This window comes from Nannospalax galili, unplaced genomic scaffold (genome assembly GCF_000622305.1).
Source record: "Nannospalax galili isolate Female #2095 unplaced genomic scaffold, S.galili_v1.0 scaffold186, whole genome shotgun sequence".
Taxonomy (NCBI): Eukaryota; Metazoa; Chordata; class Mammalia; order Rodentia; family Spalacidae; genus Nannospalax; species Nannospalax galili.
The window spans coordinates 8576910-8648998 of NW_008358774.1; the positions used below are offsets into that span (position 1 = coordinate 8576910).

Below are 72089 nucleotides of genomic sequence, written 5' to 3' on the forward strand. Positions count from 1 at the left end.
ACCCGTAGATCAATGGAACAAAACTGAAGACCCAAATGTGAGTATATGCAATTTCAGCCACCTGACATTTGACAAAGGGGCCAAGAACATTCACTGGAGGAAAGACCAGCATCTTCAGCAAATGGTGCTAGCAAAACTGGATCTCCACCTGTAGAAGAATGAAACTAGACCCCTATCATTCACCTTGTGTGAAAGTCAACTCCAAATGGATCAAAGACCTCAATGTGAAGACTGAAACTAAAACATTGGCAATAGCCTACAAGATATAGGTGTAGGAAAGAACTTTCTAAACTGGATATCAATTGCTCAGGAAATAAGGTCAAGAATCAACAAATGGGAACTCATTAAACTAAAAAGCTTCTGTACATCAAAGGAGGCAACCAAGGAAGTGGGAGAAAATCTTCACCAGTGACACATCTGACAGAGGTTTAACATCCAGAATATATAGAGAGCTTAAAATACAACAAGAAAGCAAAAACAAAAGAATTGAGAAACCAAATGACCCAATTAAAAGATTGGACACAGAGCTTAACAGCGAGTTCTCAAAGGAAGAAATAAAAATGGCTAAGAAGCATCTTAAAAGGTGTTCAACATTGTTAGTAATTAGGGAATGCAAATTAAAACCATGTTAAGATTTCATCTTACCCCAGACAGACTGGCTAAGATCAAGAGAATAAATGATACCAAATGTTGGAGAGGATATGGGGAAAGAGGAATGCCCATCCACTGCTGGTGGGATTGCAAACTTCTGCAACCCCTATGGAATGAAGTGTGGAGAACCCTTAATAACTAAAAATGAACCAACCATTTGATCCAGTTATATACTCCTTGGCATATACCCAAAGGACTCATCCTATTGCAGAGACACCTGTATGTCCATGTTTGCTCCTGCTCTTTTCACAATAGCTAAGAGATAGAACCAACCCAAGTGCCCCTCAGCTGATAAGTGGATAATGAAAATGTGGTACATTTGCACATCAGAGTTCTACTCAGTGGTAAAGAAAGATGAAATTATGAAATTTTCAGGTAAATGTATGGAACTAGAAACTGTTATACTAAGTGAAGAAACATAGAATAGACTCAGAAGAACAAATGACATGTTCTCCCTCATATGTGGATCCTAGCACCAAATCCTTATCCATGAGTATGTATCCAAACATAACTACAGGAACCAGGAAAATGAAAAGTAACCAGGGAGGTAAAGGAAAAGAAAGAACCTGAGAGAGAACAGTAGGACACAGGTGTTACTAAGGGAGAAATGGAGAAAAATTGGGTTATTTAAATGGGAGGGGGGAGGGAGGGTTATACAAGGAACCTAGGGGATAAAGGGAAAGAAGGAGCTCAAGATAAGTGAGACCATAGGAGACTGGCATTATCAAGGGAGAAGTGGGGAAAATGGGGACACTTTAAATGGGGAAATCATGGCAGAAGGGTTAGGCAGTGAGAAAGAGGAGAGATAAATAATGCCTAGCTAGTTTTAAAACATCAGATGGAACCAAATTAGTCCAACAACCTACTGACAAATTTTACATACATTATCTCTATATGAATCCATGTGTATAGCTAAAGGCTATATATAAGAAACAGTGCCAGACAGGAGATATCTTCCTTTGAGTTGTTGGTCAGGGTGGTCCAAGAGTCTCCCAAAATTACTCAGGCTATTGCCACAGTCCTTAATGGCCTCCCAGAACTTGAAGGTAAGGCCCTACTGCTGAAGACAGAATATACTTCGGACACAGGATTTGGAGCAATAGAACTGCAACCACTTCCCCTAAAGGCGGCTCTCATAGCTTTGGAGAGAGCTCTGAAGGTGCCAAGGGAAAACATTAATGGATGATCCAACACCAGCTTCAAGACCAAATAACCTCGTCAATGGCCAGCACAGCATATGTCATTGGTGCAGTAGTGGCACTCTTATCTTGGGGGTAATCAACAGCTACCTAATTTGACTAAACACATACTCAAAGGGAGGAAACTCAAGTGTGGTAATGTAAACATAACCTAATAACCTAACATAACCTAACATAATCTATGGCTGGAATGGTCATAGATCTTAGAGAAAAACCCCAAGACTGCAACATCAATAGACTAATGTGATTGATTTATTACTATGTGCAAAATATGTATCCTTATATTTACAGAAAAATATTCCAGTCACCACTCATCAAAGAAGTTCATTTTGCACCAGTCAGAGATTATTACCAAGTACCACAACTGGTCACACACAGACATTGTCTATGAATTGCCCAGAACTAAGTGATACATCTACAATGCAACCCTACACCTAAGGCTTATGGAACATAAAACAGGGATAATCAAGAGGACACTAATGAATTTCTCAGTTCTCAATAATCAAGCTTCTTCATGCAGCAGAGGACCAAAACCACAAATGGTCACAAATAGCCAAAGTGTAGAGATCAAGAGTCTGCTGAATGCTGGTCCTTGGACAGGATCCCTTTATTAAACTTCTCCTACCCAAGTCTCAGGGATCATCTCAGAAGAGGGGGTGGAATGGTTGTAAGAGCCAGGGAGGAGGTGAATGACCATTTGGAAACAGAGTCCTACAAGCTCCTGGGAACCTGCTCATATGATTCTATGGCAATAGTGTCAGCATACACGAGTCCCATGCAAACTCAAGCAGACAGTAACCCAGCATAGAACTGGGAAAATGAACAGCAGACCTCAATCTTATCTGAAGGAATGTTGGCAACTGATTGTTGCTAGATGAAGAAGAGCTGATCTTCCTAAAACAAGGGCTCTAGATAGGCTGACTTGTACTGGGGAATGGTTGGGGACACTGACAACCCAGTTGGCCTTAACAGGGACGACCAAGTATATGGGCTCCAGTGGTGGGGGGGGGTGGTCACAGGAGAGTGCCAGCGGGGACGGGGGCATAAAGATGATTAAGATAGTTTGAGCTGTTCTGTTTAATACACAAAAAATTCAATAATAAAAAAAGCAATTGGCATGAGCATGGTTATGTTCAAGTTTAATTTCCATTGAGAAGTAATAAGAGAATGCTAAACTTAATTGAACTATGGTGTTCAGAGGGGAGGCTTTGGCAAATGATTAGGGTTAGCTAAAGTCATCAGGATGCAGACTCATGATTGAATACTACAGTTTTGAGAGAGAGAGAGAGAGAGAGAGAGAGAGAGAGAGAGAGAGAGATTAATTAGGACTACCAGGCAAAGTCTCCCACCACGTGATGCCCTATACCACTTTGGGACTCTGCTAATTGAAAGACTATCACTGGATGCAGACCCTTCTCCTTGAACTAGAACCATGAGCAAAGTAAATATCTTTTCTTTATAATTTATTCAGGATTGTTTAATTAGCAAATGAAAACAGACTACCATAGTGTATGTTCTTACTTGGTATAGCATAAATTCATTTATGGGGGCTATATTCATCCTCCATATATGTATTTAGAATATGTAAATACATTTATGTAATGTGGAATATACATTTAAGTAAGCAGAGACCTTCTTTTGCAGGAACTGCTCTGTTTCATGCAAATAATGCTTCTATCATGTGATGGTTAATTTTATTTGTTAACTTGATTAGACATGGGTGCCTAGATATCTGGCCAAATGTTATTTCTGAGTGTGCCAGGAGGATATTTCTGGAAAAGAATAGCATTAAAATTAGTGGGCTGACCCTGGGTAAAGGAAGACTCAAAGCGGCAGATGTGAACAAGTCAGCCAAGCACTGATAGGCCAAGAAATGTAGGCTGCAGGAAGCTTGCTCAGGGTGGAAAGTGTATAAGAAGACAGCCTCACTTTTGGTGGTTGGGAATAGATTTCATCAATTGAAAATAACCCTGGAGTTTTTTATTTCAGAGCCTGAAGCCAGCACATGCATTCAATTCTAGAGAAAACTAACTGTTATCTACTGCTTTAGATCTGAAACTCCAGGGTGTACCTGATGCCTACATATACTATATACCTGAAGCTGGATAATTTTTACTCAGGAGGCCTTGCCCGTATGAAGGCAGATCCTCACCTGAACCAGTGGCAATGGCCTGGTTGCTTCCCTCACTCCTAGAATACTTGGGAGGTACCATAGAGCTAAAAGAGTTATCTGAAAGAATACTATCCTGAGAGACTCAGGAGGTTGAGATATTCTATCCAGTCAAAGAATCAAAACTAAGTGTGGCCACCAGAGGTCCCTGATGTGCAAAGAAATTAAACTGCTGATATGAAAAGAACTCTAGCAGACATTAGATGTTTGTTAAATACAGACTCAGTAACAGCCTAAATCAAAGGAAAAACTGGAGTCCACAGGTTCAGCTGATCCTTCCCCACCTCCATGCATAGAATTGGCAGTCTCCAATTTCCACTCGATCTCAGCCAAAAGGCTAAGACATGATACTCTCCAACTTTTAAGGACCCAGAAAGAAGCTACTCTAACACCCATCTTTTTTTCTTTTCCATGTGATTCCTATCTATTTTCTATATGTGTAACAGGATCCTTACTATACTGTACTTTTATAATTTTACATTTTTAGTGTCTATTTTTTGAATTCTTCTACATTTCATACAAAACATCTTAATCATCTTTATACTTCTTCCCCCATCCAGACCTCACCATAGCCTGCCCCACTTGATTTCATGCATTCTGTTATATACATTAAGGCCTATCAAGTCAATTAGTGTACTTCAGTTCAAGTTCATCCACTGGGATCTTGTCAGCTTATCTAGAGTCACTCCCTTAAAGAATGTCAACTCTCAGGGCTGGAGAGATGGCTCAGCGGTTAAGAGCACCGACTGCTCTTGCTGAGGACCTGGGTTTGATTCCCAGCACCCACATGAACCATCCTTAACTCCAGTTCACTAGAGCATGGCTCCTGACACTAGAGTGAATAAACAACTTTAAAACGGGGAAAAATGTTTGCATTAGACAGGGGATTAATATCAAGGATATATAAAGAACTGCACAAACTAAATGCCTCCAAACCTCAAATCATCTGATCAATAAATGAGCTAATGAACTGAAGAGAAAGTCCTCAAAACAAAAAGAGAGAGAGAAAAGAAAGAAACACAAACAGCTAATACATTACATACTTGAAAAGGTGTGGAACATCATTAGCCATACAGTGATGCAAATGAAATCACTTGAGATTCTGCTCAGTGGTCAGAATGGCTATCATCAAGAAAACAAATGATATGGGGGACCTTACACACTGCTGGTGGGTGGGAATGCAAACTTGTGCAGCCATCATGGAAATCAGCATGGAGTTTCCCTCAAAACTGAAAACAGAGGGGCCTTGTGGGATTGCTCCATCAGTTAAGCACTCACTGCACAAGCATGAGGAGTTGAGTTTGGATCTATAGCATGCAAATAAAAAATTGGACACAACAGTGTGAGCCTATAATCCCAATATGGGGAGGCAGAGATGGGGGGGGAATGCCTGGGGCTCACTAGCCAGTCAGACTTGCCAGTTGGTGAGTCCCAGGTTCAATGGCAGACCCTATCTTAAAAAATAAGTTGGAGAAGGATTGAGCAAGAAGCTGATGTCGACCTCTGGTTTCTGCACACATGTGTACACACATACACATGCACCTGTACACAAAAGGGCATATACCCAAACATGTACATATACACATACAAACTAGAAACAACCTCCACCATGAAACAGAGCTACCATATGACCCAGCTATACTACCCTTCGATATATGCCTGAAGGACTCTAAGTCAACGCACCACAGAGATCCATGTACTATGATCTAACTGTACTATTTACAACATCTGCGACAACGAATCAGCCTAGATGTCCACTAAATGACTAAAGAATGATGAATGACTAAAGAGAAAAATGTGGTCCATATACGCAAGGGAATTCTATGCAGATATAAAGAAAAATGAAATCATGACATTTACAGGAAAATGGATGGAACTGAAAATCACTATGTGAACAAAACTGGCCAGTTCCAGAAGGACAAACACCACATTTTCTTTCATATCCTAAATTTAGAATCCTAAATTTAAAATTGTGTGTGTGTGTGTGTGTGTGTGTGTGTGTGTGTGTGTGTGTCACAAAGCTAAAAATGAGATCAGGAAAGGTAGAGAGAGCTCTTAAGGGAGGTGGAAAATGATTACATGCAAGAGGAGAGCGGATGGGGGAACTTAATGAGGAAAGAAAAGGGACCAGCTTGAAGGGGAAGAGAGGTGAGAGAGGGAGGATTGAGACATGCAATGACACACATGTATGAAGGCGCCATGAAGAAATTCACTATTTTGTATGTTAATCTAAAGAAATTAATGAAGAACAAAAATAAAAACAAAAAAACTCCAATAGAATCAGTGGGTTGAAACTGGGTATAATACTAAACTCTAGCATTTAGGAGGTAGAAGCAAGAGGTTCAAGAGTTCAAGGTCATTCTTGGCCACATAGCAAATTTGAGGCTGGCCTAAGCTACCGGAGATTCTCAAGTACAACAACAAAGAATTGGTGGGCTAGTGAAGCAAAAGGTCCGTCCACTGTAAGTGGATGCTGTGGTTCAGATGTAAAATGCCCCCCAACAGATTTATGTGCTTAAACACAGTTCTCAGCTGGTGGTACTGTTTTGGAGATTGTTGTACCTTTAGGAGACAGAACACAGCTGGAGGAGGTGGGTCACAGGCATGAAGGTGGGTAGGTGAGCCTTGAAGGTTATAGCCCCATCACACTTCTGGCCTAAGCTCTCTCTGCTGACTGATTTGATGAAAATGCTAGCAAGTGGCCTCAAGGTCCTGCCTCCTCAGATAGGAGCTGGTCTTCCACTGTTGCTTTCCAGCTGTGATGGACTTTGACCTCTAAACTGTGATCCAAAATAAACCTCTCACCACTTTAGTCACTTCTGTCAGGTATCTGGGCACAGCAACAATAAAATTACCTTGTCAGTAGGTATCACTCAGCCTCCTGAGTGTCTGAATAGAACAGAAAGGCAGAAGTGTTGAAAAACACGTTTTTCAGCCAGCATGGCGGAGTGGGCCTTTAGTCCCAACACTCATGAGGCAGAGTCAGGTGAAGCTCTGTGAGTCTGAGGCCAGTCTGAGCTACTTAGCTCAGTTCTAGCCCTAGCAAGTTCCAGGCCAGCTAGGGCTACATGGTGATACCCTGTCTCAGACATACGAAGAAAATAAAAAACAAAGTTTGTCTGCCTGTGTGAGCTGGACTGAGATCTTTGCTTCCTGGTGCTCAGGCATCCAGATCTTGTCAAAACCAACATCATGAATGTTCTAGAAGTCAGCCTTCAACTACACTGTTGACTTTTTTTTGGGGGGGGGGTGCATACTCAAACTTTATTTATAGTAGAGATATTCAAAAGTTGAACACTTACAAGTTTGAAACACTTAACATCAGTACTGTCTTAAACGATTCATGCCACTTCCTCCATTGACTTCTTAGGTTCTTTTATTTTTTCCTTAGTAAAAATGATATTTGAACATATATTATGGAATAAGCTCTACACTGAATTATTTACATGTATTAATTCATTATACAATCACTCTGAAAGATAATAGCAAGCTAGATCTAGGACTTGTAGTCTTATCTACAAAGAAAACTTGCTCTTAAAATAATCGTTCACATACCTTGAGAATAGTTCTGATAAACTCCTCTGTCTCTTTTTTTTATGTACTATTTTTTTCTTCTTTTATTTAATTTTTTAATGGAACTTTTGGTTACTCTGACATTCCCCCCTCTAAAGAGGTAACCCTAAAATCTTTTAAGGATTAGATAAAAGCTCCCAAATACTTTTGATATTTTTGGCTTTTGGAACGGAGTATGTTGCTAACAGGCCCATGAACACTGTGAGTTTTACCCGAGAAATTGGATACTTTTCTTTGGGGTCTTTTGACCCTAACTGCATGGCCAATTCCTACCTCCTATTCTGATCACCCTCTGAAGAGGTTACCCAACTTGAGCATAGGGAATCAGGACACAGACTGCTCTGGCTTCTTCCATGCTGAACAGGGATACAGGGTGAGGCAATTGAAGTACCCCTTCAATGGGTCTATCTAAAAGACTCCCAGATTGTATAACTCTTACCCCTAAGGGGAAAAGAAAGTCCTTGACTGGTGACTAGGAGATGTGAAGGAGAAGTAAAGGCAAGAGTAATTAGCATTACAAGTTCTAGAGGGAACTAGAAAAAAGTCAGAACTGGACAATTTTCAAATATTCATACGAGAGTCCATTGGAATTTCTTGACAAGGGCTTCCAAAAACATACCTCTATTGGGTTCCTCCTCATTTTTCTTACGTCTGCCAGGACTTGAGAGTGATGGATTCAGGATTTGCTTTCAGGTTATACTGTTAACTTTCTTGTCTCCAGCTTTCAGATGACAGATAATGGGCCTACTCAGTCTCCATGATTGTGTGAGCCACTATTTTATCATTTTAATATTTTGTTCTTTTTGAGACAGGGTCTCCTCGTAGCACCAGCTAGCCTGGAACTCTCTATGTAGACCAAGCTGGCCTTGAACACACAGAAATCTGCCTGCCTCTGCCTCCAGAGTGCTGGGATTAAAGGTGTGCACCACAATGCCTGGCTGTGAGCCACTATTTTATAATGTTCCTTCCTTCCTTCCTTCCTTCCTTCCTTCCTTCCTTCCTTCCTTCCTTCCTTCCTTCCTTCCTTCTTCCCTCCCTCCCTCTATCTCTGTCTCTCTTTCTCTTTCTTTCTTTCTTTCTTTCTTTCTTTCTTTCTTCTTTCTTTCCTTCTTTCTCTTCTTTTTGATTTATCACTGTATTAGTCACTTTTCTGTTGCTGTGATAGAAACACTGACCCGAGCAACTTATAGGAGGAAGAGTTTATTTGAGCTTACAGTACCAGGGGAATTACAGTCCGTCATGGCAGGGATGTATGGTGGTTGGAGGTGGCTGGACCGGAGCAGAAATGAAGCTCTCGCATCATCACACAGCAAATACTTGGAGCCTATTGGGGACATTTTCAAACCATCACAATCATCTATCATCTATCTATCTATCTATCTATCTATCTATCTATCTCTATCTATCTATCATCTATCTATCTATCTATCTATCTATCATCTATCATCTATCTATCTATCATCTATCTATCTATCTATCTATCTATCATCTATCATCTATCTATCTATCATCTATCTATCTATCTATCTATCTATCATCTATCATCTATCTATCTATCATCTATCTATCTATCTATCTATCTATCATCTATCATCTATCTATCTATCATCTATCTATCTATCTATCTATCTATCATCTATCATCTATCTATCTATCATCTATCTATCTATCTATCTATCTATCATCTATCATCTATCTATCTATCATCTATCTATCTATCTATCTATCTATCATCTATCATCTATCTATCTATCATCTATCTATCTATCTATCTATCTATCTATCATCTATCTATCATCCTATCTATCATCTGTCATCTTTTTATCCGTCCATTCGTCTTTTGCTCTCACGAATCATATTGCAATGCACATTATTTGTAAATATACAGGGTCAGCTTTGTATGTGCAGAGAGCCATTGACATTAGAGAACTCGGGCATGAACAGATCTGTGGTTATATAAATGTTCTATTATCTTGTTCACATGGTCTCTAAATTAGATACTTGGAATGAAAATAAAATAGAAAGTCTCCCCCCTTAGGCCCCATTTCCTTCCTTCTGAATCTATGCTAGTCCACTGGTGAACCCTTCTTTCAGTGCTTAGGAATTTGTTGCAGCCTGAACTGTGCCAGAGCATGCTTAGGACTACCCATCCCCTTTCCCCTAGCAACCTTTAGCCCATTTTCTCTAGTCCTAGGAGTTCTTTTCCAGGTTGGTCATTAACTCTGGGAAGAGTTATGCTTCTTTTTTCAACTGAGAACAGATGAGTCCTCTGGGGCGTGTGATGGCAATTAAGGTTCACTGAGTTCAGAGATACCTCTTATCCCCACAGAAACTATGACATTACATTATTAGATTTTCCTCAGTGTTATTTCTGTCTGGCAGAACTTACTTCAGTACCGGGAAGTCAGAGACAACCTGGGCAACAGAAAATGCTTTGGTCTCCCCAGTCCCATCTTTCCTAGGTTCTTTCTGCAGGAACTACTATCATCTTCAGCTCTTAAGGTGATGCCAGATGGGGGCTTGGATTTCTTTGTGGGACACAAGCATTTTCCCTTTATTTTGGACTCCGTCTAGACTTCTTCCTTTACTAGACAGCCTGTTACGCATGGTGACCTCAGCTCATCATTCTGTACCTTGTTGCAATATTATGTAAACATAATATGTAAGCAGACTTCTGCCTGCTTCTCATTAAATGGGACTTCAAAATGGATTTAAAGATCATTTCTCATCTTCTTTTGGGGGAGGGGGGCATAGTCTCACTATGCAGCCCTGACTGGCCTGGAACTTAGACCAGGGTGACCATAGACTCATGGAGATCTGCCTGCCTCTGTCTCTGGAGTTCTGGGATTAAAGCCATGTGCCACCATACCATGCCTCATTTCTCAGCTCCTGCTTATTATGATTAAACAACTGAAATCACTTCCTTAAAATTACCTTTCCGTTTCTCTCTGAATATTCTTGCTTTTTACTTTTCTTTGACCTCTGTGCCCCCTCCCCAATGATAAGTTAGGCTTTTCATTTTATTCGCTGTGACTCATAAACGACAAGCCTTGCTAGGCTCTGCTCCCACCGCTTTGTCTTCCTCATCTACACTCTTCGGAGGACTTTTATTTATTCCTGGTTTCATCTAGGAGTTCTCATACTCCCAAGCACAACTTCACGGCTTAGAATCTTCTTTTTTTCTGAGAGTCAAGTCAAGCTGTTAAATAAAATCATATGTAGTACATTATTGTTTTGGACTGCACCTGGACTCCATCAAAATGGGACTAAAAATCAAAGTGGAGTCTTTCTCACTGAAGATTCAAGTCACCAAGCTGAAACTACACTGTTTATCAGATCCTCTGTGAGCTCTGAATTAGAGGTGACATCCCAAAGACTCAAAGGCCAGTTTCTGGCAGCATGGCCATAACAAGCCCTCTGCTTTAATCCAAAGAATAAGCAGATGCTAACCAAGCTGCTGCTTCTGTTTTCCTGCCTCCATTTTACAAGGGAAGCACTTTGAAAATACATTAGCCTTTTGTCCTTATGTTTTGGTTTTCTTCAGGCCTTCTCTGTCTAAACAGTGTTTCGGCTAAGACCTCGAAGTCCAGACAGAAGCTTTCAGGTCTGTGCCTTACTTTCTTCTGAGCATTTTACTCTCTTAACCCTCAAGCTTAAATCTGTATTAAAATATTTTTATTAGTCCCCCAGCTCTCCCCAAAAGACAGTTTTGTTTTGCTCAGTCATGAGAATCTAACTTTGTTTCATAGGATGAAATGTTGTCTGATTCCAGAATTGACAATAAAATCAATGAAGATCTTTTAACCAAATTGTTGTCATTTTGTCCTAGGACAAGTGCCTGTAGTGTTAGGTGGCTACATTAAAAAAGACAAAAATAAGCTGGGCGTGGTGGTGCAAGCCTTTAAACCCAGCACTAGGGAGGCAGAGGCAGAGGCAGGCAGATCTCTTTGAGTCTAAGGCCAGTCTGGTCTACTTAGTGACTTCAAGGCCAGCTGGGGCTATAGGGAGACCCTGTCTCAAAAAGACCAAAGTGAGGGGGGGGGAGACAAAAATAACTGGGGATGTAGGTCAGTAGTCGAGTACTTGCATAGCATGTATGAGACAGGGTTTAGTCTCTGACACCATAAAAAAGGGCAAATACATATATTCACATACTGTAAAGAACTTTATGTACCACATTAAAGTTAGAGAATTGCTTTGAAGTTGTGGCTACATTCATCTGTATTTAGTAGTGACGGGCTGATTGCTAATCTTTCATCACAAACATGTACACACATGTACACATTGCTCTGTGAGGTTCAAAGTGCAAGTGTTGTGCTAACCCCAACTTAGCTCTTGCCCTCAGCTTCTTTTCCTAGTTTACGGTTCTGTCTGCTTACATGGGACAGGAGTAAGTCTTTGAGTTACTCCTGAGGCCTGCTCTCTGGGTTGGTGTCACCACTGTTCTGTCAGCAGGTCTCTGTCAACTCTTAAAAAAAAATTATTTATTTATTTTTATTTTATATATATATGAGTGTTATGTTTGCTTGCATGTATGTAAGTACACCTGTGTAGTGCAGTGGCCTCAGAAGTCAGAAGAGGGTGTTAGAGCCCCTGGAACTGGATTTATGGATGATTGTTAGCTGCCATGTGGGTGCTGGGAATAGAACCTGAGTCTTCTGCAAGAGCAGCCAGTGCTCTTAACCTCTGAGCCATCTCTCCCGCCCCTAAATTGGGGTTTACTATGTAGCCTAGGCTGTTCTCAAACTTGTGAGCCTCCTGCCTGGATGACAGGTATGTGCTACCAGCTCCCAGTTTAGCATGGGCTTGTACCTGATCCAGGCAATGGTATGTTATTTTCCCCTCAGCAGGCAATGTTCTCCATCTACACAGCTTGACGGCGGGCGGGGGGGGGGACTTTCTCCTCCAAGGCTCTTCTCTGCATTCAGTCTTTTTGTTGGAGATACTTCTCCAGTCTTGGTCTTTGTGAGCAAAAGGGCTGTGTCTGGGGAGCCTGGCAGGTTGGAAACAGGCCATGCTGCAGGCTTTAGGGATTAGACCCAGATGAGAAGTTGAGTGGAGACTGCTGGTGCCTTTCACAATCAGGTCCAGCTAATGACACCCAAGAACTGCAACACTCACTCTGAAGTCTTCTTCTTAGCTGGTTATGCTAAGTTGGCCAGGAACATAGGATCTATACAAAGGGAACTTCGGAAAATGCAGGGTTTTCCTTAGTCCTGTGATGAGACCTTAACCTTCTCACTAGGCCTGTCAGAGGTCTGTGACTTTACGAGAGCCTCACCACATTTTCTTCTGCTGTTAATTGAGACGAAAACTAGGCAGAGGAGGCTGGAGTTAGAATTTTAGCTTTCCCCTTCAAGGTTAGAACCAGAGATGCGTCCTCCATTTCCCCAGGTGGATTAGGGCCTGGTGAACTACTTTTCTTTGAGGGGAGATTTTTGTCAATCAGAACAGAAATGGGATGTTCTGGGCCTATAGGCGTGGACGTGCTGGGCTCTCAGGGTCCCAGCGCGCACTCCTGGGCAGTGAAAGCTCCTCTTCTACTGAGGTCTACTCAGTCGATCCCGTCCCTATTTCACCCATATACCTTCCTCAGGATGTGAGGTCCACTGGCCACTTGGACCACACGGGAAGCGTACGAGGAACGGCGAAAGCCAGGGTGTCCGTGAGTCGTGACGGAGGAATAGCGCCCCCCGGGGAGACTGGATCACAGGATTTAGTGTTACAGCTCAAGACAAGTGACTCAGCTCAGATCTCAGTGATTCAGCTCCAGCTCCAACTTTATTGGGGTAAAACTAGGACTACTTATAGTGTGGAGACAGTAGAAGAAGCCTTAGCTAATAGGTACTTTTAGGATGCCTCATTTACATAGGGCGGTGGGCTTCTATCAGGCTATCAGACAACGCCTGATTAAAACCTGGTAGCTCCTGTGCTGGAGGGGCCTCATTTACATAGGGTGGTGGGCTTCTATCAGGCTATCAGACAATGCCTGATTAAAACCTGGTAGCTCCTGTGCCAGAGGGCATGTATTTGTGGTGAGCACTTTAAAAGAAGAGTCAGGGAGGATGCCAGGAAGGCACTCTGCTATGAAGGAGTCTGCAGCACATGGTTTTCCGAGCTCGTAAGCTATCCGGACGTGAAGAGACTTCTACTTGCATAACAGAGGACCCCAACACTGGGCCTATTTGAAGATGAGCTTATCCTACCTTCCCCTTTCCAGCTCCCCCCAAGCAGGAAGCACTAAGGGATTGTAAATCCATTTGTTCAGAGAATCTGGTAGAGCTCCTGGAGGTAAAATTCACACAAAAGCATGAGCAATTCCTTTACCTCCTACAGAACTTTCATGCTCAAGAGTGTCCACACCACACAGCCATTCATCAACCAAAACATGCATTGCTATCAGACTAAAGGCTCCAGCATCAGCCAATGTCTTCCTTTCCAATTCTAAGGCCTGCTGTGTGCTCTGTGATGTCATTCTCAAGGCACTTAGGAAGTTTCTGACATACAGTTGTGTATGTCACCCCCACCCCCCAACCCTGCTAAGTGTGATCACTGCTAAAAATCTTACAAGTTGAGCAGAAAATTCCAAGGGTGATTCTTATGTTGTTAATCCAGGTGTGGTGGCACACACCTTTAATCCCAGTACTCTGGAGGCAAAAGGATGCAGATCTCTGTGAGACTGAGGTCAGCCTAGTCTACATAGTGAGTTCCAGGACAGCTGGGACTACAGGAAGACTCTGTCTCAGAAAAAAAAAAGAAAACAAAAGAAAAAGAGATAACCCATGGAAATTATACATATATATTTAATTTTATTTATTATTATTTTTATTAGATATGTATGACTGTACCTGCATGTAGGTAAGTGCACCCGTATCGTGGAATGCCCTTGGAGGACAGAAGAGGCTGCCGGATCCCCTGGAACTGGAGTTATGAGTTAGCACATGGAACATGGAGTTAGCACCATGTGGGTGCTGGGATACGAACCCGGGTCTTCTGCAAGAACAACCAGTGTTCTTAACCGCTGAACCATCTCTCCAGCCCCATACAGAGCATCTTAATCAACTTTATGCCCCATTCCCCTATTGGCATCCACTCTCCTCCTGCCTCCACTGGAATTCGTACATTCTTGAGACAGGGTCTTACTGTGAATCTAGGTTAGCCTGGAACTGTGGCAATCCTTCCTCAGTCTCCTGAGTACAGAGATTATAGGCATGAGCCACCACTCATAGCTCTGGTGAGCCTTAAAGTAGAATAATCTCAAAGTCAAATATGATGCGTTATCACTGTGACAGCCTAAGTTGAAAGTGGATTGGTTAGGCAGGCTAGTAAGAGCAGGAAAAATGCTTCTTTAAATAGGCATTTTACTGTCTCATTACACAGGTAACTACTACTCGAATCTTAATACTGGGGTTTGTCTTAATTACAGGTGGATTTTATCCAAAGCCAAGAAAGATGACACCGATATCTATCTATCATCTATCTATCTATCATATCTATTTTTTTATTTCTTGGTAATTTATTCTAGCTTCAACCTTTACCTCAGAGATTCCATTCATAAGCTATTATGTAGCAACTGCATATAATGCTTATATGATTTTCCATCTTCTGTGTCTTGAAAGTCAGCTCTTTGGACACTTGCCATATATGAACATGTGGTGATCCTGCTAGTGTCACCCCGTTGCCAGGGTCTCACAAAGAGGCACTAGTATTAATGATTCAGAATCTGAATCTCTCAGAAAGAGCAATTACAACAACAGAGCAGGTGCTAGGTTCCCTGTCTCTCCTTACAAAGTGTCTAGTTCCCTACCTTCTTGGCCATGGAAGCTCAGCAGGTGGTTAACAGTAATCAGATTGAGCTGAGATTCACGGCTTGACTTACAAGGACTGAGCTTCAAGTAGTCACATAGAGATAGTAATAATTTCAGAATTGTAAAGCCAGTTATTCTTCAAAATACTTAGACGGCTATGTGCTGAAATTCTAAAACATAACAGCTTCCAAAAAGTCCTGTGTTGAAATCCAGTGCCTCAGAATGAGACTTTATTTGGAAATGGGATTGGTCAAGATATCGTTAGGTAAGATGAGGTCATACTGGAGCACTATATCTACTGCCTGGTGCCCTTATACAATGAAGTTTGGACACAAACATGTACACCACCTGGAGACACAGGGAGAAGACAGTCATGTACAAGCGAAGGAGAGAGGTGTGGAGCCTACCCTTTCCTCACAGCCCGGAGTAGAGACCAATCTTGCTGCCAGGAGATAATACATACACCTGTGTTGTTCATTCTACCTGGTGTGTTGTAAGTTGCCAGGTGGTAGTCCTATGTACATGTAAATTCTTTGACTTGCTCCTCCCAAATTGTCTCAAAGACAAGGTCTTTTGTTCTCCATTAGAGTTACAAAGAAAAATACCAGGGCAGATAAGCTGTAAATCTCATAAATAGCCCAGAGGATGGAGGCAGAGAACAGGACAAAGCCCTACCGTTTGAGTTGCACAATGAACAAGTAGCTACAAGGCAGAAAGGGAGGAGGGAAGCAGAAGAGAAAGAGGAAGGAAATCCACAGTACCAGGAAAAGCATACTCTCAGCATCTGAAAGACAGAAGAGAAGAAAAGGGGAAAGTTACACCTTTCAGATTCCAAAAGGCAGGCAGATACAGCAGAAACTCAAGACGACTCTGGAGCATGCTGCTCTGGGGGCAGGAATTCTGGGAAGGAAAAGTACACTGTATCATTAAAGGGATTTTCTATCCCTTTAACATGAGTTATGGTGAGCGTCCTTTCCAGAGGGATGGCCCCTTGGCCAGGTCTAGACCAGTCCAACTGGATTAACTCTTTTGTTTTGGGAAGCATGAAATGTTAGTTCTCCATCCAGATCAGAGGATAGTTTTCCCTAATCGGCCTCCACAGAGCCCTCATCGAGGCTACTGTAACTTTCTTCTGAAGTGGTAACCCTAAAATCATTTAGGAAGTGGCCTCAAACTGGGGAGTGGGTATCACCCATGTTTACCACGAAAATCCAAAGATCCAGTTCCAAAACTGTTCATCAAGTGGGGATTAATATCTGGACTGGAATTTCAGTCCCATCCTCACGTGTTGCCTCGAGGCAATGGGTGCGCCTTCAGAAAGAGATAAAAAACCAGAGCTCCCTTCTGACATTCCCAGCCAGATATTTAAGGACATTTCTGGAACTGCTGCTTTCAGGAAGAAAGTTTTCTTAGAATTTGCCTTTTAAACTTATTTTTAAGATACCAAGTTCTGGGAACCACGTGACCTGTACTTTCTTTGTATAAATAGCAAGTGGGTTTTCAGCAGTCTTTGGACTTCAGCATGAGTACTTCCCAGTGGCTGGCTTGTGCCGCGTTTTCTGTCTTCTGTGTCTCACAAGCCAGCTCTCTGGATACTTTCGTTGCAGCTGTTTATGAACATGCAGTGATCCAGCCTAATGTCTCCCAGTCCCCGGTGTCTCACAAAGAGGCACTGGCATTAATGAATCAGAATCTGGATGTTTTGGAAGGAGCGATCACAGCAGCAGCAAAACAGGTATCCTCTCTCCCTTATCTCCAGAGTGCTAGATCCTGAGAAGGATGGGTCTCAGGGAACAGGGCTCTTGTCAGGATCAGTTACATGGCTGACATGTGTATTAAGATAACCAGGGCACTTTGTGTTACAATTAGAGTCTTTGTTTCACCTCGAAATTATTAAAGAAATTAATACACATCTCTTACAAAGTGAGAGAACAAAGGTTTAAAAAGAAAGTTTTGCTCATTATTTTAAGAAGCAAGACTTTTTGAAGAGCTGGCTGTGTAGTTTAACATCTTTGCTTCTCTCTACTGCTCATGATAGAGGATAGAGTATAAACAATACAAAGACCAGTTACTATTCTTAGACTATTACTTGCTTTAGTGTACCTTTGTGCTCTTGTTTGCAGGTTGTCAGGTAAGTTTACGGTCTGACAAGATCAGGAGCATTCAGGGTGGTGTGGCCATAGATTAAGCTTACATCCAGAAACAATTACACTGAAGTTATAAATTCCTTACCAGTAAACATTATATTCATCGCATTTCATTTCAATTTTAGTATAGAAAAAGGCTCCTAGCCTAAACTATAAATGTGTAGTTTAGACAGACAAGGTTTAAATAAACTATTCACAGAGCATAGAGCAGTTGTAGAGCAGTCATATATGTACCTGCTCTATGCTCTGTGACTATGTATATAAATTAATACAAACAATTACAGATCTCTACCAATATATATATATATAAAAATATAAAAGATTATCCCATATTCTGATATTCTATTTCTTTTTTCTAGTCCTCTCTTTTTTAATTTTCATTTAATTTTGTTATTTTTAAATTTTTAAATTATTTTTATTTTATATGTATGAGTGTATTGCCTGCATGTATGTAAGTGCACCCATGTTATACAATGCCTGTGGTCAGAAGAGGACATCGGATCTCCTGGAATTGGAGTTAGGGATGATTGTTAGCTGCCATGTGGCTGCTGGGAACTGAACTCAGGTCTTCTGCAAGAGCAGCCATCTCTGCTTTTAACTGATGAGCCATCTCTCCAGCCCCAGTCCAGCTGCTTCTTTAAAGGTCACAGCAACTCTCAAGGTTGTTTCCAATTCAAAGGTACCCAGGTTAGCTGGGAGAGTACTTTTAGATTAGGTATAACCTAGGTAACCTGAGTGTGAGAGCCTTTCTCCTTAGAAGCAGGAATCAAACATGTTTGAAGAGTACTGTGTAGGAGAATCCTAAGGCAGAAGAGGAAGTAAACAGGATTTGAGATATAAATCAGTCCTGACACAGGCACAACTACTGACCAAAGTTCAGAGAGGGGTTGACTTGGGGGAAGAAACTGGTTTATAATTAATGGCTTTAGTGGTTGCAGAGCTGGGAGTGACCTATCAAGCTGTTAGAGTCTGTGAAAAAGTCACAGAAATGATGAAGGCCAGATTAGGGTATTAAAGTGCTTTTGAAAGCCAAGTATGTTGCTGTACATTTGTAGTTTCGCTACTTAGAGGATGGAGACAGGAAGATCAGAGTTCAAGGTCATAGTGAGTTTGAGAACAGGTCGGTTTACATGATACCCTGTTTCCCCCAAAAAAATGCTTGGAAAAAGAAAATAAATATAAAAAAACAATAATAAGATCAAAAGCCCAAATGGTTATTTCTCCTTTATTTCTCAAGTCTCCTTGCAATCCCATCCTTTGACTGTTTGTCTGCTTGAGAACGGTTTTAATTCTCTATATTTCTAACAGGGTGCACACATTATTGTGACTCCAGAAGACGCTATCTATGGTATGCGTTTCAGTAGAGATGCTATCTACCCATACTTGGAAGATATCCCAGACCCTCAAGTAAATTGGATCCCCTGTAATGATCCAGACAGGTAAGGAAGCAGTATATGGAGGGGGTCTGTAGGGGGAGAAGGTATGACCATTTCATATTTCAGTGTCTACATGTATGAAATTCTCAATTATTAAAAAATCATGAAAATTCAGTTATGAAGCTCTATTTATTTTAACTAGAAATGTTGTCAGTGGTTGTTGAATACATTCTTTATTAGTCAGATTTCTGTCATTATGACAAAATAGCAGGGCTAACAAACTTAAAAGGAGATGCAGAGTTTCAGACAATTTAGTCCATGATCATTTGGCCCTGTTTCTTTAGGCCTGTGATAACATCGTACATCATGGTGACAGTACATGGCAGAAGTCTTGGTGGCCAGAAAGCAAAAGATGAGAGAGAGAGAGAGAGAGAGAGAGAGAGAGAGAGAGAGAGAGGAGAGAGAGCAAGAGAGAGGAGAGAGAGGAGGAGAGAGAGAGAGGAGAGAGAGAAATCTTTGCTTGGAATGCCTTTTCTCCACACTGGCTACTTTTCTCATTGCTACAACAAAATACCTGACAAGCAATTTAAAGAAGGAAAGGTTCATTCTGGATTACAATTTGAAGGGATTCATTGTATCAGGGAGTCAGGGAGGGAAAGATATGGTGGCAGGAGTGCAGAGTCAGCTGGTCACATTGCACCTGCAGTCAGAAGCAGATGTGATGAATGCCCCTACTCAGCTAGCTTTCCTTTTTTTTTTTTTTTTTTTGGCCTTTTTGAGACAGGGTCTCCCTGTAGTCCCAGCTGTCCTGGATTCTCTATGGAGACCAGGCTGACCTTGAACTCACAGAGATCTGCCTGCCTCTGCCTCCGGAGTGCTGGGATTAAAGGCGTGCGCCACCACGCCCGGTGCTTTCATCTTTTTATACAACCCAGGACACCAACCCATGGAATGGGGCCACCCACATTTAGGATAGGTCTTCCCACCTCAATTAACCTAATCTAGATATCCCCTCATATGTCCAAAGATTTGTCTCTAAGGTGATTCTAGAGCCTGTTAAGTTGACAATCAATATAACCACCACATTCTCCTTTTATCCTAAGGTTGTGTTCATCTTTCACAATAAGGTGTGTTTCTTGGAGTATCAAGTAGATGATGGGGGTCCTGATTTTCAATTCAAATTTCTAGTCTGTGTCTTTTGATTGGAGAATTGAGCCCATCAAGATTCAGAGTTATTTTTCAAAGATTTGGAACTGCTGTCATTTCATTCATATTGCAATGACTAGTACTTTGTTAATTTTCATTTGATTTAAAAAAAATTTTTTTTATTATTTTTTTTTTATGAGACAGGGTCTCCCTGTAGGTTCAGCTGGCCTGGAACCAGCTATGTATTCCAGGTTGGCCTTGAACTCACAAAGATCGGCTGTCTCTGCCTCCTGAGTGCTGGGATCAAAGACATGCCCTACCACGCCCAGCTCATTTGCTTATCTAGTGTTTTAATGCAATTGTTTTTCTTGTGACTTCATGGGCATATTTCTCTCTCTCTCTCTCTCTCTTTCTCTTTCTCTCTCTCTCTCTCTCGTATAATTCTTTAAGCGTCTTCTGTACTGCTGGTTAACTGGTTGTGCATTACTTTAGGTTGTGTTTATCATAGCAAGTTTTTCTTTCTCCTTCAGTTATGAAGCATGGCATCCCATCCTAACTTGCTGGGATATAGAAATCAGGGTTGGCAGTTACTGTCTTCTGAAGCTTGAAGTATACTGCTCCATGCCATTTTTGCTTTTAATGAGTCATTGAGAAACCTGCGTATTACTCTGTTGTGTTTGCCTTTGTATATGCCTTGCTGCTTTCCTGATATGACTTTCAATGCTCTTTCTGTGTTCTGGATATTTAGTATTTTAACTGTACGGTGACATGGGGGAAGTTTTTGTCTTCTATGTTTGGCATTCTAAATGCTCCCCCCTCCCCTATTGGATGGCCGTCTCTTTGGGAAACTTTTTGCTATGATTTTGTAAATATACTTTCTACACTCTTAGCTTGTGCATCGTTTTCTATGCCAGTGACTCCTAAATTTGGTCTTTTAATGGTGTCCCCTAATCTTGCATGTTCTGTTTGTACTTTCTTATTATTTTGTATTGATTGTTGTCTGAATGTTCTAATTCATCCTCCTTGTCCTCAAGGCCTGATATTTTGTCTCTACTTGATCTATTCTACTGGTGAGGCTTTCTTGTTCTCTTTCATCTTATGAGCTCAGCTATTATAGTCTCTTTTAATTCATTCAGGAATTTATTTGTGTCCTCTGATTCCATTGAACATTCTTATAATCATGCTATTAAATTCTTCGGTATTCTGTCCAGTTTATTCTTTTATAACCCATTGCTGTGGGATTGATGATTTTCATAGGACCCATATTGCCTTGATTTTCATGTTTCTCATGTTTTTCATTGGGATTAAGTCATTGGCTTAAAAAATAGCTCCTTTATTGTTTCAGTTGAAGTGTTTTGCAGAATTCTAATGGGTGTCATCCCTCCCCTCTGGATTGGGAGTGTAGTTCAGTACCTAAACCTTCAGCCTGCTCAAGGCACCAGACACAATCTCCAGCACTACTAAGAGTAGAATATTAACTCCAGAAGCAACTAAAACTGAAGGAGATGCTTGCTTTGAAACTGCCATTTTCCTCTATCAGAGCTCAGGATTTTCAGGAGTCAGAATTCTGATTCTGTATTTACTCTCAAAATCAAACTAAATACCATAATTGCTGATAGAGATATATCAATTTTGACAAAATTCAATATCATTCACTTTATTCTTATATTATTTCACAATCATTCCTTTTTTAACTTTCAAAAATTTTAATCATTTTTATTTTATGTATCATGTATATATTGTCTGCATGTATGTAAGTGCACCAGTGTTATGGAAGTCAGAAGAGGGCATCGGATTCCCTGGAACTGGAGTTACAAATGATTGTTAGCTGCCATGTGGGTGCTAGGAACTGAAACAAGGTCCTCTGAAAGAACAGTCAGTGCTCTTAACCACTGAGCCATCTATGCAGTTCCACTTAAAAATTTTTTTGAAACAGAGTCTTGCAATATATATAGTTCAGGCTTGTTTCAAATTCTGGGACTCAAGTGATTCCCCCACCTGAGCTTTCTAAATGTCAATTCTTCTGTCTCTATGAATTTGAGTACTAAGTCAACCTCACATAAATGGAACAGCACAGCATCTGTGTTTCATGGGTGGTTTTGTTACATAACATAATGTTCTCAAGACTTGTCCATGTTGTAGCATGTGTCAATCTTTCAGAATTTACTCTTTTAAATGATGAGTGATATTCATCCCATATCTATCCCATTTTATTCATCCATTCATCCATAGGTAGTTTCTTGGGTTGCTGTAAACTATACCTATATGGAGTAATGATGTTTTGAACATGGCATATGAATATCTTTTCAGTGCCCAGAAGTGGAATTGGTGGATCATATGTAGTTTCTCTTAAATCTTTTAAGAAACTACCAAATTGGTGTCATAGTGGCATGTACCATTTGGAAACTTATGAGCCCACAGAGTTTCCAATTTCCCCACATCTTTGAAAGCACTTATCTTTTTTTTATTTTTTGAATAGCCATCCTGATGAGTGTAAGGTGTTAGCACATTGTAGCCTTGTTAATGATCAGCCATCTTATGCATCTTTTCATGTGCATACATCTTAGAGGTTGACATCTGGTATTTTTCAGGGATGATTTCTATTAATTTACTCTTTAGATGAGGTTATATATTTTTATTTCTTTATATGTCTTATGAGTCTTTGTTGATAGTTGAGCATTTGAATCTTGTAATGATTTTATTATTTTCTCCAGAGTTTGCCATGCCTCCTTCTTGTAAAAAAAAAAAATGGGGTTGGGGGTTTCCTCAGTTCTACCAGAAAGGGAGGATTTTAAATAACGGGGAGTATGTGCAAAAATGGCTTCCTCCCTCTATCTGTATCTCCCTACTTAGAAGCAGCAATCAATGATCAGAACACACATCCCTGATATTTAGAAGCCAAGGTCTTTATTGCCCACTTTGCTTCATGAGCTGTCTCCAAGTTGCTCCAGGAAAAGACAGACAAGCTGCCTGTTGTTGAAGAGCTAGAGGTGGGAAATAGATAACCACTGCTAAGCTTGGAATGAAAATTGATGAAATTACAATTGGTCTTCCCAGCCTTCCCCTGGAGGTTTCAAGCTGCTAAATGGACTACAGAATTCTAAAATTGGACAGATTCTGTAGTACAAATGCTGTCTAGGTTGGCAGGAGAGGGTGGTGGTGTCAGATTTCAGAGTGCTCTCTGATTCTGTCGTCTTACTAGCACCCTCCTAGTTCCAAGTTTTGGATCACTCATTCACTCAATTGAAATATTTCATAGTGCCCCTTCTCTATCAGGCCTGGTTTCAGTGAACACGATATGGAAGGTTTCCCCATACATCCAGATGATGCTGCAGACATTCCAAGATGAACACGTAACTTCATGTGTGATTTCAGATTTGATATATGCAATGATTCAAAATTATATATGACTGGACTTTTAACCCTACAGAACTTTTTTACAGCCAAATTCCCATCCCATCACTACAAGTGTCTTCTGAAGCCGCTGCCTTAATCCTTCTCTCCTACCTACCTGTTATTTAAAATTTATGTCTACATTGAATCATAGATTTGGGCAGCTATAATCCTGAATTATAATTATGTCATTATAATTGTGTTAATGATTTTGTTAACCTGTGAAATTCAGCTTTGTTCAGAGAGCGCTCCCTCTGGTGGCCAGTGTGAGGACATGGGATGGAGGGGGCACCCTGGATGGGTCAAGGCCAGGCCAGACAGGGAGAAAGGGAGGAGAGGAGTGGGGTTTAGGGGGCAGAGGCCAGAAAAGCGAGGGGCTGGAGGAGGGTCACAAGAGAAGGAGGGACAAGCAGCTGGGGACAGGAGGCACGGCAGGAGCAGGTCCTAAGGGCCTGGTATCCCTTTGCCAGTCTGAACGGTCAGTAGGATGCTGCCCCAGGGAGCTGACTGGGTGGGCACAAAACCAGTGTGCAGGGGAGCAGTTGCTAGCTGAGAAGAAGTTAATCTTGATTTAAAAACATTTTCTCTTCTGGGGGTGGAAAGATGGTAAGAGTGAGGAGAGGTGCATGACCATAAGGAAACAGAGTCTTACAGGCTCCTGGGAATGTGCTCATATGAACTTACAGCAATGGTGACAGCATGCAAAGACCCATGCAAAATCAGTCAGCTAAAAATGAGCACAGAACTGGGGAAATGGGCAGGAGGCCCCAACCTTCGTCAAGGAACTATTGGCAGTTGATCATTGCTGAGTAAGGGAGAGTTGATCTTTAAGGGAGTGACACTAGATAGGCTGAACAGGCTCCGCTGGATATACTCACACCTAGAGACAGCTGGGTATACAAACTTCACTCAAAATGCTTTAACGTATACTACAGAATTCGTGAAATCCTGTGAGTGGGCTATGGGGCATGCAGATAAGGGAGGTCTAAATATGGTTAAAATGTATCGTATGAAATCCACAAAAATTCAATTAAAAATATACATTGGAAAAAAACATTTCTCTTCCAATGGACATGTACTAGATTTGGCTACACCCCAGTTCAAGAAAGACTCAGCTGCCTGGCCAAGAACAGCTCTATCTATGTTGTGGCAAATATAGGCGACAAGAAGCCATGCAATGCTAGTGACCTTCAGTGTCCTCCTGATGGCCGTTACCAGTACAACACTGATGTGGTGTTTGACTCTGAGGGAAAACTGATTGCACGGTACCATAAGGTAAAATTAATTAATTACTGAATAATTAACGAAGAAAAGTGAGCAAGAGAGAAGAATTATTATTAGTTATAATAACAAACTTGCTTTATAAGGAGAGTAGTAACAAAGTACAGACAGGAGTATTTAGGTGTGGTCAGTTCCTGTAAGAAGACATTTCCTGTGCATTTAGAATCTAGGGATGTGTCATCTGAAGTGGGTGAGAATTACCAGGAGCTTCACTGAAGCATGCTGTCATCTTTTGGGCTTTGTCATTTTTTTTTTAAGATGTATTTATTTTATTTGATGTGTATAAGTGTTTTGCCTACATGTATGTAAGTGTACCACATAAGTGCCTGGTGTCCCCAAAAGCCACAAGAGGGTGCTGGATCCCTGAAACTGGAATTTCAGACAGTTGTGAGCCTCCATGTGGGTATTGGGAAGCAAACCTGTGTCCTCTACAAGAACAGCAAGTGCTCTTAGCTGCTGGGCCACCACCAGCCCCTGAGCTTTGTCTTTTTAAACTCCATCCTGGCAATGGGTCAAAGGAAGAATGAAATGTCTTACCAGACAGCTCTGACTTTGAAGAGAGAGGAGCACGCAAATTCTTTGTGCACAGGAAAGAGTGAACTGTTTTGACAATGGTTGTCATTTTTGCTCCTTTGCTTTGTAAGATTCCAGACCGCCTGTATAGATAAGTGTGTCCATATACAACCTGTAAGGTGACAAAGGAACCACTAGCTCCATTCAAGTGGAGTGGCTCTGATTCTCCAAGGTGCCTTTGTCTTGTGAAGACAGTGGTCACAGATGAAGTGGGCACTGCAGAATGAACATGGGCTTTCAGGTACAGTAATGTCCAGACCTACTTCCTAGAATTTTATTTCCCTTCTTCATTTGTTTCTTACAGCAAAACCTTTTCATGAGTGAAGAACAGTTCGATGCACCCAAGGAGCCAGAGTTTGTGACTTTTAACACCCCGTTTGGGAAGTTTGGCATTTTCACGTGCTTTGATATACTCTTCCATGACCCTGCTGTGGCACTGGTGAGAGATTTCCAGGTGGACACCATACTCTTCCCAACAGCCTGGATGGATGTTCTCCCACATTTGACAGCCATTGGATTCCACTCAGCTTGGGCTATGGGCATGGGGGTCAATTTCCTTGCATCCAATATACATCAACCTTTGCAGAGAATGACAGGTAATATGCGGTCTTTATACTTTGGTTAAAAAAATCGTCTTTAAAATCTTAACATGTACTCCTTTTGTTTTTCAATTCCTGTTTTGAGTACTTACTTGTTGATATGCTGTCAAATCAATCCTAATCTAAAGTTTTGTAGTTAGGTCTGACAGTACATGCCTGATGTAGTAACACTTGGGTCCTGATCAAGGCTAGGCTGGGCTACATAGTGAGTTGGAGACAATGTCTCAAAAAAAACAAAAAAAAATAAACAAAAAACAAAAAACAAAAAAACAACCACCAAAAAGATACATAACACATACCAAAGAAAACAAATTCTTCTGTTTTTGTAGGTTTGGATAGTTTTATTCAGCTTGAATATGCATATACATATACGTGAGTACATCATTGTCGTGCAATGCTACGGAGTCAGAGAGGGCTTCGGATTCCCCTGGAACTGAAGTTAAGGATGGTTTGTAACCGCCATGTGGGTGTGGGAATCGAACCCAGATCCTCTGCAAGAGCAGTCAGTGCTCTTAAACGGGGAGCCATCTATCCAGCCCATTTCTTCTTTTTTTTAAATTCCAGTTTTATGTGATATTCTCCCCCTTAGCTTTTTGATTTTTTGAGACAGGCTCTCACTATGTAGCAATGACTGATCTGGAACTTGCTATGTAGACCAGGCTGGCCTCACACTTCTAGAGATCTGCCTCCTTCTGCCTCCCTAGTGCTGGGATTGAAGGCATGGGCCACCATGCCTGGCTTCTTTGTGCCTTTTAAAAAAATAAATAATTTATTGAGAATTTCATACATGCATATAAGGTGTTTTGATCAAATCCATGCCAACTCCCTCCCCTCCAAATCCTCCTATATCTCCCCAACACTTTTCTCTGATAACTTCATGTACCCTTTCTTTTTCTTTTATTTTTATTTATTTATTTATTTACTTACTTTATTTATTTTTATGGGGCTTTTGGGTACTCTGACATTCTCACCTCTGAAGAAGTAACCCTAAAATCTTTTAAGGATAGATACAAACTCCCAAATGCTTTTGAAATTTTTGGTTTTTGGAACAGAGTATGTTGCTAAGAGGCCCAACAACATTTTGACTTTTAGCCAAGAAACCGGCTACTTTTCTTTGGGGTCTTTTTACCCTAACTGCCTAGCCAATTCCTACCTCCAATTCTTATCACACCATCCTCTGAAGAGGATGCAACTTGGGAGTCTTTTAGATAGACCCACTCTAGAGTGATGGATTCAGGATTTGCTTTCAAGTATTTTGATAGCTGTTGGAGTGGTTAGAATTAGTGTCAGTTCCCTCTCAAAGGCATCTACATAGGGGGAGAAAAGAAATTTATCCATCATTTTAGAACAATAGCTGGTTGTCTCCCTTAGCTACAGGTGGGCACCACAGTATTGGTGACCAAGATTTGAAGTCTTACATCTGAGCAGCACTTTCTGATTCAGAACAAAATCATCAATGAGAAATAATTGTCGAAATAACTTTTTATATAGACTTAAGCCTAATGTCTGGGAAGTGTAATCCCTTTAGCTCTTAAAGAAATATACTGATGACTGTACTCTTTGGTTATATTTTCCTTTTGGGTGTTTAAGACCATACAGTTGGACCAAATAAATGAATTTATTTCTACACTTAAGGCCTTTTGAGGATCTGTTCTTCAGGGGTCACATGGGCTTGGGAGGAGCTCCTGGCTCCTTTCTTTTACCAGCTCCATCTATGTAAAGATAAGTCAAAGGTCCTGTTCGACCATGTCTGGCTTCACTTGGAAGCATGAATGAGATGTTTCCTCTTGGTTGACCCTCCTCTTTGTAGACTGGACACTGGATCAAGTCCATCTCATGAGGTCTCCATGTCTTCCCTGAACAAGAGGACAGATGACTCACCACAGTTACAGAACATTTTGAGAGAAGTTCCATAGTCTCCTGGAACTTAGTCAACCTTGGAGGGCAAGGGGCAAAAACTGTCCTTTAAGTCCCTCTGACCACATTAGTATGGGCCTCATAGTATGGCGGTTAAACATCCAATAAGGTTAGTTCCACCAGTTTGGTACTTTCGATTATCATGTACTATGTAGATAAGGCTTGGATAAAAAACCAAATATTCTCAGATAAATCTTGACTAGATATATATTTTGTTCCTTAAAATAGTTGACTAAAATATGACCTTTGAAAATTTTAAATATAACACGCCTACACAGACCTTCATCACTTGCTTAGGCTTTCTTATTTTTTCTATTTTGGAAAATATCTCCATTCCCATATCCTTTAAACATCTTTTACATTCTCATTTTCATTTAAAAAAATAATTATGAGACATAAGAGCATTAACAAATAAATTTTCTATCTGTTGTGTGGCTTCTTTTCCTGGGGATGCTAAGCAATGCTTATTACCTTTTAAGGTTCTAGTGTCAAACCAATGTTTGATTAAATTTTTACTGGGGAAACAATGAATTTATTGAGTTTACTTACAGAGATAACTGAGGGGTTGCTGAGGTGTATGTATGACCTGAGGGTATGCACACTGGAAAGCCTTTACCCAACATGGGTCATACCTTCTCTTCCTAGCCTTCCCCAGATTGTACACTTTAGCCCTCCCCAAATCCAGGAGGCCATGTGTGATTAGGGTCAAATTACTTACAATTGGCTAGGAAGAGTGGCTGGATAATCTGGTGTGGGTCCAATGACCTTGCTTGGCTCTCCTTTAATGAATGAGCAAAATCATCAACAAGCTCAATTGTCACAATGATCAGGCTCAGCTGAAGTCATGATAATGGTAGTTATTTCATGCAGAAGGGACTGCTGTATAGCATCATCTTATTAAAAGGACCTGGAATTTAAAAGAATTTGGTGCTGAATCTGTGTTACTTCACTTAGTATAACAGTTTCTAGATTTATCCATTTATCTGAAAATTTCATTATTTCATCTTTGTTTACTGCTGAATAGAACTCATTGTGTAACTATACCGCATTTTTGTTAACCACTCCTCAGTTCAGGGATACTTAGATTGCTTCCATCTCTTAGTTATTGTGAAAAGACCAGCAAAAAACACGGTTATACAAGTGTCTCTATAATAGGATGAGTTCTTTGGGTATATGCCAATGAGTGGTACAACTGGGTCATATGGTAGGTTCGTTTTTAGTTTTTTAAGATTTCGCCACAGTTTTCCCTAGAGGCTGCACGAGTTTTCAATCCCACCAGCAGTGAATGAATGTTCCCTTTTCTCCACATCCTTGCCAGCATTTGGTATCATTTGTTCTCTTGATCCTAGCCAGTCTGATTGGGGTAAGGCTATACTTTAGGGTGGTTTTCATTTGCATTTCCCTAATTACTAATGATGTTGAACACTTTCTGAGATGTTTCTGCAATTTGAGATTGTTTTTAGCCATTTTGATTTCTTCATTTGAGAAACCTCTTTTCAAGTCTAGAGTCTATCTCCTTATTGAGTAATTTATTTTCTTGTTTTTTTTTAGTTCTTTGTATATTCTTGATATTAATCCTCTGTAGGTTATGTAGTCAGTAAAGATTTTCTTCCACTAAGTGGGTTTTTCTCTTCAATTTTTGGTTGTTTCTTTTGTTGTACAGAAGCTTTTTAGTTTAATGAGGTCCCACTTGTTGATTGCTGACCTTAATTCCTGAGCCACTTCTATCCAATTTAGAAAATCCTTTCCTACATCTATATTTTGTAAGTTACTGCCAATATTTTCTTCTAATAGTTTCAGGGCTTCCATTTTCACATTGGTCTTTGATCCATTTGGAGTTGACTTTTGTGCAAGGTGAAAGATAAAGATCTAGTTTCATTCTTCTACAGGTGGAGATCCAGTTTTGCCAGCACCATTTGTTGAAGATGCTGTCTTTCCTCCATTGTATGTTCTTGGCACCTTTGTCAAATATCAGGTGGCTGAAACTGTGTGTACTCGTGTTTCAACTTTCAATGATATTCCATTGATCTATGTGTCTATTTTTGTGCCAGGACCATGCTGTATTTATAGCTATACACTATAACTCTGTAGTATACTTTGAGATCTGGCACAGTAATCCCCCCAGCATTGCTTTGTGCTCAGGGTTGCTTTGGCTATCAGGGTCTTTTGTGCTTCCATATGAATTTAAGGATTTTTTTTTCTAATTCTGTGAAGTATGTCATGGGGATTTGGATTGGGATTGCATTGAATCTATATATTTCTTTTGGTAGGATGGTCATTTTCACGATATTAATTCTTCCAATCCATGAGCACGGGAGGTCCTTCCATCTCCTGATGTCTTTCTCAACCTCTTTAACGATTTAAAATTTTCATTGTAGAGATCTTTGGTATCTTTGGTCAGATTTATTCCAAGATATTTTTTTTGCAGCAATTGTAAATGGGAGCATTTCCCTGTATTATTTCTCCAATTGCTTGTTATTGGTATATAAAAAGGCTACTGATTTTTGTAAACTGATTTTGTAACCTGCCACTATACTGAAAATGTTGATCAGTTCTAATTTTCTGGTGGAACTTTTGGGATCTCTTAGGTATCGTATCATATCATCTGCAAAAAGTGATAGTTTGACCTCTTCTTTTACAATTAGTACTCCTTTAATTTCCTTCTCCTGTCTCTTTGCTATAGTAAGAGTTTCAAGCACTATGTTGAAAAGGAGTGGAGATAGTGGACATCCTTGTCTGGTTCCTGATTTTAATGGGAATGCTTCCAGTTTTTCTCCATTTAGAATGATGTTGGCTGTGGGTTTGTTGTATATAGCTTTAATGATGTTGAGGTATGTTCCCTCCAGTCCAATTTCCTCTAAGACTTTGAACATAAATGTATGCTGAATTTTGTCAAAAGCTTTTTCTGCATCTATTGAGATGACTATGAGGTTTTTGTCTTTGAGTCCATTTATGTGATTAATGACGTTTATTGGCTTGTGTATATTGAACCATCCCTGTATCTCTGGATAAAGCCTACTTGATCATGGTGAATGAGCTTTTTGATGTGTGTTTGTATGCAGATTGCAAGTATTTTTTTGAGAATTTTGGCACCTATGTTCATTAAGGATATGGATCTATAGTTTTCTTTCTTAGTTGTGTCTTTACCTAGTTTGGGTATTAGAGTGATGCTGGTTCCATAGAAGGAATTTGGTAGTTCTCCCTCTGTTTCTATCTTTTTGAATAATTTAAGTGGTATTGGATGGAGATCATCTTGAAATATCTGGTAGAATTCTGCTGTAAATCCATCTGGGCCTGGGCAGTTTTTAGTTGGGAGGGTTTGTATTACTGTTTCAATTTCCTTATATGTTATGGTCTGTTTAAGCTGTTGATCTCTTCTTGGTTTAACTTTGGTGGTGCCCATGATTTTAGAAATCCAAACTTTTCTTCTAGATTTTCAAATTTAGTAGAGTACACGTTTTTATAACATACCCTTATAATGGTCTGGATCTTTTGAATGTCTGTTGTGATGTTTCCCCTTTCATCTCTGATTTTGTTGATTTGGATTTTCTCTTTCTTTCTTTTTGTTAACTGGGTTAAGGGTCTGTCTATCTTGTTTAGTTTTCCAAAGAACCAGCTCTTAGATTCATTGATTCTTTGTATTGTTTGTTTCTATTTCATTTATTTCTTCTCTGATTTTGGTTATTTCTTCGCTTTTGCTAGGTTTGTGATTAATTTCTTCTTGCCTTTCCAGTGTCTTGAGTTGCAATGTTATATCATTTATTTGGGCTCTTTTTAATTTTTTGATGTAGGCATTTAGAGCTATAAATTTCTCTCCTAGGACTGCTTTTAAATTGTCCCAGAGGTTGTGTTGTGTTGTATTGTCCTTTTTTTTTGGAATTCCAGGAACTCATCTATTTATTTCCTAATTTCTCCTTTGACTCACTCATTGTTTAGGAGTGTGTTGTCCAATCACCATGAGTTCATGTAGTGACTAGGGCTTTGTCCAGTGTTGATTTTGAGCTTTATTGCATTGTGGTCTGATAGAATTCATGGAATTATTTCTATTTTTTTTGTATTTGTTGAAGTTTGTTTTGTGGCCTAGTATGTGATCAGTTTTTGAAAATGTTCCATGTGGTGCTAGGTAAAAAGTGTATTCTTTCGTGTTTGGGTGGAATATTTGAAAGATGTCTGTTAGGTACATTTGATGTATGGTATCATTTAATTCAGATGTTTCTCTGTTTATTCTTTGTCTAGTTGGCCTGTCTAATGGAGACAGTGGGGTATTGAAGTCCCCTACTGGGTTGGGGTTAATTTGTGTCTTAAAGTCCTGTAGTGTTGTTTTTATGAATTTATGTGCACCAGAGTTTGGTGCATATATGTTAAGGAGTGTAATATCTTCTTGGTTAACTCTTCCTTTGATCAGAATGAAGTGACCCTCCTTATCTGTTTTGATTAGTTTTCCTCTGAAGTCTATTTTGTCAGATACCAGAATTACAACCCCTGCTTGTTTGTTAGTGCCATTTGCTTGGAATATTCTTTTCCATTCTTTTACCTTGAGGTATTGCCTGTCCTTGAAGGTGAGATAGGTTTGTTGCAGAGAGCAAAGAGATGGATTTTGTTTCTTAATCCATTTACTTAGCCTGTGCCTTAAAATTTTTTTAAATTTTATTATTTTTATTTTATGTGTACTCATGTATTGCCTGCATGTAGGTAAGTGCACCCATGTCATGCAATGCCTGCTGATGACAGAAGAGCCTGTCAGATCCCATGGAACTGGAGTTATGGACAGTTGTTAGGTGCCATGTGGGTGCTGCCATTCAAACCCAGGTCTTCTGAAAGATCAACCAGTGCTCTTAACCACTGAGCCATCTCTTCAGCCCCCTAGACTGTGTCTTTTGACTGGGGAGTTCAGTCCATTGATATTTAAGGTTATTATTGAAAGATGTGTATTGGTTGCCATCATTTTGATTGCTGTTTGTGTTCTGTGTCTAATTTTGTGTTTCCTAGATTATACCTTTATTTTCTTTGGTTGCTCCTGGGGTACAGCTGCTTCTCTCTCTACTCTCTGTATTGCTTCAAGTATTCTTTGAAGTGCTGGTTTTTTGGACATGTAGTCTTTCAGGCTATTGATGTCATGGAAAATTTTTCTTTCCCCCTCAACTATAATAGACATTTTTGTTGAGTAACGTATTCTGGGATGGCATCTATTGTCATGTAGACCTGAAAATATCTTGGTCCAGGCTTTTCTGGCTTTCATAGTTTGCACTGGTAAGTCAGCTGTAATTCTGATGAGCTTTCTTTTCTATGCGATTTGTTTTTATTTTGCTGCTTTCAGTATTCTCTCTTTGTTCTGTACATTTAGTGTTTTTACTATATGTCATAGGGAGTTTCTTTTCTGATCCTGTCTATTTGGTGTTCTGTGTGCTTCCTATATTTGTATGTGGATGTCTTAATTTTGGGAAATTCTCTTCTACAGACCTGTTTAAGATCTGGCCAATACCATTAACCTGAAATTCTTCTCCTTCCTCTATTCCTATGATCTGTAGATTTGGTGTTTTCATGGTGTCCCACATCTCTTGCATATTCCATTCCTGTGTCTTTTAAAATTTTCTATACTCTTTGCTTGAGTGGTCCAGTTCTTCAACTGTATCCTCCAGTGTTGGTATTCTGTTTTCCATTTCATTCATTCTATCAGTGAGGCTTTTCCCCTGTTCTTTCAAGTTGGCTTATTGAGTTTTGCACTTCCTTCTTCATTTCTACCTGAGTTTTCTTCAATGTTTCTCTTTTGTGAATTCATTCAGAAGTTTATCCTTATCTTCTTTTAGTTCTTTGATTTTTTTTTCATGTGTTGTTTATATTAATTGAATTCCTTGATCATGTTTATGATTGTTCTTTTTAATTCAGTGTCCTGAGTGATCTCTGGGGGGTTCTTCTTGTAGAACTCCTCTACAGGATTGGTGGAGTTTGATGGGGACATAGTATTTTGGCTTTGCATTTTATTCTTTTGTTTTGATTTTGGCATGTGAATTTCTTTTGTTGTTTATGATTCTGATATGAGTATTAAGTTGAAGTATGCTTCTGTTTGTATTATGGGCATGCCTAGATCCTTTATTGGTTTTGTAAAGCTGGTTGGTACAGGGTTCAGGTTTTCTCAGGTTTAATTTGGAGGGAACTGATGGCTTCAGATCAGATATTTAGGAGAATCCCAATTCAGGTTCCAGTCAGGTACTCTCAGACTTCCTTCACCATGGTAGAAACAGGATCTGGGCACTCTCAGGCAGTCCCCTGTGTTCTCAGCTCCTATGTCAGAGGGAGGCCTGAACTAGGCATTATACTGATGGTGGTTGGACCCATCCTCTCAGGCTGTCTGCTAGGATCTCAGCCTTAGCCTACCAAAGCCAGATCTGCCCTGGGGCCTTGGGAGGGGCCTCACAAAGTCCCAGGTAGGGGGATGGGTATGGAGCAATTAGGAGGCAGGATCTGGGGGCTCTCTGGCAGTCCCCTGCATTCTCACACCCTCTGACAGAGGGATGCTAGAGAGAGACCAGAACTTGGCACTCTCTTGTGATCTGCTGAGATCAGAGCCACTATAGGGGTGGAGGTTGGAACCCACCCTCTCCTCCTTTGTACCTTCTAATTGTCACATTTTATTGGATTTCTTCTTGTCTCTGTGTCTTCTTATCTGCTTATATTATTGAAATTAGCAAAATATGTAACTTAGAGGGAGTAAAATGTTGATATCAAGGTACCAATAGCAACTATGAAACCTCCTCATTTTTGATTGCAATGACATTTTCAGGGAGTGGCATCTATGCACCCGATTCTCCAAGAGCATTTCACTACGATAGGAAGACACAGGAGGGAAAACTCCTCATCTCTCAGCTGGATTCCCACCCACACCACCCTGCCGTCAACTGGTCTTCTTATGCCAGCAGTATAGAAGTAATGTCAATGAGAAACCAGGAATTTAAGAGCATTGCCTTTTTTGATGAGTTCACCTTTGTGGAGCTTAAAGGAATCACAGGAAATTACACTGTTTGCCAGAAAGATCTCTGCTGTCATCTGAGATACCAGATGGCTGAGAAGAGAGTTGATGAAACTTATGCCCTTGGGGCATTTGATGGGTTGCACACCGTTGAGGGGCAGTATCATCTGCAGGTAATGTTGAAGTCACAAGATGTTGCAACAAATGCACACACCCAAGTAAAACTGGATGTCAGGTAATCTAAAGGAAGATTTGATTTTTTTTTTTTTTTTTTTTTTTTTTTTTTTAGTATGGAACTCACTATGTAGACCAGGCTGGCCTTGACCTCACAGAGATCCACCTGCCTCTGCCTCCCAAGTGCTGGGATTAAAGGCACATACCACCACACCCAGCATCAGTCCTTAAAGTTATCTGATAAACTTTGAAGGCTTAAATATGAGTCCAGCTGCAAAAAAGGCAGCATACTTATTTGCAGTGTCAATATTAAAATTATTCAAATTGCAGATAATGTAGTACCAAGGATATATTCTGCTTGGACAAATGCAGGCATTTTTTCTATTCATTGATACCTATTTTGGTTTGTAAAGAACTTAACACTAAGTGTGTATTTGGTACTTAGTACAGATGGAGTTGCCCCATAGGATTGCTTAATAGAGAGATTTGCTGCTGCAGACTCAGATATCTCATAGCCCTTAACTAGAAGGACTGAGAACAGCTTGCAGAGGCACATTCTGATTTTCACTCCCTTGGTCTGGCTTTCAGCCTGTCTCAGAATACCACAGTATCCTCTGACAGGACTTTTTCTTACACTAAAATTACAAAAATAATCACAATCCTTTTTCTGATTATATCACCTTCATGTTGAATATTCATTGGTAACTGCTTACTGTCAAATCAAATGTTTAAACAAAAGAGAAGAGACCCAGGAAATCTTGTGTGGACCCTTACTACTCTCTGTTCTCTACTCTCATTTCCTCCATATATTCTGGGCTTCTGCATAGGGAGATGTTTCTAGCACCTTCCCCCCAATTTCTAATATCTGCGGAACGTCTGTATGTTTACAGGGTTTGTTTCCTTTATCTATGGTGGCCTCCACCTACTTCTCTTTCAGAGTACTTTTCAGTTGTTATCTTCCTTAAAAAGGATGCTTCACACATCCACTGGACCTCTGCCAGCTCCTCAGCTAGATTAGGGACCTCATCTATGTGTTCCCAGAATATCCTGGACTTGATTTCATCAAAGTCACAGTATACCATATTATTCCCATATTTGAGACTGACAACCCTTTGAGGATTGGAACTATAGCTATGCTGTTCATTTTCACAAGTGTTTGAGTAACAACTATATGCTAGGTGTATATCAATGTTTATGATGTATAGTCCTCTTCCTTGAGAAGCATAGTGGAGTACAATAGAGAGATATTTGCATAGACATTTCAGTACTGGATGAACATAGAGCCTAGAGCTTGAAGAGTACCAAGGAGCTGAATTTAAACTAAAGCCTCCAAACCCAGATAGCTTATTAAATAGTCCTATAAGACCTGGACCATTAATATATTCAGGTGCTTGCTAGAGGGGAAATGTATTAATATGAGAAAGAGAGATATAATCACTGCTTTTACGGATGGAGCTTAAAATTTTTTTGGTTTATTTTTATTTTTATGTATTATGTGTTTTGCCTGCATGTATGTAAGTGCATCCATGCATGCAATGCCCCTAGAGGCCATAAGAGGTTGTTGGATCTCTTGGAACTGGAGTTATGGATGGTTGTTAGCCGTCATGTGTGTGTTGGGAACCAAAACCAGGTCCTCTGCAAGAGTAGCCACTCTTAACTGTTGAGCCATCTCTCTGGCCCCTTCAGAACCACTTTTGACTTTTACTTTTTTTCAACTATAATTCCTATTTCCTAATATTATCTTTATTTCCCAAATTCATTATTTGTGGTCATTATCTTTTCTACTCTATTAACCCTTAGCTTTGCTACAGCACCTTACTTATATCCCCTCTACCATCCTTTTAATAGAACTTTTAGTTACATTAAATGCAGTGTTTAAATTTATCTTAGCTTCATTTTTTTATTTCAGTGATAAAAATACCTTGACAAAAGCAACTTAAAGTGAAAAGATTTATTTGGCTTACAATTCCAGGTTTATCATTATGGGGAAATCAAGAAGGTAGGAACTTGAAGCAACTGGTCAATTTTGTTTTCTTAAATGTTCTTAATTTCCTTTCTTTTTTTGTAAAACTCCTTGTGCCTTTCAGCAGCATCTCAGAACAGTTTTACCCCAAGGTCATTTTCATCAAGCAATCCTGAGTTAAAATAAACTTCTACACTGGCTTTCTGCTAGTCCTTCTGTACTTCTGGGGATTTCCCTCTTTCTTTTTCTCTTAATTTGAGTTCCTTGTTTTTCTTCTTCTTTTTTTTTTTTTTTTTTTTTTTTTTTTTACTCTTTTTTTTTTTTTTTTTTTTTTTTTTTTTTTTTTGTTTTTTGGTCTTTTTGAGACAGGGTCTCCCTGTAGCCCAAGCTGGCCTGGAACTCACTATGTACACCAGGCTGGCTTTGAACTCACAGAGATCTGCCTGCCTCTGCCTCCCAAATGCTGGGACTAAAGGCATGAGCCACCATGCCCAGCGTTTTTCTCCTGTTTTATTTATTATTTTCTTCCAATCTTCTAACACATCTTGAGTCACACAGCTCTGATACAAGCTGGCTGTTTTCCCTACCTTGTACAACACGGTGCCATTCTGCAGTTTTCCTTCATGGTCCTGATGAAGATGCTCTTTACCTCTCCAATGTGGGTGTTCTCATAGGTGTTTCCTGTTTTGGGGGAAGGGGGTTGGTTTATATTAGCTCTGCTTTGTTAACAGTTTTCTGAAAGAGAGGAATTGGTAAATAAATAAGTAAATATGTTGGGGCTGGAGAGAAGGCTCAGCAGTTTAGAACACTGATTGCTCTTGCAGAAGACCCAGGTTCGAATTCCAGCACCCATATGGCAGCTAACAACTGTCTGTAACTCTAGTTCCAGGGGATCTGAAAGCCTCTTCTGTCCTCCAGTGCACTTACCTACACTCAGGCAATACACGCATACACATAAAATAAAAATAACAATAAATAAAAATTTAAAAGATATGTTGAGATTTACATGACCCAAATTACTATTTCTCCTAATTTGGTTAGCTATTCCCCAGATATGACATTTATAATTTTCCTTCAGAACTGTGAGGATATTATTTTATCCTTTCTTGTGCTGTCACTGGGAATTCTGAAGATATTTTGGTTTTGATTCTTTGCATGTATACTCCCCTCCCTTTTCTTTCTCAATAAAGTTACAGGAGTTTATTTCCATTCGCTTTCCTTCTAAATCTTCTGTAATGGACTGCCTCTAATCTCCCTCCCTCCCGAAAAACCCTAGGCTATAATTTCCATGTCACTATGGTACATGTTTCATCAGACTTTATTGAGATTTCAGAGTGAGCAAGTGAAATAAATTTCTTTCTTTCTTTCTTCCTTTCTTTCTCCCTTCCTTCTTTTCCTTCCTTCCTTCCTTCTTTCCTTCCTTCCTTCCTTCCTTCCTTCCTTCCTTCCTTCAAATCTGATGCTCACTATGTAACTCAAAGTGGTCTTGAATTTCTGGTTCTCTTGCCTCAATCTCCACAGTGCTGGGATTACACATTCAATTCATCTGATGACTTTTTCTTTTATAGCAGATAGCATATTAAGTTAATGGATTAATGGAATGTATCCCCACAGCTTTAAGATGTAATTAACTAATAACAAAATGTGTGAAGCACTGGAAAGGCAGACAGATCTCTATGAGATTGAGGCTAGCCAGATCTACATAGTGAGTTCGAGGTTAGCTAGGGCTACAGGAAGACAATGTCTCAAAAAACAAAACAAAACAAAACAAAAAACCGAGCCAAGTAAAAATTGCAAAATTGCATCATATACAGCATGGTGCTTCCATACATAGCTACATGTAGAACGGTGAGATATCATGACTCATACTTCTGGATTTCCATGTTTTGCCTAGATCTGCACTCTGCTAAAATGTAAGACAACGGATTTACACACCTGTGGTAGTTCAGTTGACACGGCTTCCACCAAGTTTGCAATGTTCTCCCTCAGTGGCACTTTCGGAACTCAGTATGTCTTCCCTGAGGTACTGCTGAGTGAAGTCAAGCTCGCACCTGGAGAATTTCAGGTAACAATCTTTGTTTGATATTGTCAACTAATTCCGTGTAAGAGGGGGCATCTTTGATATCAAAACTTACCCAAGTTCTTCCAAATACAAATATCCCTATTTGAAAGGGGTAAGAGTGTCTTTGAGGATCATGAAAGATATGGGGTAGGCTGGTTTTCTTGCCTTCAAGTTAATATAATAATTCATGTGGCCTTTTGTCTTTAAAAATAAAGAAATAAAGGTTATTTAGAGAGGCAACTCTATGAAGAAGGCTAGACTGTTTAAGGAAAAAGATTCAGCAATAGTTGATAAGTTTAGAACCTATCTCAACAGAGAAACCGTTAGTATCACTGGGGAGTGATGGTCCAGCCCTTGGTGTGACCACAGGAAGAAAGAAGGAAAAACTGAAGAAGAGAGAATTTAACAGTGGCTGATGTTTGCAAGGAAGAAAAACCTTCAAAACCCAGAAACAATTTCTTGCTTACATGTATTCTTCCCTGTGTATCCTTTCCTTTACTGTGTAGGTTCCACTCCTGTCCTCTTTCCTGGCAGAAGCAATTAAATGCAGGGATTAAAGTGGAGCATGGGCTGTGCAGAGCCAGACACAGAGTATTAGACCCTCAGTCCAAGCCTCAGCTTGTTCAATCAGTTCTGACTATTTGAGTAGCTTTTTAAAAAAATATTTTATTAGTTATTTAAATTTTATGTGTATGAGTATATTGCCTGCATATATGTGTCATGCAATGCCCACAGAGGTGAAAAAGAGGGCATTGGATCCTCTGGAACTGGAATTATGGACAGTTGTTAACAGCCATGTGCGTGCTGGAAACTGAACCCAGGTCCTTTGCAAGGGCAGCTAGTGCTCTTAACCATTGAGCCATCTCTCAGTGTCTCAAAGATTATTTGCCCCTATCCAAGTAATCTTTATTGGTCTTAGAGGGCTAGATTACTCTAATGTACTACAACCTCCATTTTCATTTTCTTTTTTGAAGCAAGGTCTCCTAGTAGCCCCAGCTGGCCTGGAACTTGCCCTGTAGACCAGGGCAGCCTGAAACTCAGAGAGACCTGCCTGCCTCTGCCTCCCGGGTGCTGGGATTAAAGACGTGCATCACCATGCCCGGAAACCTCCATTTTCTTGTGTTCATTAATTCATGGGCTGCTTTCTCAGAGAAGTAATGATAAGGTATTAATTGTAGGCATTTAAACAGTAAATCAACCAGTGACAGTTCCATAAGCTTCATTCTTTGCAATATTTCAAATATTTAAAAAGTTTGCAAAACTCCTTCCTTTTCTTCCTTCTCCCCTCCCCTCTATTCCCCTGTCCTCACTTCTTCTCTTCTGTGTTTTCTGTTTTGCTGTGCTTGGGACCAAATTAAGAGCCTTGTGTAGGGTAGGCAAGTAGTACTTTGTGCCTGAGCTACATCCCTAGCTCTTTAAATATTTCTAAAAGAACAAAATTTGACCAATATTTTAAATTGTTTCTTCATCTACTTCTAGCAAATATTAAAAGTACTATGGGATTGTATAACTTAAAGAAAGACCTTATCTACCTTTTTTCTGTTTTAATCAGGTGTCAAGTGATGGACGTTTATTTAGCCTGGAGCCAACATCTGGACCTGTGTTAACAGTCACTCTGTTTGGGAGGGTGTATGAAAAGGATGGAGTGACAAATGTTTCCTCAGACTCCCGAACACATTCACTACTAATAATGCTAATAATTATGACACCTATTATGCATGCCTTATTTTTATAGAAGATTTATGTTTTATATTTTATTTAGGATAATTAAAAATTAATGGACGAAGGAAAGATTAATCTGGGTTTGCCAATAGTGCCTTTTGGTATAAATGTTAACTAAAGTACATTTCTCTTAATTTGAACAAGCACATGCACATCAGATAAATTTCAGGTAAATTTATAAAAGTGTGTTTTCACATTGTTCTATCTTGAAAATAAGCTGTTTGGACCAAATGAGGGTCACAATGTTTTGTGAAGAAGAATAAAAATTATGGTAAAAATATCATAAAAAATACTTATAAGAAGTCTGAATCCATTACCACTTTATTAAGACAGAAACATTACTCAGTTAGCCTTAAGATTTCCAATGAGTTAATTTTGCTGTTAATTATTTATCTAAATGATTGATATGTTTCAATTATATTATGGGCCAAATACTGTCACTCAAAATTCTTCTGTTTTTTGAGCAGAGTCTCATTATGTAGGCTGGCCTGGAACTTTCTATGTAGATGAGGTTGACCTTGATCTCACAGAGATCTGCCTGCTTCTGCCTCCTGAGAGTAGGGATTAAAGGTGTGCACCACCATGCCTGGCCCTAAATTCTTAAATTGAAGTCCTAACTCCAACTCAGAACGGGACTGCTTTTGGAAATAGGGCATTTAAAGAGGTAAAATGAGGTCAGTGGGTGGACTCTAGTCCAATGTGACTGATGTCTTCATAAGAACAGGAGATTAGGATACAAATGTGTAAACACAAAAAAGGCAACCATTGACAACAAGCAGAGATGCCTAAGGAGAAAGTAAACCTGATAACACATAGATCTTGAACTTCTCACTCCCAGAATCTTGAGACAATAAATTTCAGTTATTTAAGTCCCTTGTCTCTGGTACTTTGTTATGACTTGCACAGAAAGCTAACAGAATTCTCTCTTTGACCCACTTCTCCCATTTTCAAACATAATCTGAAGATTAGGACAAAATGGTTCACTCAGAATATCCATCCCCAAGACTCAAACGGACTCTCAGAGAAGATTGCTCGTGAATTGATGGTGAAGCCACAGGATTATTAAATATCCTAGAACTAGGAAACCAGAAAGCCACATTTTTGAAAATATGTATTTACTCTAATACAAAATGGTTCTCTTTCAGTAACAGCAAAATCTTTTGATATTATACTACTTAGTGAAACAAAGAACATCTTTTAAGTCAAAACATCTCTTCATGGATAGATAACACACAAAGCACTGCTTGTTATCTGTCTCTAGAAAATGTGCCTTTGTAAAAGAGAGCAGGGTCTTACAGCAGTGATCAATGCCTGTAGGGCATCTGTGTTTGTGTGTGTGTGTGTGTGTGTGTGTGTGTGTGTGTGTGTGTAGAATGTTTTTCATGTTTTAATTTTTTCATATTTATTTACTTTTATTTTATGTGTATGTGTGTTTTACCAGAGTGTATGTAACTGCATCACTGTCATGCAATGACCACAGAGGCCAGAAGAGGGTATCGGATCACCCCTGAAATTGAGTTACAAATGATTATTAGCCTCCATGTGGGTGCTTGAAACCAAACCCAGTTTCTCTGCAAGAGCAACAAATGCTGTTAACCATTAAACTATCTCTCCATCCCCAAACTGTTTTTTTTTTTTTTTTTTTGGTGTTTTTGAAACAGGGTCTCCCTGTAGCCCTAGCTGTCTGGGAACTCCCTATGTAGACCAGGCTGGCCTTGAACTCACAGAGATCCACCTGCCTCTGCCTCCTGAGTACTGGGATTAAAGGCGTGCACTACCACACCTGGTCTAAATTTAAAACAGAGCAGAAGGCAAGTTGATATGTCACATATGAAATATTAAGCTTATGAAAAAATTCTAAATGGTTCTTTTCCAACTGGCTATATTAGTTGTCCATTTTGTCAAAACAAATTCCCTCAAAATTATCATCTTGAGGGACTGGAGAGATGTCTCAGCAGTTAAGAGGACTGACTGCTCTTACAGAGGACCTGAGTGTGGTTCTCAGCACCCACATGGTAGCTAACAACCATCTGTAACTCCAATTTCAGGGGTCCATCACCCTCTTCTGGCCTCCTTGGGCACTGCATACATGCATATAAAACACTCATATACATAAAATTTTAAAAAATATCACCTTGAAATACATGTGACATTGACTAGGCCGTGGTGAGCCACCATGTGTGTGTACTGGGAACTGAACCTGGATCCTCTGTAAGAGCAGCAAGTGCTCTTAACCACGGAGCCATCTCACAAGCCCCCATTTTATTTTTTGAGACAGGATCTCTCCTTGAATCTGGAGTTTGGTGATTAAGCTCACCTGACTGGACAGCAAGCCACAGGGATCCTCTTGTCTCTGCCCTCCCAGTGCTGGGATTGTAGATCCATGCCACCACAACTGTTTGTTTTGTTTTGTTTTCTTTTTGTTCTTTTTGAGACAGAGTCTCCCTGTAGCCCCAGCTGGCCTGGAACGCACTATGTAGACCAGGCTGGCCTCGAACTCACAGAGATCTGCCTGCCTCTGCCTCCCAAGTGCTGGGATTAAAGGTGTGCACCACCATGCCTGGCTCACAACTGTTTTTTTCCAGGGTGCTAAGGATCTGAACTCAGGCCCTCATGGTTGAGCAACAGTCTACTAACAGTCATCTCCAAGACCTCAAGAGTGAGCTCTTTAGATTTTCTATTTGGAAATGATTCTCTATGGTGATACAGCCATAGAAATACAGCAGAAGCTCTTATCAGCATGAACAGCTATTTAGACATCAATACTATATAGAAACTGACATCATGCCAATGCAAATAGGGCCCACCTGTCACTATGGTGGTAAACTATCTGATAAATAGTTAATGTTTGGGTAAAATTCATTGTAGACATGTTAATTGGATAAACTTTGAATTTAGTTAAGAAAATATTAATATCACAGAATGCTATTTTGACAGATTATGATGTTGGTTTAATGAAATTTATGGTAAACCAGCTGACTTCTTTCTTCCTAGCTATGATAAAATTTTATCTTGCTCTACCAAAACAATTAATGGAGGGCTTATTTGCTATTGCAATATGAGTGAAAATTAATTGAAATGCTTGCTGTCATGTGTACTCAGTACTAGGAAAGTAGGTATTGTAGAGATTGATGATAAAAGCACTGGAGCAAGAAAATAAAATCTGATATCTTGAAAATAGCTTCCTAAGAACACATAAAACTTAACAGAAAAGAGATATGTGAAAAATCACCTTCAGAGATTGACACTAACATATAATACTTCCAATGATTAAGAGAATTCCAAAAGCTGTTTTGGTAATTTTTAAAAGTATAATTACTAGGCCGGGCATGGTGGTGCACACCTTTCATCCCAGTACTTGGGAGGCAGAGGCAGGAAGATCTTTGTGAGTTCGAGGCCAGCCTGGTCTGTATAGTGAGTTCCAGGACAGCTGGGGCTACAAGGAGACCCTGTCTCAAAAAGAACAAAAAGAAAAAAAAAGTATAATTACTCTATTATTTCATCTGGTCTGTAGTTAATAAGAGTTCCTTACCTACCAGTCATAGATGGGTCTTAAGTAAAGTTCATGTGAATGTAGTAATATTGGTTTTCTCTATGCAGATATTTGAAGGCTCTGGGAAATAAATCAATTATACAAGTGTGAAAATCTTTGCTGCATTATTTTTCCCCCAAGTTCTGGGTGGTGGGTAGGAACTGGAAATCTGAAATAAGACAAATCTAGAACAAAGTACTTTTGCTGACTCATATTCATAATTTATCTAGTTCTCAGCCCCTGCCTCTATAAAGCAACACTGGAAAATAAGGTGTATTATTTAGAATCATAGGATTAAACTTGAGGTTTCGTGTGATGCCCTTGGCCCAGTACAGAGTCAGGGGAAATTTTTTACATTTCCCTTCCTCCCTCTCTGTCTCTTTGCTTCCTTCTCACAATCCTTCTCTCCTCTCCTCTCCCCACTGCTTGTCCATCTCCTCCCTTCTTGCTCTTTACCTTTCTGCATCATTACTGATGGCAGAGTGCCCATGTTATGCTGGCTCAGCACTCTTTCAGGTTCTGACTTTCAAGAGTTTCCAAGACACAAGAGAAGAATCAGCTGTCCTTGACTGTCATCTTAGTTTCTCCCTAAATTTTCTATCCCACAGGGGAAAAAAAAAGGTGTGAGGGATAACTGCTCATATTGATTGACTCCATTCCAGGCTTTTGAAGTTGGGAGGAGGAACACGGTATAAAAACTCAGTCCATGAAAATCTGTAGAAGGCCGCCCTCTGTGGGTCTATATGAAAATAATCTCTGGATTAAAGATACCAGTTGACTAATCTAACTGGATGTGACTGCTCATGCTTCTAATTTTAGTATTTGGGAGGTAGAGGTAAGAAGAATAAGATTTCAGAGGTATCCTTGGCTGTATAGCAAGTTCAAGGCAAGCCTGGATAGCATGAGACCCTGTCTCAAAACAAGAAAACAGATAAACAACAATAAAAAATAAATATCCAAGGTATAGTTTCTTTCTGTTGTTGTTGGTTTTTGTTTTTTTGAGACAGAGTCTCACTATGTAACTCAGGATAGTTTTCGACTTACCATCCTCCTACCTCAGCCTCTCAAGTACTGGCATTACAGGTACATGCCACCACATTGGCCTCAAGGTGTCATTTCTTGGAGATGGTTTAGAAAGAAGTAATACACTGCCTGCAATAAACAAGTAAGCTGAGTGCCTCGTTAGCATGCCATTCTTTTATCTGTGGTGGCCACATAATTGATATATAGACAACCATCTAAAGCTCCACCCTAGAATATTTATGGAAAGGCCCAGAGTTAGTATCAGGATGATTTTAGTCAGCCAATCTATTTTCTGGAAGGAGTCTTGGGAGATTTATGTGATCTGTTAACAATTTGGCTTGTTCTTGAACATAATTTTTGATGTACACTTTGAGTTTTAGTCTCCATATTGTTTTTAATCTTTTTTTTTTTTTTTTTTTTTTTTTTTTTTTTTTGAGACAGGGTCTCTTTGTAGCCCCTGTTGGCCTGGAACTTTCTATGTAGACAAGGCTGGTCTTGAGCTCACAAAGATCCACCTACCTCTGCCTCTCGAGTGCTGGGATTAAAGGCGTGTGCTACCATGCCTGGCTGTTTTAATCTTCTATAACTATCAAATTCCAGAGGCTGCACTAGGCCCTATTCATACAAATATAGTAAGCTATTTGGATATAGATGCACTACATATGCCATAGGATATAAGTACCCACAATGTAATGCTTTTGTTCTAGCTGAAGGATTTACAGAGAAATGTTTAGTGACCTGCCCCACGATCCCAGGCCCACAGATGGCTCCAGGTCTTTTGCAAGGCTAAGCCCAAATGTAAACACATGGCTGTACTGTTCTGTACTTAAACACTCTGGTAATAATAATGGTTTGTGATGGCTAATCCTGGGTGTCAATTTGACTGGATCTGGAATTGACTGGATCTGGGATTAACTGAAATGAGAGAGATCTTGATTGAATCATCTGAAGCTGGAAGACCCACCCTAAATGTGGGTGTTTCCTTCTGATGGAGGCTGGTATAAAAGGCAATGGCAGAAGGGAGCTCTTGCTTTTTGCCGCTTACCCTCTCTCTCACTGGTGAGTTCCTCTTGCTGCTGTAGACTGAAGACTAGCAGATATTCTGGAATTCCTCAGGCCTACAGTGCCAGATTGGGACTACCGAGACATCCAGCCTTGTGGACTGAGCAACTACCGGATTCTCAGCCTCTCTGGTGTGGTTCAGCCATTGTTGGACTATTCGGACTCTATCCTGTAAGCTAATCTAATAAATTCATATTTATTCTGTTTCTTTAGAGAACCCTGATAATACATGATTATTTGTGTTGACTTACATTGTATCATAATCTTTAGAGAAGTAAAGAGTTTAATATCTTTTGGTCAAGAAGTAGAGAGACTGTGCAAAGTTGCCTTACATAGGGAGTCAGTTTCTTACATTCTGTACTGCAAGTTTAAATGCTCATTTCTCTGGTCCATCACACTCTTGTTGACTGAGCTACTTCAACTAAATTCACCAAAAAATACCTCCATCCTCCATACCTCACTGGCTCTAGCTATTTCCACAAGTAGGAGAAATAAAGACAGCACAAAGAGGTAAAAGTTTGGAGTTCAGTTGTCTTCGATTCTTGGACTTCCAACTTGTTATGAAATTGACTTTTAAGCTGCTTTGAGGAACCATCTTTAATAAAAATATGAATAACTTTTCCAGAACCGCAGGGTTGGCATAAAGATTATATGTGCCAATACAGTGTATAAAATCTGGAATATACTAGGTAACCTATAAACAATTGCTTACTGCTAAGATAACTGGATAGTCATTTCAGAACATCAATAACAGCCTTATGACTTGAAGCTGCTTATGAAACCTAATGACATTTAGTTATCATTTGCTAAAACAATTTAAAAATTAGAGTAAAGGGCTTTTACCTTTTTACGGGATACTTTTCTGGAGGGCACAATAGGTTTCTGTATTGTCTTTCCCCATAGTAAGATTAAAAATGCCCTGCTGATGCACTCTGCTGTTGACAAGCACAGTCTACGCTCTGCAGTTTCAGTGTTTTGAAGTCCTACCCTTTAGATCAAGACTTCTATCTCACCAGCTCAAAAGTGTACACACTGGGAGATTTCTTTATGTACGGGAGCACCTTACATTTATGAACCTTAGTGGCAAATACTTCTAGGCATGGCCATGTTCATTTATATGTTGAAACATGGGCCTTTGACAATTGTTCACCCCATGTCCCTAAAAAGAAGACCTTCCAAATGGAGACATCAGATCAGATAAAATATAAGGAAAAGGAGAGGTGGTTAGGTGACAGAGAAAGCCCTTACTAGCTTTACTGGAAAAAGTTGAGATGAGGTACTAGAGAGATGACATGGCGGTTAAGAGCACTGGCTGCTCTTGCAGAGGACCTGGGTTTGATTTCCAGCACCCACATAGCGGTTAACAACTGTCCATAACTTCAGTTCCAGGGGATCTGAGGCCCTCCTCTGACCTCTTTAGCCACTGCACGACACGGGTGCACTTATGCAGGCAATACACTCATACACAATTTTTTTAAGTTGAGATGAATAAAGAGGCTAGCCTTGACACTAGGGAAGCCCAATATGTTTCTGGTACAGTTTCCAAGAAATGATTAGTTGTGCCCATAAGTTTACAGGAGGTTTATATGCGGTTTGTGCTGAGATGAAATTTCTTCTAATATCAGCAGAACAGGTAAGCCTGTAAATGTCAAATGCAGTTGTAAGATTGGTATCTATTTCCTTATTTTTTGTCTCAATCAAATTGTTTTTGTTTTTGTTTGGGTTTTAGTTTTGTTGCGAGTGACGTTTCTTCCCTATTTATTTACCATATAAATTTTTAGCAGACTGGAGATAGGATGTTACCAGTAAATGATTTGGAATTCTTCCTTTGATTGTTGGTAGAATATCTCATAGTATATATTCTATCGTCTACTTCAGCAGAGAGACTCCATTTGCTATAAATAAAATTTTATAGAAATTCAGCCATACCCATCCATTGACTTGGCTATTTTTTTTTTTCATTCAGGCCACAATGGCAAAGTTGAGTGGTTGCCACAGAACTATGGACTGAAAAAACTTAAGATACTGACTTTATAGAAACAATTTGCTGACCCATAATGTAAATGATAATAAAATTTCTATGATTATATAAGCATACACTGAAGTCCTTATGAATTTTGTAAGTTGTCCTTATTGTCATAAGGATTTGATTTGCTTATAGTGCTGGCTGGTGATGGTACGTCCTTCCCTTCCCTGGAAAACAGTTAATGCCTGTGCCAGGTACATTCTGGTCTATACCTTTGCTTTCACTGTCTTTTCAATAGTTTGCAGCATTTAAAATTCTCTTGTGTAGATGTCTTAGTCCTCTAACGGAATCAGCATTTCCACATATGGTGTATCAAGCTCTAAATTTATCATGAATCTTTTTCCTGCCTTAAAGTTGTTACTCAGGGGAGTGGTAGCACACACCTTTAATTCCAGCTCATGGGAGGCAGAGGCAGGCAGATCTTTGTGAGTTCAAGGCCAGCCTTGTCTACATAGCAAGTTCTAGGTCAGCTGGAGCTATAGGGAGATCCTGTCTTAAATAAATAAATAAATAAATAAATAATAAATAAATAAATGCCAAGCGTGGTGTGCATAATCCCAGCATTCAGGAGGCAGAGACAAGTGGATCTCTGTGAATTCGAGACCAGCCTGGTCTACATAGCAAGTTCCAGGACAGCTGGTGCTAAAGGGTGACCCTGTCTCAAAGAGACCAAAAAAAAAAAAATTGTTGCTCAGAATTTTGGGTCTCATAAACAAATGTTAGGTAATGGTGGTTATAATATTCACCAAATTTCTACTTCATTGTTTTACATTGAAAGTACTATAGGAAGTGTAGAACAAATAATGCAGCCCTAATCAATTACTATAATAAAATAGAACATGGAATATGGCACCTGCATCTACATTAAAAAAAAACTTAACATTGTAAGAACCAGAGGTAGCTGATGACTACCTGGAAACAGTGCCTTTTGGACACAACAAGGCCATTGCACCTGTGAACTCACAGTGGTTCTAACAACCTACATAGACCTGTGCAAGTTCAAGGCAGATAAATTTCCAGGATGGATGGGGGAGGTAGACACAAAGCCTCACTCTTCACTGAAGAGCGATTTGCAATTAATAGGTGCTGGGAGAAGGAGAGTAAGTTTTCTTTAAGGGTGTGACCCCTTGTAGGTTGACCACATTCCAGGGGATGGACCCAAGAGTATTTGGTCAACACATCTTGGACTCCATAAGCTTTGAAAAAAAAAAAAGAGGACATGAAGTTCAGGGGAGACAGGAAGGTAGCATGGATCTGTGAGGAGACTGGGGAGGGGGTAAATATGATCAAAATGTATTGTATGAAATTACCAAAGAATTAACAAAAATGTTTAACATAATTATAGAACACACTCCTTGATCCAAAGATGCCACTGTCTATAAAAAGATGACTTTAGGTTTTGTATTTCATTATTGAGTGGTGTTTATTTGTTTTTAAATTTATTTATTTTTTAACATTGATTATGTATAATAATGAGTTTCATAATGGCATTTTTATTTGTCATTTTGAGACAGGGTCTCCCTGTAGCCCGAGCTGTCAGACCAGGCTGACCTTGAACTCAGAGATCCACCTGTCTCTGTCTCCCGAGTGCTGGGCTTGAAAGCATGCACACCAAGCCCAGCTCATTATAACATTTTAATATATGTATACAATGCATTTTCATCATGTGCACACCCACCTCCCATTATCCTCTGTTTTAGCACATTTGGTAGCTGTATGTCATCTGCTTTAAATAACAAATTGGTTTTTAAGTGCTAGCTGTTTCCTTCGCACAGATGCCTGATAGAGGAGTCCTTTTCTATCAAATCAATCAATAATTAAGGCAGGTAAAATGGATGCATGTTTTCATTCATATTCTGTTAACACTTATGGCTGTGATTATGGGTGGCCCATCCCTTGAGTTATTTTTAATGGCAATATTTACCTTTTCTGTTTAGCTTGCTCACAGCTAGCTTCCTGATGGTGGCTTAGAATAAAAGCACCTCCCTCTTATATTGATGGCTTACTGGTAGCTTGTTTTAGAAAGATTTATTATCAGCTTATCTTTTTCAGATTTTAATATTTGTGTCATTCTCTGTGTGTTAACCATCCCATCATAAACCAGCAGTGGGCTCTAGCCAAGAGTAGGTGTACAGGAGGCAGATGAAAGCAGCTTGGTCCCAAGGCATGGTTTTAGCTGTCAGCTCCTGCACTGACTCTGTTCAGAGAAGGTAGGTCTGCAGACACTCAAAACCTGGAGCAGACCCAGAGACCTGTCCCTAAGAGGCTTGCAGAAGACCCTAGAGACCTATCTTCCAGAAGTTCAGAACAGTCTTTTATTTGCAGAGGCTTGGAGAAGACTCCAGAGACCTGTCCAGAGATTTGGAGCAGACCGCAGAGACCCATCCAGAGGTGTGGAGCAGACCCCAGAGACTCATCCCCCAGAGGTGCAGAGCAGTCTTTTATTTGCAAAGACAATAGCAAAGGTAATAATATTCACTAGTGGTTTGGTGCTTATTCAGAAATTAAAACTTAGAATTATCTAGTGCAACAGTAAATAAGGTTCCTATAACTTAGTTATGATATCAGCTGCATTAGTAAAAGAAAAAGACCTTTAAAAATCAGTTTAAAACAGTTTGCTTCTTGTGTGACTTTTCAGCTATGTAAAGTCAGGAAACTCGAAAATCTGAAACATTTTGCTTTGTCTCTCTTGTAAATAAATAAAGAAATTCCATGTTACATGAATGGCTAGTTTGAACTTATAAGAATAACCTCACTCAAATCTTTAGAGGTTTAGAAATTAAAATATATCTTATTGTTACTATATACTAAACTATCAAACTGAAATTTTAAAGTATTAAACTAAAATATTAATAATGTTAATATTATTTGGTGGGAAAATGTTAGCACATTTTCAAATGACTTCTAGTTTGTGTGTGTGTTTGTATGGATGTTTGTGTTTATGTGTGTGTATGTATATGCCTGTGTTTGTCTGTGTATCTGTTTGGATGTTTCTGTGTCTGTGTGTCTCTGTGTGTATGTATGTGTGTGTATATATGTATCTCTGTATATATCTGTGTATCTATATGTTTGTGTATGTATCTGTGTTTGTGTGTCTCTGTGTGTACATTTATCTGTGTATCTCACTCTTTCTCTTTCTCGTGTGTGTGTATATGATCTGTACTAGGTCAACTAAAGAGTCTTTAGGCTATCTTAAGTGATTAGATAAATCACATTCATTTACCATATGCATGCTGAAGAGGCAGAAATGCTTTGACTATAACCCACTTACCATAATGTGCTGGGGATTATTTCTGTCTTTTAGCTGTTGGTCTGTGTTGGAAGCGTTATAAAAGGAGATTTTGCCATGTGTCCTGTTGCTTTGCAAGGGCAATGGCTTGCTTCTGGTACTGGTCATCTCAAGCATATCTTCACCCTTTGGAAAGGCTGTTTGCTTGTCCCTGACTTCTTTCCCCCTTTAAAAATAAGAACTTTTCAAAAATAATTTTAGTATTTTAATAAAGGATACTGGATGAGTTACAGAACTGTGAAAATATTTCAGAAAAATCATTGTTAAATTTGTATCTAATTTTATTTCTAAATTTGTATAGTAGAAAACAAGACATGAGTTCAGTTCAGAAATGTAATAAAAGTGTGATTTTTAATATGAAGGTAAAACGAATAAATAATTCATAAAAGAAGTATATGAACAAAAATATGTTAATAGTGGTTCACTCATTTTTGAAGGGAGATGACACTCAATTCATAGACAGTACATTTAACATTATTAAATGCTTTTTACTGGTTATTATAGTAAAATATTTTCATAAAAGGAAGCAGAAATAGGTAGGAAAGATAAAGAAGAAAGAGGAACCAGCATCCCAGGGAAAAGCTATTGCTAAATGTTGATAGTATTGCCTTTGCTGTCATCATTATGTGCATTTATTCACTCAATTTCAATCCCATTGTCTAAGTAAACAAGAGAACTTAGAGCATTCCACACCTGTTTTTCATGCTTATGCAAATGTACATGAAATGTATATAAACAAAATACTATAATGTACTCCTACAGGAGGGATCTTTAAACAGCCCAATGCTTAGCACTGAGACAAGACACCTGTGGTGTTCTCCTTTTATTTTGAAAGTTGTCATTCCATCTATCTATGCTTGTAGGTAACAGAGCCAACTCATTGCATTCAATATTCTATTGAATGCACATCATGTGTCTAATGATACACATCTGAAATAAATTCTGACTACTTTAGTTATTTTAGTTATAAAAAACTACCACACACACAAGGCTGGAGAGATGGTTTAGTGGTTGAGAGGAGGTATGGCTCTTACAAGAGGACCCAAGACCTGTTCTCAGCACCCACATCAGGCGTCTCGCAACTGCCTCCAACTCCAGCGTCAAGGGATCCCATGCCCTTTTCTGGCCTCTGTAGATACCAAACATACGTATAATAAATAATGAAAAATAAATCCTAGAAACTACTATACTAAACATTTTCTGAGTTCACAATATGAGCACTTTAAACCTAAAACAATGCTTACAGGACCACGTGTGATGGTGCGTTGAAAGAAGAGAACCACAGTTCAAGTATGTCTTCTTGTTTGTTTTTGTAAATGACTGCAATTTTTTATTAAAGTTTCCTTTTCTATTTTTAACTTAGTATACTGTGGGATTCTTCTGCTTTGTCCACCAGGTCAGAGATTATGTTTTTAGTTATGCTTATTCTGTTTGTAATTCCTCTAGAGAATTAAAAAAAAAATCTATTTCTTTCGGCATCTGCCATCTTTCTAACTTCTAACTTCTAACTTCTTTTGTCTGTGGCTCTCATTTCTCTGCCTCCATACTTGCTTCCTTTCCTAGTTGACTTGGCTTCTGCCTTTGTTGCTCTTTTACTTTGTCAGTGGCATTTGAACTGTTCTTGGTGGCTTATCAAGAGCACAGGATTTGGGGCATCTCTGCAAGGACTCAGCTGTCTGGACCTCTTAAACAGATTTTCTTTCACTGGCAATACTTGCTGTTAGTACTTTAATGCTATGACTCATCTCATTCTTGATTTTTAAAGATTATATCTCTCCCTTTGCATTTATATTATAAGCAGAATTTGCTGAAATTATTGAAACATAATTCTATGTTTGATTTGCATGAAGCTAATTATTAGTCTTTACGGTCCACTTCCTGAGATCTTAGTTTTCATACTCCTAGCAACAAACACTTCTCTACAAGAAACTTGTTTCTTTATTTTTTCAGAAAGCATACACAGGTGCTGTGTTTTATGAGTCCTTAGATCTGTGAGACCATCTTCATAGTTTCAAAAAGACATATTTCTTGCATTTAGCATTCTCTGGCTTCAAACCATTCTCCTGACTGTGCTGTTATGTCGTGTCTCAGTGAGGGAGGGCTTCAGTCTTCCTGAGACGCTTAAGGTCAATCTGTCTGAGTTTCTGTGGAGACACATTATTTAGGGACTGTAAATTTGTGGGAAGAGTCAAAATACACTTTTTGAAAAGTTCGATTCTGGACTGTATTAGCTGTTTGATGTGAGTTCCTACCAGACATTTTAAATTAAATAAGTGTGAGAGGCACATAGAGTGGGAGAGATGAGCATATTCTAGCTGCTGTGTTTGCCCAGGAACACGGATAAGTTCACAGAGCAGCTTACAACACTTTTCTGCAAGATGGGATCTTGCAAAACTTCAGCAGCCGTTAGGGAGCAGGTGTCTCTGACCAAACATTTTCCATATTTGGGGACTATTTAATGTATGTGATTTTTTTTGTAGCATGCTTTATTTGTCTCCTTTGAAGCTAATAGATTTATGATCTTTCATAAACTCATTGAATTGGCTGTCAATGGTTGTAATGTTCAGATGGCCACTGATTGTTCAAGAACCATCTCAAACTTTAAATTTAATGTAAGTTTGAGAACAATATGTTTTGTAGGTTTAAAAAACTTATAACTTATCTAAGAGCAGTAAGTAACCATAAAGCAACATTATATTTGGACTAAAACAAAGTTTAGTTGTAATTTTAGGTCAACATTACTCTTAAAATATCCTAACCCTTCAAAAAAATCAGCCAGAGTATCTTAGGTTCTTGTACATGGAAGTACAGAATAGAAGGTTCTAGAGTAAGTCAAGTGTGGTGCTGAATGCCTGGAATTCCATCACTTGGAAAAGGGAGGCAGGAGGATCAGTAGTTCAAAGGCATCCTTAGCTACATAATGAGTTCTAGGCCAGCCTGACCTACATACAGCCTGTCTCAAAACATTTTAGAATGAAAAATTAAATAAAAAAATTCTCTATAGATTATAATACCTTGTGTTTCTATCTGAAATTTTGGTGGCTTCTATCTGGACAAAGGTAATATGTGTTCTTGGATTCCTCTAAGGTATCAAGCGGTCTTTATGTTGAATTCCCCAGAAATTCAATTGCTCTATAGTTTCTCCTTCTGGACCATTTTTACATGTTTATTGGAGTTGTGAATCAGGTAAGGGCACATCAGTACCTATAACTGACAAAAGGTTCTGCACTAGAATGACTCCAGGCCACTGTATTATTTCCTTGAAGGGCTCTTGGTTTTCTTGGGGCAAATGACAAGGAATCTTAATTTTTGCTTAAATCTACTTTGGAAGTTGGATGACTTCTCCCACAGGATTTGTGCATGCCAAGAAAATCATCTAAGTTTGTCTAGCCCTTCTTTTCCCAGGCTCTGTGCACTTGGACATCATCAATTGCAGACCTCCCCCATCTTACTACACAGGACTCTGGCTTCATGATTTCTTCTTTCTGGGGGTGCTTTGGAGTTTTCTTTCATTTCACTTTATGATAAATTTTAATATATTTATGTTTCCATTTTTCATGTGTGTAGTGTTACACATGTTTATATATGTGGCCTGTATGTGCAGATGTACACACATGTGGAGGCTCAAGATCGATGTAGAAAATCATCCTTGATGACTTTCCATCTTATTCAGTGAGGCAAGGTCTCTCAAGTCTTGCTAGCTTGCTTGCTTTGGGGATTCCCTGATTCCACCCTTCCCACCAACATTTTTCTGAGTTCTAGGGATCTGAACTCCAGGCTGTACTTTAAGATTGAGCTATCTTTAAGCCCTGGTTATGGTGAATTCTCCCACCTGATTGTAAAGGCAACAGAATTTCCTTCTGCTCAACATCATCTATTGAACACATTCTTTAATGTTCTGTAGAATTCCTTCATAGTCTTCACCTTTTGTGAAAGAGTAAAGAGGGAATTGGTTCACTCTTTCCTGGCTTTGCAGCTATGTGCTCACGTCAAGAATCTAAAATAATCTAAAAGCAAGTTCAATTTCTTGCATATGAATCTTTTGGGAAAACTTTACTTTTATCTCAGGTATCTCTAGGACAAGCAGGGTTGTTGTCCCCAAAATGATTACACCTGAAACTCAGAAGCTTTATATTTCCATTAATGAAACTCTAATATCCATCACTTCCTCCTTAGTCTTCACCGACAAGGCTAAGGTAATTTCACAGAACCTGTACTTTGAACAGTAATAAAAAAAGTCACCTAGCTCCATAGAGGTCCAGGTTTGTAGTTCTCTCTATTGCCTTATCTCTGAGAACAGGAGTGATAGACCATTCATGTGGAAATAGCCACCAGAAGTTAAAAGAATAAAAGCTTAATAACTGTGTAAGTAGACTGTGGATCAGCAGGATTCAGAGAGAGAGAGAGAGAGAGAGAGAGAGAGAGAGAGAGAGAGAGATTCAGGGGATTATAGATTGCTGTAAAGCCACAAAACCATAAGAAATTACCTGGAGTTGTAGAAGGGAACTTGGGACAGGAGAGATGAAGAACCAGTAACAAAGAATGGTAGAAAAGACTGGCTTGTCAGCTTGCAGAATTTAGAAGAGGGTGGTGACTCAGGAGCCATGGAAAGGAGCTGTTTGAAGAAATTGATGAGATTCTAGGCAAAAAAGAGGTCTGAGGATTTACCACTGAATTTGGTAATCTAGTTGTAAGTTAGCAAAGAACTGTTTTGAAAGAGTACTGATGAAAAAAAAAAAACTCAGGATGGATTAAAAAGGATATTTTAAGTCTAAAATTCCTGTCAATTTAAATCTGCCCTTCAGAATGCAAGCCTCCAGACTAGATTCTGACTTCCTGTGGACAAAGATTCATCAATTGATTTTTTTGACTTATAATGTGGTGGTTTTATTCCAATGTAATAATTAAGGTTTATATTAAGGTTTATAACATACATTTCCAAAGACATATTAAACATGTTTTGAAGTATTGGACTGACCTTGTAAATAAAACTTTCCCAAACAATTTTTCTTAAATAAGAACAGGTAATGCATTATAAGACTAAGGAGTTAGTGGGGCTGGAGAAATGGCTTAGGGGTTAAGAGCTCTGGCTACTCTTGCAGAGGACCTGGGTTCGGTTTCCAGCACTCACTCGTCAGCTAACAACCATCCCTAACTCCAGTTCCAAGGGATCCGATGCCCTCTTCTGACCTCTGCGGGCATTGTACGGCAAGAGTGCATTTACACACATGCAGGCAATACACTCATACACACAAAATAATAAAATGTTTTTTTAAAAAGAATAAGGAATGAGTTACTAATTACTTTTCTGTTTTTTCTTCTCCTTTTTGCTCCATCCAGGCTTCCAGGATAAGTATGTACACATAAAAATCAAAGGAGAAGGACCTCTAACCTGATCATGGATTTCAGAGGAAGATTATTCAGCACACAAAACGGAAAATAAGACTGTGACCAGTTCTCTGCAATGATGCCTCTTTGCCATGATGCCATTAATATTACCTGCATGAACAGCAGTTGGTCAAGTGACATCCGTGCCTCCCTCTACAGCTTAATGGTGCTGATAATTCTGACCACTCTGGTTGGCAATCTGTTAGTAATAATTTCCATATCCCATTTCAAGCAACTTCATACCCCCACGAATTGGCTCCTTCATTCCATGGCCACTGTGGACTTTCTGCTGGGGTGCCTGGTGATGCCTTACAGCATGGTGAGAACTGTTGAGCACTGCTGGTATTTTGGAGAAATCTTCTGTAAAGTTCACAGCAGCACTGATATTATGCTGAGCTCAGCATCCATTTTCCATTTGTCATTCATTTCCATTGATCGCTACTATGCTGTGTGCGATCCATTGAGATACAAAGCCAAGATCAATATCTTGACTATTTTTGTGATGATCTTCGTTAGTTGGAGTGTTCCTGCTGTTTTTGCATTTGGAATGATCTTCCTGGGACTGAACTTTAAAGGAGCTGAAGAGATATATCACAAACACGTTAACTGCTTTGGTGGCTGCTACACTTTCTTTAGCAAAGTACCTGGTGTGCTGTCCTTCATGACTTCTTTCTATGTGCCTGGATCTGTTATGTTATTTGTCTATTATAGAATATACTTCATAGCTAAAGGACAGGCAAAATCAATTAATGCCATAAATCTTCAAATTGGGTTGGAAGAAAAAAATGGAATGTCACGGAACAAAGAAAGGAAAGCTGAGAGGACTTTAGGGATTGTGATGGGTGTTTTTGTCATTTGCTGGTGCCCTTTCTTTTTCTGCATAGTCCTAGATCCTTTCCTGGGTTACACGATCCCACTCACCTTGAATGATGCACTGAGTTGGTTTGGGTACTTGAACTCTGCTTTCAACCCACTAGTTTATGCATTTTTCTATCCCTGGTTCAGAAGAGCACTGAAGATTATTCTGTTTGGCCAAATTTTCCAAAAAGATTCATCTAGGTGTGAGTTATTTTTAGAATGAAATCCATACAATCATATTTTACTGTTTTATAAAACAGCTGGTGATTGCATTTATGAAAATAGTGGAACAACAATAGGCACTAAATACACAGGCTTTTACAATCAGTTATTTGAGTCCAAATATACATGACAAGTTCAAATTTTGATGTTTGCATATCATGTCCTGTTTGGTACAGAATAAATGTGACATTTGCTATTCTTTCCATATATGTTGAAACTTGGCAAATCCAACATTAAAGGCCACATGTAAAAGACCTTTCCTTTTCCTTACATGGCTGCCACGAGTTGCCAGTAGTGCTTTAGCTATTCAGTGATTGAAGTCATAAGGCTGCATTTAGGGATGTAAAGCAGAATGAATTTGTCATATGCATATACATGACTTATTCATGTGCTTTTGATCTTTCATATCTATAGGTTCTGTGACTGTGTGTTCAAGCAATCTGAGACCAAAAAACATTGAGAAATAAATAATAACAAGTATAGGTCATTTTTTGGTTATCATTCCTAAACAATATAACAACTATCCATAAGGCATTTGCATTGAATTGGGTATTATAGTCAATCTAGAGATGATTAGAACATATGGGAGGGTATGCATAGGCTATATGAAAATGTCATACAATCTAAGATTTTAGCATTAGCTTTTCAATATCTGGTCTAAGGATATTCAAGGACAACTTCACTAATGTCTTTTAATAAAATCAACTAAAAGTATATACTGTTACTATGAATTATCTGCATTTAATTTGCAACTAATATCCTTATGAACATGCAGGCCAATCCTTAGACATCTTGCTCTTCATCTTTTGAAAGCTGTGTTTAAAAAAGTTTTCACACTTGAAAAATTTAAACAAAACAGCACTTAAAAGTAAGCTAATGGTAATAAACTAGACAGAATTTAAATGTAATGTAGAATTTAAAGAAGTTACTTTAAGAAATTCCAGCAGACCTGGAACTTACCATGTAGACCAGGCTGGCCTTGATCTCAGAGATCCACCTGCCTTTGCCTCCAGAGTTCTGGGATTAAAGGCATGTGCTAATATAACATTGTTTCTTTAAAATACAGTTTATGTTAACTTTTCTATTGATTTATTTAGGTTTTCCTAATAGACAAGCATGTTATCTTCAACACTGTTTTACTTCCTTTTCAAAAATCATGATTCTTTAGGTTTTAAAAAGTGTATTTATTAGCTACGGGTGGTAGTGCATGCCTTTTGTCCCAGCACTTGGGAGGCAGAGACAGGAGGATCTCTGAGTTCAAAGCCAGTCTGTTCTACATAGGGAGTTCCAGGCTAGCTCTGGCTACAGGGAAACCCTGTCTCAAAAAGACACCCCCCCCCAAAAAAAGTGTATTTACCTACATGTTTGTATAGAAAGCTCCTGTGTGCCTGGTACCCTCAGTGGCCAGAAACAAGGGCCAGGATCCCCTGAACCTGAAGTTACAGATGGTTGTGAGCAAGCTTGTGGGTGCTGGAAACTGATACCGGATTCTCTGCAAGAGCAGATTGGTGGCAGCTGAGCCACCTATCCAGCCCCTAAGAATCATGATTCATATATATATATTTATATATATATTCCTTACTGTTCTTCATTAGTCAGAATTTATAAAGCAATATTGATAATAATGATGAGTCATCCTGGTGTTACATTTATTTTGACTTATTACTCAGGTTTTAATATCAGCTCTTTATTTTTCTTGGAACAAGTTCATGACTCAGCTAATTCTACATTTTTCACTTAGTCTCAAAGCCTTAAAGCTTCTTCTTTGTAGACTCTAATACTCATAATAAGAGACAGCCAAATCTTGCCTCCAAATAGGAGGAAAGGCTTGCTTTATTTTTCTGTATTCCCAGCTTCTAGCATAAGTATGTACACATAAAAATCAAACGAGAAGGAACTCTAACCTGATCATGGATTTCAGAGGAAGATTATTCAGCACACAAAACGGAAAATAAGACTGGTGGTCAGTTCTCTGCAATGATGCCTCTTTGCCACAAAGCCATTAATATTTCCTGCATGAATAACAGCTGGTCAAGTGACATCCGTGTCTCCCTCTACAGCTTAATGGTGCTGATAATTTTGACCACTCTGGTTGGTAATCTATTAGTAATAATTTCCATATCCCATTTCAAGCAACTTCATGCCCCCACATATTGGTTCCTTCATTCCATGGCCACTGTGGACTTTTTGCTGGGGTCCCAAGATATTTTAATACAGATTTTAAGCATAAGGGTTAAGAGATAGAGTGGAACTCAGAAAGAAAGACATACCCTGGAGCATGGGTGTAGGCTTCTCAAAGAAGAGCTACAATTTATTTAAAAGACAATGTCAACAGATTTTAAGCATGAAAGTAAGACACTCAAGAGCACAGACCTGGGGGTCTCAGGAGTCACTCCTGTTTCTTTACATTTAGTAGACTACAGAGTATACCAACAAAACAGTTCCATAGGGGTTGAAATAGGCACCTGGATAATGTAAGAGATGTTAGAATTAGTGAAGTCTTGTCTTTTTATTTATTGTTTTTGTTCTTAATTGTTTTTGCTTATTTATTTTTGTGGTGCTGGGGATTCAACCTAGGGCCTTGCACATGCAGGATGAATAACTGTATCTTTGAGCTACATCTCCAGCCGTTTACCTTTTAAAAAAGAAAAGGTGTGAATGCCATTGTCACAGTGTTTAACATAGCTCATGAAATGAATGGGCAGCTGTAAAAATAGTCAAAGTTCTCTTTGACAGGTCCTTGCTTTTCTTCCCTTATCTCTTCCTAAAATTCTTTCCTCAAGTCTCCAAGTTCCCAGTGAATTTACATTGCTTCAACGTACTGCATCATTTTTCTGAGATTGGTTCTGTGGTGGTCATATCAGTCTCTGTCCAATTTGTATCTCTTTGACTTTTCCTAGAAGGAAGACATTACTGACGCATGAAAAATTAAAAGTTCGTATTATATTTACACATGAGTGACAGTAATGCAAAGTCAGTCTGCTCATGATACACAGGAATTCTCTCAATAACTCTACAAGAGACATGAGCACCAACTGAGATGATACGGTCTACATTTTGCTTATTGATCAAAGCTCTGTAGTAGTGTGTTCAAGAAGCACACAGTTTCTATTTCATTTCATCAGAGAAGTAGATGATTAATAACTATTTTGTAGCAATATAGCAATACGTTATAATTATAAAACCCAGAAGCACCTGACAGAAACATCCTCAGATTTTGACAATAGACAAGTGTGTGCTCAAATCCCAGCTTCCCTCAATGTTAACGTTTCTGTTCCTGTTCCCTGTGTGCCTTTGCTTCTGTAGCTCCCTAAGCCTGGAATGCCACCCACACTCACATAGAAACCAGGTAACACTTGAACACTCATCTTGAGGATCACCCCTCCAGAAATCCACTATATGTAATCCTCTAGGTCAGGAGGGTCTCTTTCTCTAACTCCCAATACATTCATGCATTCCTTTATAGTGAATTTATTGATTAGACTATGATACCCTCTGTTCCCTGGACTGTGACTGGCAGTTAACAGACTGATTCATATTTGGACACAAAGCAAGTCTCTACAAATTTGGGAAAACTGAAATATATTGTATTCTGTCTGACCGTAAAGGAATAAAGGTAGATAGCAAAAACAAAAACATAAACAAAAATGGGAAAAAATATAAAAACTCGTGGACGCTAAACAACACACTACTGAATGAAAATTAGGTCAAGGGAGAAATGAAGAAGGAAGTTAAAAATTCCTAGAATTAAATGAAAATAACAACACAACATAACAAAACCTTTGGGACACAATGAAGGCAATCCTAAGAGAAAAATTTATAGCATTAAGTACCTACATCAGAAAATAAGAAACATCTCATACAAATAAATTAATGATGCATTTGGCAGTCTTAGAAAACCAAGAACAACTGACACCTAAAAAGAATAGACAGGAAGAGATAAATAAAATCAAGGCTGAAATTGGCTGAAATTAATGAATTAGAAATGAGGATAATAATACAAAGAATCAATGAAATAAAGAATTTTTTGAAAAGATTAACAAGATTGACAAATCTTTAGCCAAATTAATCAAAAGAATGAAAGAGAGAGAGAGAGTGAGAGAGAGAAAGAAAGAAAGAAAGAAAGAAAGAAAGAAAGAAAGAAAGAAAGAAAGAAAACCCAAATTAACAAACTCAGGGATGAAAAGGGAAACATTACAACAGACCCTGAGAAAATTTAGAAAACCATAATCACATATTTTAAAAATGTATTTTCAGGCAAACTAGAAAATCCCAAAGAAGTGGATAAATTTCTACATATGTGCAACCTAAAAAATTAATACAAAATTATGTAAGTAAATTAAACAGACCTATAACCACCAAAGAGATAGATATAGCAATTAAAAACCTTCCAACTTGTCGGGCGTGGTGGCTCACTCCTTCAATCTCAGCACAGAAGGCAGAAGCAGATGAATCTCTGAGTTCAAGGCCAGCCTGGTCTGCATAGTGAGTTCCAGGCCAGCTGGGGCAATATGGAGACCCTGTCTCAAAAAGACTGACCGAACAAGCAAGCAAGCAAGCAAACAAACAAACAAAAAACCCTTCCAACTTGAGCCCAGTTCTAACTGTAGAACAGAGAAGGTGAAATCAAGCTGGTGCTGACCTTAAAGCCTCATCTCTACTTGCTAGCTTTTATAGTGCTGGAAGATGTTATGTATGGTACCTGAAGAGAAAATTAATCATAGACTTTACCCAGCTGTGAATCCTGTGAGCTACAACAGCAACAGGTCTGACAAGATATGTCTACTGGTATAAGAGTGGCATGAATATTATAGGAGTAACCAACCACTTTCTACTTGGACTTAAGGTCAACTTCATAGGATGAAGCCCATACCTGACACTGATATCAGACATAGGAAACTGAGACTAGACAAGTCACAGGCCACAGGGGAGAACCTAATACCATCATTTTGCTAAATAGATATAGTATTAAACTGACTCCTAATGACGTTGTTATACAGGTATCTCTCAGCTCTCATCGGAGAAGCTTCTTTATGTATCAGATGGTGATTAACACAGAAACCTACAACTGACCAATGTGCAGGGAACAAGAAGCTGCAGAGTGCTTAGCATTGAATAGGACACCTATATCAAAGTTCTGTCCCCCAAGGCTCAGAGATCATTGCAGAGTTGGGAGGGCAGAAGATTATAAGAGCCAGAAGTGGTAGATGAACAGAAAGAAACAGTTTTCCAGATCATTTACTCATATGAATGCACAGCAAAGGTGACGGCATACACAAGTCCCATGCAAGCTCAAGTCAGACAAATATCCAAGCTTAGATGTGAGGCAGGGGATAAGAAACCCCAGCGCTCCCTGAGGAACTATGGCAACCTATGGCTGTTGAGAGCCAGAGAGTCAGTCTCTTTCAAGGGTGTGACTCCTGGTAGGTTAATCAAGCTCCAGTGGATGGACCCACAGTGAAGGACATTTGGGGACAAAAATTAAACTTTATATATATATGTACATATATACATATGTATGTGTGTGTGTGTGTGTGTGTGTGTGTGTGTGTGTGTGATAGAGATCATTAATTTCGGCAGGGTTAGTAAGGGAATGTGTGTCTGGGGAGGAAATCTAAATAGGATCAAAATATACTGTCTGGAAAGACGGTGGCAGAGTGAGGTACGCCTCTGGAAGCCACTCTCAGGACCTGGGGTGCTGTATCCCAAGAGGCTGAATGAGCCCAATGGACCATGGAGGAACCTTGTCACACAAGATGAGTATTTATTTCACCAGAGACACTTCTATATTGATCTCAGAATTCTGAACCTAGGATGTGGCAAGTAAGAAAATAAAAAATTGGAGATCTGAGATGCTGGTGCAGTGTGTAAAAGAAACAGAAATTAAGAGTGAAAATCCATTCCAAGAAACCTGGACATATTCTGACCCAAAACCATGCACAAAGGAAAAGGAGTGGGCCTTTACTTTGGCACACCTGAGTGTAAGAATTATAGACACTGACACTTGAATGAAATGTGATTTTTTTCCACTCCCAACTCAAATGTGTTATGTAAGATCAATAAGTTTTCATCTGCAAATAGAAGTCACAAAGTTGGAGGTGGAAAGTGGGGGGTGGTAGGGTGAGGGTGGAGAAGGGAGAGGAGGTCTGAATATAATCAAAATTCATTGTATGAAATTCTTGAATCAATAAAATTTCTCTTAAAATATATGAAAGTCACAAAAATGTAATAAAACAGCATCACTCGCTTTAAATATATTTAAAAAACATATGTTTTATCTTTGTACTCTTGTGATAGTTAATGGCTACTAGAGTTTAGAAGGTTCTTGTGTCCTAGGACAAAGAATGGAGCAAAGACGCAGTTGCAGCAGAAGCATAAAATAAACTAGAAAAATACACTTCCAAGGGAGGGGACAAAGTGGGCTGGAGGAAGAGTTCTGCAGCTCCAAGGTGCAGGTACGGAAAGGATAGGGCTTTTAAGGCACATGGTGCAGGGGGGCTTCTTGGCTCTTAGCATAGCATTGGCTTTTCTGAGTATACTGCTCCATGTAGCTTACATGTAGTGTCATGCATTGCATGTCTCATTAGCACTGAAACTCTGGACTGTTTCTGCACCTGTTCCAGTGGTGGGAGTCAATTTTAGTTAGTCTCAGCCAGGGAATGGGTGGTGGGGGTTCCAACTTTCCTCTTTCCAACTTGCTTTTTCATATGTACAGTTTTGTAAGGGGCTGCACCAGGACCGCTGGACTTCACGGTGAACTCTGTCTCTCTGCCTTGTCTGTGTTTAGTGCTATGTTTGGCAGAGAGAAATCATTAGACAAATGTAGTTTACATAAACAAACAAGTAAAGAGTAATACAATGCCGGAGGGCTCATGGCTACTGAAAGGGGAATGGAAACCCAAGCTTGTCAGGCTACAGACCCCACCCTCTTTCTTCTTTTAGAACTTGGGGCTGACCTTGGGAAAATGCAAGGGAATTCATAGCTTGGTCCCTATCCATGTATGGCTGCATGGGTTTAATTTTGGCAATAATGCATTCTTTATTATCAGAGTAAGATTTTAGAATCTAAGTTATAAAAACATATTCTGGGGCTAGGGATATAGCTCAGTGGTAGAGCACTCAAGTACCTAGCACTTATGATGCCCTGGGTTCAATAGCTAGGATCACATTCTGAGGCCACATAAATAGACTAAGCTTATGGCCTGCTATCTAGGCCTGTAGTTGAACCTATGGTGGTTGGTTCTGAAATCTGCAGTTGCAACCAGTGATGCAGATTCTTGGGAATGAATACATGTCTTCTAGGAACCACTGGCATAAATATTTAAGAAAAATGAATTCTATCCTAGCCCTCTGCAGCCTGAGGCAGGATTGTAAGTGCAAAGTTTGCCTGAGCTATGTGGCAAGTTCTGGGCCAATGTGGGCTACCTAGTGAGAATCCTCCTCAAACAAAGTGTGTGTGAGGGTCAGAGGAATAATAAGATCTGCAACATACTTGCAAATGAACAGAAAGCCCTGGACAGGCCTCAGCCCCACAGCCTGCACAGAAGCTTCTAGTGAGCATTTGCTCAGGACTGAGAAAGGGGAATGATACTTAACTGCAACACAACACTTCTAAACAGGCAAGAGAAAAGAACATTTCTGTAGCTATTTCTCGACATGCTATTTTTTTTTCTAAAACTTAGGGGGCCTTGTAGTGGCAAGCTCAGTTCCTAGTTCATTCCAGGCTGAGGCTAATGTTGACTGTGACAAACATTTTACAGTTTTCTACAGAGTGACAAAATACAGGGTAGCGACCTTTCCATATTGAAAAATGTATTCAATCAAATAGTTTTTGTCCAAGATTATGTCCTCACTGTATTTCAGGATTATGATGTTCTTTTTTTTTAAATTTTTTAATTTTTTATTTTATATGTATGCATGTATTGCCAGCACATAGGTAAGTGCACCCATGTCGTGCAATGCCCGCAGAGGTCAGAAGAGGCTGTCAGATCCCCTGGGACTGGAGTTATGGACAGTTGTTAGCTGCCATGTGGATGCTGGAATTTGAACCTGGGTCTTATGTAAGAACAACCAGTGTTCTTAACTGCTGAGCCATCTCTCCAGCCCCAGGATTATGATGTTCTTGTCTTTTATAGAAACATAATTCCCAGCACTGGGGAGGCAGAGGCAGGCAAATCTTTTTGAATTCCAGGCTTGCCTGGTCTACATAGCAAGTTCCAGGTTGTCACTACATAGTGAGACCCTGCCTCACAAAGAATAAAGTAAAATTAACGGAATAGTTTTCAAATGATCTTATTTGACAAACCTATTTGCCATCAATTAAAACTGGAAATCCCCAAATCTACTACTCAGCCTGCCAATTACCTAAAGCATGAAAAATGTTTTTGACAACAATGCCTTACAGTGGTTTTGAAACAGACCCAGGAGCCTTCTGTTCTTCTCTAATCACTGAGACAAACTCACAAGGAATAATAAAACCCTGTGACAATCCAGGGGGAACATGGACCAAGACAAGAGGCAAACCCGAGCAGAACAATGCCCACTGCAGGGAAGGGGCTGGCCTGCACTGTGCTGCTGCTTTTTGATAGAAGAGCTTAATCTACTTAGTGCGAGCAATTTACTTACAGTTTTTATATTGGAAATTCACAAACAAAATGAGTTTTTTTTTTGAGACAGGGTCTCCCTGTAGCCCCAGCTGGCCTGGAATTCACTATATAGACCAGGCTGACCTCAATCTCACAGAGATCTGCCTGACTGTGTCTCCAGCATGCTGGATGCTGGGATTAAAGGCCTGTGCCATCACATCCCAGCTTAAAGCTCAAAAGGAATATTTAATTGAGGCATTTTTTTTTTCTTTATGGCACCTAACCAGGGCTGAGGAGTGATGTCAGCTGAAAGGCTTTCTGGAATTTTCTGAAAATTCAACCTGGATGATCTTTGCTTTGTTCATGATGCCATCTCTGTGAACACATTTACACCATAAAAGCGGGGAGCCAAGTCCCCGCTTTGCTGCTTTTGCATCAGCCAAAGTTCTCTTTCTCATATTTACAACTGGACTTTGCTTAATGCTTTGAGAATTCCCTCAAGCATTTGGTTTCTCACTAAGTTCTGTCATAAATGTTTTCCTATCTCCATTAAATGCAGTTACATCCCCAGTGACCCAGACCATGTAATTCTTTTCCGTCTTCATGGCACCAGTTGAAGTGCTAATGATACCCTCTGGTCTCTATTTCAGCAAATGAGAAAGATGTGCTGTTTAGACCTGTTTCTCTGGACTCGGCTCCAGTCAACCAAAGTTGCAGCTTCAAAGTGTGAACTTGTAAATAAAGTGCAGTGGGCATTGCTAAGTAGCCAATCAACACATTTAATTACTCTGATTAGCAACTGTCTCAAGAGGACTTTAAACAAGCTACAGCTTTGTGCACAGTGATACATGCTTCAAAGATGTGCATAGCTTTATTTTTTAAATTTTAAGTTTTCCTCTTGTCTATTTATTTTCCTAAGTACAAAAAATTGTGGAAAGTTTGAAGAGTAAGGAAAACCATGTACACCATAAATTGTTTTTTTTCCCATACTTCATATGATTAGGAATAATGAAATAAAACTAACGAAACACTACAGTAACATCTACTTTTACATTTATTTATTTATTTATTTATATATGTGTGTGGTGTATGCATGTGTATGGTGTATGCATGTGTGCGCCGTATGTGTGCATGTTGTATGCCTGTGTGTGGTATGTGCACGTGTGTGATGTATGCATGTGTGTGATGCATATATGTGTGCAGTATGTAGGTGCTCATTTGTACATGACATTGATACAGTGTCTTCCTCTATTGTTCTCCATCTTATTTTTAATTGAATTTTAGATGGACAATACATCTTAATCATATTCAGACCCCCTCCTCTATCTGCTCCCCCAGAACCCCCACACTCCATTTTATATTTTGAGACAAGTTCTCTCATTGAACCTAGAACTGGCTGTTTCATCTAGACTAGTTAGCCAGAGCACCCTAGGGACCCACCTTTCTCTGTCACCCTAGCACTAGGGTTATGGTGTATGCCGCCACATCCAACTTTTAGGTGGGTACAGGGGATTCCAACTCAGGTCCTCATTTTGTGCAGTATTTTACCCACTAAGCAATCTCCCAGCCTTCCGAATTACCTGTAAGTTTCAGTTTTCTCACCTGAAAAGTGGATAATCCAAAGTGTTCAGGTTTTCCATGAAGATTTATTCATCATCTGTTCATTCATATGACATGCATTGATTGGACACCTACATTAGCCATGTGTTAGCTATATACTAAAGACAGATGTCAGCAAGATCAGTATATTCACTTAATCTCTGGAAGTAAAATGTGGAGATGAAGTGAGATTGTATTGATCAAGTGTTTGAATTCATCAATTCTGCTTTATTATTCTCACTCAAATTCTAATTATTCTAATAGCAAATTTCCTTTACCGTTGTCATCTTGGGTATATTAGTTACTTTTCTGTTTCTGTAACAAAATACCATGACCAAGGCAGCTTAGGGAAGAAAGATGTTATTTGGCTTTATGGTTCCAGGGGATAAGAGTCTGGGGATAAGAGTCCATCATCACAGAGGGGCACGGCCACAAGCCACAGGCATGGAAGCAGCAGCAGGAAGCTTAGGTCACATGTTCAACTGCGAAGATGAGAGAAAAAATGGAAGCAAGACTATGAGCACTCAAAGCCCAACCTCGGTGACATACTTCCTCCAACGAAACTACATACACCTAATAACCCCATGCCATTCCAAACAGCACCACCAGTTGAATAGGCAAGCTGTTCAAACACTTGATGTATAAGCACTGCCTTAAGCATAACTCTCTGGACTTGTGGGAACCTGGCCAGTCCAGGATCAGTGGTGCCTCCTCTCATCTCCAAAACCATTTCTAGTCCAGACCTATAACTGAATATGATGGATAACTTCGGGATAATCTGTCTTGACGGAAGAATTAGGTTTATTTTTTTCTGTTTAAGTCTGTGTTTGTTTTTAATTGGAACATCTGTCTCCTTGCTGTTGTATTTCTTATGTATATTGAATGTTGATTTCTTATTTGATGTATAGACAGTTTTTTTCCACACTATAGACCGTCTTTTCACTCTGTTGACTGTTTTTTTTCTTGGTAGAAGCTTTTTAGTTTGCTACAATACCATCTGTCCATTTTTACTTTTGCTGCTGGGCTTTTGAGGACAAATTAAAAAAAAAAAACCCTGTATAACAGCCTAAAATAATAAGCTTTTCACATTGTGTTTTTAAAACTTTTTTATAAATGCTCTTAATCTTGTTAAAGAAACGGTCTCTTTTTCCAGTTTTCCAAGAACTCTTATTTAAAAGTATAAATGGATTTGAGTTTTACCATGTTCCACTGAGATAATCAAATAATTGTTCTTCCCTAATCTGATACTGCAGTGTTTAAATTATGTCCTAATATGAAAGTATTAAACCATGTTTCTGTTCATGGAATAAGCCAACAAAGGCAAAATTTTATTTTTCCACAAATAATTCATGAGTTTAGACACTTTTGTGCCAGTACTTCTGAGTAAAATTAATTTTTACTTGCCCTATCCTTAATTCTTGTCAGGTTTTGTATCAAGTTTGTGCTAGTCTCATAAAGTTAACTGGAAAATCAACTGTTTTCTATGTCCTGAATAAGTTTGTCTTTATAGGTTTAATAGAACATGCCACCGATACCAACTACAAATGACATGGAGTTTTCTTGAACAATTCTTTTGCAAGCTAATAAAAATTAAATGAAAAAAAATACAAATAAAAATTAAGAGAAACATAGAATGAAGCTGTCAAAAAATGTACAAGTGGGGCTGGAGAGATGGCTCAGCCAGCAAAGTACTTGTATTGCAACCATGAAGATCCAAGTTTGGATCACTAACACCCACGTGTGGGCATCATCCTGCAGCCCTGTAACCCCAGTGCTGGGGGGGGGGAGTAGCTTTCTTAACTAACATAACACACACAGAAGTAAAATTTTGAAATTGAGCTATATGAAAGAAGTTTTGCTTATTCAAAAGTACCACAAAGGAAAAGACAAGCATTCACTGAGAAAGAATCTACATCCACTTTTAACGTATGAAAGGCTATTATTAATTGTATAATATAATTTCCATAAACCACAAAGAAAAGGAGAATGTGCAAATGAAATGCCAAGATTTCACAGAAAAGAAAATGAATAAGAGCGAGAAATATATTAATAAAGATCCTACCTCATTAATAATCAGGGAAATGCAAATCAAGACTAAAATAAAGAGCTACTTTTAGCTTATTATGTTGTCAAACTTTTAACCCTGAAAATTTCTTAGGTTGGATGTAGGTCAGTAGGGTTGTTACATATTGAGTGTAAATCAATACAGCCATTTGGAATACTGTTTGTTTTTGTCTTGTGAAAAATGTACATATATACTCTTCCTGATAGTACAATTTTTTTCATGTATGTTGACAAAAAAAATCTTGAATATGTGTTCTAGCAGACTTGGACAAGGGTGTTCAAGAAAACAGTGCCCATAATAGCAAAATAATTGGAAATAATTCAAACAACCATTGATTAAAAAACGGGGAAATCAGATTTGTTTTACAGTAGCGAAATGAATGAATTGTAGGTACATAAAGCTGAATGGCGAAATAAGAACAAAAATTACAGCAGGCAAAGAGGGGCATGACTCATTTCATAAAGAGTTTTAAAACAAGTCAAAATATATTTCGATTTAGTTATATAAATGCATATTATATTTTATTCACTTGTTAGAATAAAAATGACAAATACAAAATTGAATGGAGCATTTGTCTGAGGTGAAGGGCACCCAGGTGTATGAAGCCAGTGTTGTTCTCGGTCACAGTCATGTCATCCTGCTCATTATGTTATAAACAAATGAAGAAGTACAGCATGTGTCATGATTCATTTATTCAAATTATGTAGATTTGCATTCCATTAAAATGTAAACATTTATGGTTAGCAATTATTCCTGTACTCAAGCTTGAGGTACAAATTAAGGTAAAAAACTCTGCATTATTTATTCACACTTTCCTCTAGGTCTTCTCTTTGGGTCTTTGGGCACTAAATTCATACTCAGTTCTCTGAGGCTGCCACAAGATGTCAGTGTTAAAAATAGGTGGTCATCCGCTCTAAGTATGCGGTTCCAGGTACATCTAATTTTGCACGTACAGGTGGCAGGCTGTAGGGCCAGGAAGGGAAGCTCTAGCTTCTAAGGGTAGAGAAAGAGAAAATGAGATGAGAGACGGTGTTCATTACATTATAGCCATCACAAGGCTGTTATTCTTTTTAAAAAACCTTTTTGGATTTATTTTTATTATATGTGTATGAGTGTTTTATCTACATGTATGTAAGTTTACCATGTGAGTGCACACCCCTGGAGGTCAGAAGAGAGCATCAGGCCCGTTGGAACTGGACTTAAGGACACTTGTTAGCCACTGTGTGGGTGCTGAGAACTAAACCCAGGTCCTCTGGCAGAGCAGTCAGTGCTCTTAACTGCTGAGCCGTCTCTCCAGCCCCAATGCTGTTATTTTTAAATCTTGTCTTGAGTATTAGAGAGGAATATTAGAAGAATTTTCTGGGGCTTAGACATGTATATTATTTGAGACACACCACATATTGTTTTCAGATTTTGATACCAACTCTGCATCATTGGTACTCTATGCTGTCAGGATCTATTACACTCAAGAAAGGTCTAGGATTCATTAGAGTCAGCTGGGCTAAAATGGCATATAGGAGCCCTTATTTATTTACAGAAGATACAAGATCCCTCCGTGGATTCTTGAAACTTCCACTATTATTGAGCCCTATTATACTATTTATCCTTTCTATATGCATACCAATGATAAAGATTAATATAGAGTCAATAAGAGATTAACAACATCATAATTAAAAAGAAAACAATTATACTGTAGCCAAATTTATGTGAATGTGGTTT

At 39.2% G+C, this 72089-nt stretch overlaps 2 protein-coding genes across 3 annotated transcripts; both read left to right on the forward strand.

Moving 5' to 3' along the window:
- The first annotated feature begins 16905 nt into the window (after positions 1 to 16905).
- LOC103724954 (pantetheinase) lies at positions 16906 to 41590 on the forward strand. Of its 2 annotated transcripts, XM_008822138.3 has the most exons (7): positions 16906 to 17136; positions 18857 to 18987; positions 24546 to 24738; positions 25622 to 25913; positions 34615 to 34973; positions 38832 to 39002; positions 40552 to 41590. In XM_008822138.3, exons 1-7 carry the CDS (start codon positions 16924 to 16926, stop codon positions 40732 to 40734), a joined length of 1542 nt encoding a protein of 513 aa, XP_008820360.1. In that variant the 5' UTR covers positions 16906 to 16923; the 3' UTR covers positions 40735 to 41590. The 2 variants fall into 2 exon arrangements, with proteins under 2 accessions (XP_008820360.1, XP_029414020.1); XM_029558160.1 differs by lacking the exons at positions 16906 to 17136; positions 24546 to 24738 and having other exon boundaries at positions 18898 to 18987.
- An 8756-nt stretch (positions 41591 to 50346) lies between these two features.
- On the forward strand, positions 50347 to 58465 carry Taar1 (trace amine associated receptor 1). The gene is made up of 2 exons (XM_008822106.2): positions 50347 to 50829; positions 56994 to 58465. Exon 2 carries the CDS (start codon positions 57118 to 57120, stop codon positions 58120 to 58122), a length of 1005 nt encoding a protein of 334 aa, XP_008820328.1. The 5' UTR covers positions 50347 to 50829; positions 56994 to 57117; the 3' UTR covers positions 58123 to 58465.
- Positions 58466 to 72089: the final 13624 nt, after the last annotated feature.

Bases quoted from the DNA above. Each gene is read 5' to 3' on its own strand.
- LOC103724954 (XM_008822138.3), top strand. From the start codon at position 16,924: ATGAGTACTTCCCAGTGGCTGGCTTGTGCCGCGTTTTCTGTCTTCTGT. The intron at 24,739-25,621 runs GTAAAATTAATT...TGTTTCTTACAG, and splicing joins TGATTGCACGGTACCATAAG to CAAAACCTTTTCATGAGTGA. The intron at 39,003-40,551 runs GTAACAATCTTT...TGTTTTAATCAG, and splicing joins TCGCACCTGGAGAATTTCAG to GTGTCAAGTGATGGACGTTT.
- Taar1 (XM_008822106.2), top strand. From the start codon at position 57,118: ATGATGCCTCTTTGCCATGATGCCATTAATATTACCTGCATGAACAGC.